This window comes from Sciurus carolinensis, chromosome 10, assembly GCF_902686445.1.
Source record: "Sciurus carolinensis chromosome 10, mSciCar1.2, whole genome shotgun sequence".
NCBI lineage: Eukaryota > Metazoa > Chordata > Mammalia > Rodentia > Sciuridae > Sciurus > Sciurus carolinensis.
The window spans coordinates 122,124,036-122,196,124 of NC_062222.1; the positions used below are offsets into that span (position 1 = coordinate 122,124,036).

Here is a 72,089-nt window from a genome sequence, read left to right on the forward strand (position 1 = left end):
CACAGATAGAGCAGCCAAGCAGAGGGATGTACAGAGACCTGTAGGCTCAGCCAGGCCCCTAGCCCTGCCAGTCGGTGCTTTCTCCACAAGGCCACGTGGTCTCTTGTCATTAGCTACTTGCATCTTCCTATTTACTGTCCTTCATTTGACAAATCATTAAAAATAGATAGCACAACACCAGCCTCAGGACTCATCTTTGGGCAGCCCCGTTATTTTTAGCTCCCCATGTGGAGAATTGGCTATTTATTCCTGCGCTTGGGTTCCTCTCGGTTAAGAAGGCTTTAATCACGACAGAACTTCACCTTTTACCCCATAGTTACTGACTAGCCCGCCTGGCTTTAATAGCCTCCTATGAGAGACCTTCTCAGCAGCCTTTAGAAAGTCTAAATAAATTATGCCCACGGATTCCTTTTTATCTGCTGTTTTTAGCACACAATTTTCCCAAACAAAAAACCAGGCCAGAGTGCACGTTTGTCTGGGTAGATGCTTTGAAAGGCCTTTCTGTGGAATTTCTTCTCTCCTTATCCTGGGGTCAAGGTGGATGCTTGTCTGGGACTGGGACTGAGGCTGGAGCTGAGGAGGGTGGCAGCAGGTCTGAAGTGAAGAAATCCGGCCATACAGCTGGCTTCTCCTCTCCAAGACCCCAGGTGGCTCGTCTCATTGCATATTCCTTAGGGCCAGCCCTTTAGCATTCGCTGTCTCTTCTTGCTCCAGTCCTTCTAAAGCCAGGCTCCTGAGAATCCCCTTCCATTCTTTCATTCCTTGTTCAGCCCTGAAAGCAAGTAGGACCTCTCCTTCCTTGAGGCTTCCTGGTTCCCTCTACAAAACTCTGTCACGAAGCTGTATCACTTTTGCTATTCTTTTATTTACCTGTGGGTTTCACCAGACTTGTCACACTTTTTCTGTTGTGTGCCAGTGTGCAGCAGAGTGACTGGGATATAGTGAGTGCTCAGTTAATATCCATCTGCTCAGTGAATGGACTCTGTGTCTCCAGGGCCTGGTACAGAGTTGCAGTATAGCAAGATTCAATATTGGTTAATCAATGTATGAATGAGTGTGGTAGTCAACTTTCTGAAGCTGTGACAAAATACCTGAGAGAAAATGCTTATAAGAAGGAAAAATTTATTTTGGCTCACTGTCTCAGAGGTTTCAAGTCATGGTAATCTGGTTTTGTTGCTTTGGGCCTGCAATGAATTGGAACATGATGGCAATTATTTAGAGGAAGAAAGCTATTTCCTCCTGATTGCTGGGAAGCAAAGAGAGTGGGAGAAAGAGGAGAGAGAGAGAAAGGAGCAGGGTCTCAGTATCTCCACCAAGGGCACATCCTATCCCCAACTTCTTTCCACTAGGCACCATTTCCTAAAGGTTCCATCATGGATTGGTAGCTGGGACTCCAACCTTCAAGAAAGGAACCTCTCTGGACCTTAAGCTCCAAACCATAATGATGAATTAGGGTTGAGTGACCATGATAAGGGCAGTGTGGTCCTCACCAGCTGAGGGCTGGTGGGAAAGCTGCCGATCCCACCTATTTCTTTTTTCTTCTCAGTGCCAGGGATTGAATCCAGGATCTTGCACATTCCCAGGCAAGCTCTGGATCACTGAGCTACATCACAAATCCCAATCAAAACTTCTTAAGCCTCACTTTTCTCATCTGTATAATGGGGAAAATATTACCCACCTCAGAGGGTGAAGGTGAGGATTCAGCCAGGATATTCTGAGAATGATTCTTAGTTACAGTTTGATGTTATTTTAAGTTTTGTTCCTGAATCAAAATGAAGTAAACTTCCCCTTCCCCCACCTGTGCACAGAAATGAACATGGCTTCTGCTACAGGACTGGGGATGGTTGGGATGTTCATAGCCGTAACTGTACTAAATCAGCCTAAGATGTGGTGGTTTCAAGAATGCCCTATCTATTGTCACAGTTTTTCAATGTGCTAGGCAAGTTGCGTACTTGGTATTTGATATTTAACTCTCAAAACAAGTCTTTATGGGTAGGCATTCTTATTTCCATTTTACAGACAATGAAATGGAAACTCAGAAGGTTCAATGACAAGGACTTGCATGGGTACATGATGGAACCAAGTGGGGATTTAGGGTCTTGTCCATGAGACCATCTAACCAGTTTGATTTGAAAGTTGCTCTTATAAAAACAGATGGAGGTTTTTAAAACAAGTATTCTTACATAAATCTTTGAGGAAAAGTTCATTTGCAACTAAGATCCCCCTTAATGACACAATCATGCCTCCTCATTTTTGCTTCAAAAGGGTGATAAAACTGCAAGTTACTGAAGAACATCTTCTTAAGTAGCCCTTGAAAGCAAAGCAGCTGACCTGTGTGCTAACTGAAGTCAGAGGTCTGGTTTGGATTCTTGACATGCACCCTGTACTGGCTCAGCAGCTACTGAAACGTGGTTGGTCATTTGGTCCATATATTATCTCTGCTGGTACAGCTGTCTCTGCTCATCTAAGATAGAACCCACTGTGGGAGACACATTTGGTGTTGACAAATGCAGCATCACTTTGGCCAGCCCCTTGTGTCAGGAGAAATTGTGATCATCCTGCTAGATCAAGACAGATGAGAACATTAATGATCCTGAAAATCATTCTGGACTCCAAGAAAAGGGACAAATTGAGCAGAACCCACAGCCCACAAGAATGAAAAGTGCTAGGTTCAGAAGCTGCACCCTTGGCTTGGCTTGGCTTGGCATTGGAGGCATGCTGGACAGCATGACCTGGGGTCTTCATGCCGGACAGAGTTCTTGGCAGGCACTGTCCTTTAAGAAGAGTAGGTCCAGACTGGAACCTTTAGATCATTCCATGCTGTCTAGTCTTGTCTGTTCTAAGAGAAGAGTCTCTTAGCTATGGCACTGTTGACATTTTAGACCAGGTAATTTCTTTAATAAAAAAATATTTTTTAGTTTTCAGGATATTTATTTATTTGTTTATATGTGGTGCTGTGGTTCAAACCCAGTACCTTACACATGCTAGGCAAGTGCTCTACCACCGACCCACAACCCCAGCCCTAGGTAATTCTTTGTTTGTGGAAGTTGTCTTATGCATTGCTTTGTGGGGTGTTTATCAGAATCCCTGGCATCTATCTATTAAATATCAATATCATCTCCCAGTTGGGACGACTAAAATATCTGCAGACATTGCTAATTGTCTCCTGGAAATAGAACAAAATTGACCCTGGTGGAGGAGCTCTGCTACTGGGTCATTGGCTTGTGAGGCCCAGCCTGGGCAGGTAGTCAGTGGAGACGTGGTTCATTGACAGATCTCATATTCCAGGTTTACTTTTGAGTCAGCAGCTAAAGCAGTCCATTACTCTTGGATGGAATTCTGGAAGATATTTTTTCTGTCTAATGCTTTGCAAAAAACACCTGAATTTCTAACTTTCACGTATCAGAGAGGGCCATTTGCTTTGAGCTGCTAAACCTCTGGGATTAAGTTTCAACATGACTCAGTAGGTGGCTCACAACCCCACCACCTCCTGAGCTCATGGTGGAAACTGAAGCCCAGCATAACATGCTTTCCTATGGACTTAGTGACCTCAACGTTCTTTGAACGTCGGCTATAAGAAACGATCATTGTTTAGAATTATTAACCTGTTTATCATCATCTCTGGGTTTGACCTCATGAAGCAATTCCAAGAGAACTGTCAAATGTTAAGATGGGAGTAGAAGAGCCTTCCTGAGGTGAGAGGGTCTAGAACTTTGACTTCCACTCTGTTTTCATTTCTTTCCCCCCTTTACAAGGGACATCAGTGTCCCTTGTTTATTCTCTGAAACGGAGCCAAGCTTTCATGGTAGAAACAGCAGTGCCATAAGTGCCGTTAATTATCCTTGAAGGATTTTTAGATGGTGGAAAGCAGATAGCTTTAGAGACTAGGGACATCTGTCTAAATTAGCAGAAGAGACGATTCCTGTCACTACTCTGGATTCCCCAGGCGAATCTCAAGTTTGGGTTAATAATAGCTCTCTACATACAATAATCCATTTTCTAAAGTTAAGCTTTTTGTCCAGGTGATGGATAGAACACATTTTTTTTTTCAAATTAAAACCAAATGATTAAATATAGGAAGCACTGTAACAGAAACTACTATTACCACCCAGAATAATTGTTAACATTTTGTCATATTTGAGTCAATATCTTTTTTAAATTTAAGAAATAGATTGTCTTAGTTAATTTGTGCTGCTATAACAAAATACCTGAGATTAGATAACTTTTAAATAATAGAAATCTTTTTTTTTTTTTTTTTTTTTTTCACAGTACTGGAGACTGGGAAGTCTAAGGTCAAGGCACCAGCATGTTAGGTGTCTGGTAAGGACCCATTCCTCATGGATGGCAGTAATAGGTATTCTCACTTGGCAGAATAACAGGACCAAAGGACTGAAGCTAGTTTCCTCCAGCCCTGTTTAAGGCACTAACCCATCCACAAGAGCAGAATCCTAGTGAGTTCATTGCTTCCCATCAGGCCCCACCTCTTAATTCCACCACATGGGGATTAAATTTCAACTTGAATTTTGAGCACAAATATTCAAACCATAGCAGAGATCTTCATTGGTAAAGGGAAATAATCCATTCCTAATATCAAAACCTTCCAGTTCTTCCAGATGCTTCCCATATTCTGAAGTTGTTATAGACCTTACTAGTGTATTTTTCACTCTTATTTACATACATATGGATTTCTGAAAAATGTATTAGATGCCCTTTAAATTTTTTAACATACATTTTGTTAGACTGTTTGGTTTTCTCTCAGATGCACTTCCTTCAAAATAATTTTGAAGCCTATCCACATGGATATGTATAAATCTAGTCAATTAGAAGTTGAACACTTTTTGTATTTCATTGTATGAATAAATTTTATTTTCCATTCTCCTATTGATGGACATTTATGTTTCCCATTTTTCACTTATACCAATAACCTTGCAGTGAATAACCTTGTAATTTCTTCTAGAGTTTCTTTAGTGTATGTCCCTTGCAGTGAAATTGGATTTGGCATATACATTTTAAACTCTGCCTGGTAAAATCAATGTTCTTTAAAACTGGTGGTTCCAGTTGACATTCCCACCATGAGTGTATGAGAATTGCCTCCAATACACTTTCTTGGGTGCGTTGCACTGAAGCTCCCTCTCTTGCTTGACTTTTGATCGACCAGCCAGTGGGGTTATGATATACTGGCTGGAGGTTTTGCAACTGAAAATCATTCTACCACAGACATTGGGTACACTTCCAATCTTGGTAGAAGGTGACTTGTCTCCAGTTCACTACTGTATGGAACCTTGCAATTGGCAAGTGATACGGCTGTGAGCAATGAGCTGTTAGGTGCATGCCGCCAGTTTTGGCTGGAACATGGCAAATACTTCCCTTCGCTGTTCTGTTGACTCGTGTTTACCTCTGATGTCTCTATCTGAGCTAGGCCTCCCTCTCACCCAGTAAGGCTTTCTCTCCCTTTCCTCCATTCCTTTATTCTCTGGTGTGAAAACTGATGCAAATACATTATTTAGTTTCCCTACAATCTCCTTATCCTTCTGAATATCTCCTTTGTGCATGGCTTGTCTAGCCGATTCACTGATCCCTTTGCAGCCGTCTTACTTCTGATGTACTTAAAGAATTTAATATTATTTGTTGTGTTATCATTGGCTGTTTGTTTTCAAACACCATTTTTAATCCTTTCTAATCTATACTTTACATCTCACCTGCTAAAGTTTATTCTTCTGTAAGCCTCACGCTGGAATGGATTTCAATTTTTTGAAAGATCCTTTTCCTTTGGTCTCAATAAGCTTCAGAATCTTGGTGTTTTTCTTTCTTTTTTGGGCCACTGTTTTTAATTTTTGTTCTGATTATGGATTTCAAATTCAGAATCTCTCTTTTTCAAAGGATTTTTTTTTCATGAGAGAATCGTAGGAAGGATGTTATACACTGTCGGATAAAGCAGTAAACAAACAAACTTCTAGGAAAGTAAATTTTCTTGTGTTTTAACAAATCATTGCATTTTATTCTTCTGGACAGATCCTAGTTAGAGCAGAGGCAGCTGTCTTGGCAGTGGGTCAGTGAATTGAAACCTTATTTTTGGTTAGTAGGTGAAACCCTTTTCCCCTTTTGGGGATGACTGGAGTCACAGAATTAACCAAAAGGAAAAACAAAACATGAAAGCTGATTTTTCTGACAAATAAGAAAATTAAAGAGCTATTTTTAATCTTCCTTTTTGATTCTTTCTTCTACAGAAGCCCCTGAATCTTGCAGAGCCTCAATCCTTAGATACTTCCTCTTCTTTGTGTAGCTAGGGGATCTCATCTAACATTTCTAATTTTATTTAGGGTGAGATCTTTTGATATTGTCTTATATGGCTCTGAGGCTCTGTTAAATTTTTTCCATTCTTTCTTCTTTGTTCTTCAGATTGTATAATATCTATTGATCAGTAATCAAGCTCACTGAATCATTCCTCTGTCGTTTCTGTTCTACTGTTAAGCCCATCTAGTTATTAAAAAAATGAGAGATATTCTGTTTTGATTTCTGAAAATTCTACTGAGTTCTTTTTGATAGTATTTATTTTTCATTGTAGGATATCCTATCTAGTCATTCATTACAAACATGTTTTCTTTTACTTCATTGAGCAAAGTTCTAATAGTTGCTTTAAAGTCAAAGTCTACTTTTCAGTATCTGGATCATCTTGTCTCCCAATCATTGTAAATTTTATGTTGTGGAGATTCAGATTTGTTATATTCCTCAAAGAGTATTGATATATTTTTTTTTAGTAGTCAATTAACTTGGTTGAACCCCATCAAAACAATTTCTTGGGCAATAGTTGAAATTGCAGTTCAGTTATTTTGTCCTTAGCTCATCTGCTTTCCTTTGGCTCCATGCAGCTGTGGTTCAGGGTCACCAGAGATTTGTTGTCTTCTGATTCTTCAGACCAGAAGAACAGATTCCCCTAAATCAGCTAAAAATTATAAAAATGGGAAATACCTGTGACAATATGTTTTCCCCAGTATCAATTTCTTTCTAGAATCTGTCTGTTTTTATTTGCTTTCTAGAGCCTTCACATAGGTGTTCTTGTTCTTTTGTCCTGAGTTTACGGTTTTTATCTGCAGGCTGTCAATCTGATGCAAGTACTTTCAGCGACATTGGAAGTAGATCTCCTCGACCTTATGTTTGTAATGTCCTTCCTGTGCCCATGCCTGCCACATTTGCAGCTGCAGTTCTGAGCACTCTCTTGAGCTCCTGGCATATGTAGCCTATAGGGTCACTTGTCCTCTCCATTTGGAAATGTAATAGACATCTCTAACACAATATGCCTAAAATGCATTTATCTTTGTTTTTCTTTCACCCTCATTCTCAATAACTAGAATACCAACCTCCTTGATGTCCAGCTAGCAGTCACTTTTGGCATGTTCTTTTTCACGAATCCTCAACCTGTCAGCGAATCCTATCAGCTCCATCTAACATAAACATTGAGTTCACCCACTTCTCTCCATCTCTAGGACTTCCACATTCCCTCTCTCCTTAACAGATGCTGGAATAACTTCTTGATAATGGACCTTCCTTTCATCTTTTCCACATTCTCTTCAGAGTTTTCATCATAAAACAGCCAGGTATTCTTCAAATATCAATCAGATTATGTGACTCTCTGGGTGGAAACCCTTGAGTGATTTAGATATCTTGCTCATGGCTTCTTGTCATAGTCCCCATGGTCATGTGTGATGTCATTCCTCTCTGCTTCTTGGATCTCATCTTGGCCTCTCTCTCCACCAGGCCCTAGACATTTTCTGTGTCTGGAATAAGTCTCAATCTTTCTCACTTCTGGGTTTTTGCACTTGGTATTCTTTTCATCTGGATGGCTCTCTCTACTCCTTTTGTATTACCGGAATCTCTTCCTCCTGCTTAAATTTAAGCATTACCTTCTTAAAGTGACTTTTTCTACTCAATCAGTAGAATTTCTTTCTATCTCCTCAGCTTGTTTACTTCCCTCATGGAGTATGTCATAGACACTTTGCTTGTTTGTTAATCCCGCTCCTCACTGTAGCATGACCTCCCTAGATCCAGAATCCTTTTCTGTCTTCATTGCTCTTCCTCAGTGCCAACATTGCATCTGGCATATGGAAGGTACCCAGTAATATTTGTTGAATGAATGAATGAATGAAGTCAGGAATATAGAGCTATTTCCTCTAATGCAATAATGTCAACTCATCTACACGTTTTCTCTTTTCTAATACCTTATGCTCAAAGGTTAAAAAAAATCACTGCCAGAACTGCGATTTTCCCTATCTGTATCCTCCCCTTGGAAATTTTACCCTCATCCCATTACTAATTAGCTGGATGAGCCTGAGTGAGTCTCCCATCTTCTTTGGGTCTGGTTTTTTCATCTGGATATGATGAAGTAAAGTGAAAATTAATAGCTGACAGTTTTTTAAGGAGTAGGAAATCTTCCCCTGTTTTATTTCAAATAAAGTCTTCTGTTAACCTTCAAAGAGCCCCATTCACAGTGAGGTGGGAGGCCCATTGCCCTTCCTCTCCCTCTCACACTTGACCCCTGAGACACCTCTGCAGAGGCAAGCTGTCAGAGTCCAGCTTAGGAGTCATGTCCTTTAATCCCAAGCAGCCCCTGATTCTATCACATGATCAGTATCTCTGAGATGAACTCTAGGTAAATAAATCTCATGCTTCCCACTGTGGAAAAAGAATAATTAATCCCTCTGTACTATATATATCAAAAAATATTTACTCTTATTTAAAAAACTGAGGCAAGAAAATATGACTCCTGACCCAGCAAACTAAATAAAAGTTAACCTGATTTGAATGTACTTTGGAGAAGACATGCTCTTCAAGTTTCTTAAATTTTTAAAAAAAATTTTTGATTTCCTGAGGCATAGCTGTGTTTCCTGATAGTTGAGCAAAGCAGGGCTTTTAGCATCAGAGTTATGGAGCAAGGATTTGTGTCCCTACCTGTCTTGAGTGTTCATTTAAAAAGGGAGGGCAAGTTAGTGGAGAAAGCAGGCTGAGATGGGAGGGTAGGCTCCTGAGTAGGCTGGGTCTGGGTTACTGTTAATTAATGGCTCAAACTCACTTCATCTTTGGAACCAACTCCTCTGCTGCTGCTAAGTCTTTTCTTCTTACATACCTGTGTTCCTCGGAGAATCTACCTTTTTAAGTGTATAGTAGTTCTTTAGTCTTTTAATTGCTACACAAAGACTCAGCTCTCCTGGTTCTTTTGAGCCATGTCCAGGATCAAAATGGAAAGGTTTTCAGCTTCTTCCTTGCCTCCTCTTATTGTGGGTACAGTAAGCTTCTTGAGGCCAAGGAGGGTATTAGAACTGCCTCAAATTTCCAGGAGGGCCTGGCATGATGCAGGGTATATACCTTATATCTTGACATTGTGCATTTCAAACAAATGTTGGGAAAAGCACTGGTTCCTCTTTGTGAAAGTAAAATGTATTTGTTGTAGAAATCTTAATCTCAACGGAAAGAAGGCGTATTCCTCCTGTCAGCCGGGGAAGCTGCCTCAGAGGTTTTGATAGAATGGGTGAAGTGTCAGGGTGAAATCTGGGGAATCTCATCTACTTTCTGTACCACCGTAAGGACAGGTGCTACAGGACTACTGTTGGTCACCAAAGGCATGTCCCACAGAAAGAGAGCCAGGCCAGTGGGCTGAAACTTACAGATGAGTTAGGTGTTTTTTAAAAGAGGAAATAAGTAGATTTTGGAAATCCTACGGACCAGTGAATATTTTACCAATCTTCAGAAAAATCTGGTAAAACTCTGAAAAAGTAAGTAGCTAGGCATTAAACATAGAGAGTAAAGAAGCAGCACTAAAATTAACAAAAAAAGGAAGCCTAACTAACTTCATTTCTTTTCTTGTGAACTATTAGATTGATACATCAGGCCATATTATACTTAGTGGGAGAGTGGTTCCATGGGTATGTTTGGTTATTATTGTTAATATGACTTTCTGGTTGGGGGATGGTGGTGAAGATGGACAACTGGAGGGTGACGCTCAGAAGGATATGGTGTCTATGGGGAAGCTCAGTGGGGTAGAGGGAGATGGAGAAGGAGAGCTGGAGGGAGGAGGGATGGGAAAGGGCAGGATATGGAATGGATTTCACAAGATCGTGTTATATACATGCTTAAATGTACCAAAGGTAATTTCACCTTTATGTATATTTAGGAAGTACCAATCCAAAGTAAATAAATAATGGAACAAAAGGAAGATCAGTAGAGTAGAGGAAGGAGAGCAGGTGGAGGAGGGGAAGGGGGAAATTGGCAACTGAAGTCAAATTCCTTACATGTATGATTTTGTAAAAATGAATTGATCTACTATGTGTAATTAGAATGTGCAAATAAAACCATTATTTCATGTAAAAAAGAAGAATATATTGTTGATCAAATAATTATGTACCAGATGTTTTGACACATCAAATTTATCATGGCTACCAGGTTATCACCCACAACCCATAAGCCTCCTCTGGATAATTCTGCCATTATCTTTCTAGATGGTAATGCTTAAAGCCACAGGTGCATCTTCAGAGTAAATTTCTTTCTTATTTTCTACACTAAAGTCTGTCAATTCCATTGCCACCATCTTGGTTTAGGTCCTTATTTCTTTCTACCTAAATTACCGATCTCCTTGTCTTTGAGTTTATCCCCTTCATGTAGTATACCTAAGCATATTCTTCCTTTAGTACTGACCCAATTCTATCATATCCGTCTTCAAAACATAGAGGGTCTAGATCAAGGGTTGACAAATGTTGACATGCAGGTCAAACCTGGCCCACCACCTGTTTTTTTTTTTTTTTTTTTTTTAATTTGGGTGCTGGGGATCGAACCCAGGATCTTGTGCTTACAAGGCAAGCACTCTACCGACTGGGCTATCTCCCCAGCCCCCACCACCTGTTTCTGTAAATAAAGTTTTACTACCACATTGCCATGTTCATTTGCTTATGCAGTTGTCCATGGCTACTTTTGAACTACAAGGACAAACTTGACTGGTTGCAAAAGTATAGACTGCAAAGCCTAACATATTTATGGTTAAGCCCTTGATCATCAAGTTTGCCATCCTTTGAATTAGACCATTGTTCAGAATTTGCAGATCAGGGAACTAGTATGCTGGTCGTTCACTGTGTTGCCCAAGGTCTTGCTGTGAATCTGTCGCCCAGTCAAGAACTTAAGGGCACACTGACTTTGTCTCATTCTTAGTCCTCTGTGTCTATCGATTGCATTCTCTTAACGTATGGACATTGACTACTCCTACATCCTCTGTTCCTGGTGTCATTCAGATTTCCTCCATGAGGGTACATTCCTGCTTTTGACATGCTCTTCTTCTATTGTGTAAATTCAGCCACATTCTGTGCACTTGTTGGATTGTGGGTCTACCTAGGATGTGACAACCCAGATGTCCCCATAATGGTAATGAGCACCATCTTTTAAGTAGCAGACATCATGCTAGGCATGTAGCATACATCACCTGTAATTCTCACTACCTCCTTGTAGTGAAGACATTATAACTCTTGTTTATAGATGAAATGGAGACAGAGTGGTTAATAAATGTGCCCAAAGTCACACAGATGGTAAATGCTAAAGACCAGATTAGAATCTGGATCTGTTTGACTCCCAAGGTCATGTTCTTTCCATCATGGCCTCCTGCTTCTCAGTGATAGTATGGTGTGTGTGTGTGTGTGTGTGTGTGTATACTCCATTTTAGAGTGAACTCAAGCTACTGCCTTGTAGATATAGACCATTTAATTGATTTTGATCCTCACAACAACTTATTAGAATGTAATCTTCAAAAAGGCAGGGACTTTGTCTGACCTCTCTCAGCCATAATCTTTGTACCTGGCATGGTTGAACAAAGGTTGATGCTTAAAACTATTTTCTTAAATGAGTGGGTCATCCTTTTGATCTTCTTTTAAAATCCAGTAGCCCATGATTTTTTCCTGGACCTTCTTTTATCACTAGAACTCTCTGTATAGCATGTATCCTTCCCTGTCATTAAGGGACCATTCTTCCCTACTGGCCAAGAACAGTTCCAGCTTGTTTCCATTGTTTTGGTATGGTTATTAATAAGACCTTCAGTCCCTCTCAAAAGCATCTTAATTTGATCATGTTGTCATCTGCATATAACATTGAAAACATTTCTGAGTGCAGAGGGTTGAATTTGGAAGTCTGGGGGAGAGATTGCTGTAAGTACAGACTCTGGAACCAGGCCACTTGGCTTTGAATCTTAGCTCAACTATATACATCCTGTGCAATATAGGCAAGTAACCTAACCTCTCTGTGCCTTCATTTCCTCTTGGAGACAAGACTGAGATCTACCTTGCAGAATTACTGTGAAGAATTAAATGGAATATCAGTGCAAAGTATTTGCAAGAATTCCTGGGTCATGGTAAGAACTCTAAGTGATAGTTATTGTGTGTACTCCAGCCTAAGCAATTGCAATATGTTTTTTTAACAAGTTATAATAAGTTTGGGAGCCTTTTATGATAAATATCTATCCTTCAGCACTCATAAAACATGAAACGAAGTATATAGGGCGCCTCCCAAAGCCTGCACTTCGCAACACTAACAGACAGTCAGGAATTATCGCTTAAAATACCCTGGTATCCAGTGAGCAGTTTTCTGGAGGCCCTCAATCATCCTGCACTTCTTGGCCTGTCCTCTGGGTGATGGAATCTTCCAGAACAGAAACTTGTCTTCAGGTTTTGCATTTCAAGGGAGTTGGGGTGGGGACTTGCCTCCAAAGTTCTGTCCCTAAAACAGATGACCATTTCCTATGTACATTTCTTATTGGGACTCACCCCAGGGCAGAAAGAATCTTGCTTGTCCATTTCCCCTTCCTTCTAGCATGTGTTTCCAAAGTGAGAGTGTTCGAGCAATACCACGTTCAGTTAAGCTGGACACAAAGAGTCTCTGGTTTAAAAGGCACCAGAAAGGAAAAACAACCAATTTCAGCTTTTTCCCTTCTTCTCTACAACACTGTTTATTAGACCAGATGATGTACTCGACTCCAAAACATTCATATGGAAAAAAAAAAAATGAAGAATTGTGATTAAAATTGATTTTTTCCCTTTGGGAAGTTGGAATCAAAAATGGTTACCTGCTCATTTATGAAACAGATTTATTCTGTTGACATGGAGGCTTGTTTGAAATGTAATTGAATTTCTGTTACCTAATGGAAAGTGACAGTTAACAGTATTTATTTTCCATTTGTGTCTCAGCAGATAACATAACACAATTTTGATTTGTAGTTAGCTTCGGAATCTGAGATTGTTCTATCTCTGTAATTGAAAAGATGAGAGTGTGATGGCCCCAATACAATCCTTTTTTGTTTTTATATAACCAGTAAAGGTAGCTTTAATACAGTAAACAGCCTCTCTCCCATGCTGCTAATGGTTCTATTCAGATCTACCGTGTGCATCCTGTCTTTCTTATTAGACTCTGATACATCTTTCTGTGTTGATAATCTCTCCATTTAGGCTCGCATTTTTTTTTTCCCTAAAACTAATTTCTGTAAATAACCTCATCTCTGTTTTCTGCCCCTCCCTTTGGCTCAGAAATAACTTCTATCTTGGAAATAAAGTGAATATTCTTTACAGGATTTGAACAGCTCCTGTTCGAAAGGCTGACATTTTTGGGAGCCTTGCATGGGGATGGAAGTTCTGGGGAGGGTGATTTTGGAAGGGGGCGGTAGTTCACGGCTGGCGTTTTCTGGTCAGGGGAAGGCATGTGTCCTTGGATTGGATGTTTGGCTTTTTCTTTATATGAGTCTTGATCCAAGAGGGCTTGCTTCCCTGTACAGAATAAGGACTCCTGAAGTGGACTGCGCATGGGAAGAATGGCCCATGAGAGCTTCCTTGTCCCTTACGGAAGTGGCAGCCAGCCCTGCAGCCTTCCCGGCCTCGTTCATTTGTCTTCCCTTAACTTTATTCCTTGGACCTTTTGCTTTCCCAGAAACCCCTTTGGATGGATAATTCCGTACTGCTATTTGAGAAGCACTCTGTGTGTGTGTGTGTGACAAATGGCAGAAATGGAGGTTTCACGGCCGTTGGACTTGATTATGGAATGCCCTGCCTGGCCCTTGACTTGCTAAGTGACCGTGGGACGTCTGCGTGGTCCACCTGCTGTAAATGAGGGCCTGGGAGGCCTTCAACAGTGGTGCGTGAAAGGTCTTCAGCGAAGCCTCAGCATTTAGATTCAATAAAAGCAGCCCTCTGCCTCAGGGCCACCTCCATCAAACACCCTGTCAAAGTGCCCTGGTATAAGACAAGTAGCCACAGTGGCCTGGAGGGCAGGGGCAGAGAGGAGATCGCCAGATGCGGTCCATTCATAACCACAGCCTGCGAGGCGTGAGCGGACATGTCTGTGCCTACTCATTTCAAAGTTGCCCATCAGTCTCTGTGACCAGGGCAGAAATCTTCTAGAAATCGATTCCAGCAAAACTCAGCACATTTAAGCTTTTATGTTATGGTAGGTGGTGTCTTATAAATACATATGCAGCCATGAAATCAAGCCTTTTATGCAACATCAGATATCATAACCATCAATTATTACTCTATCAAACCATTTCCTCATTCATATTGAAAAATGAATCAAGAAGGAAGACAGGTGTTTGGAGGTGGCTTGAGTCCAGAGTGGCAAGGGGCTCAGGAGAAGGCAGCATCTGCCTTGGAGGGAAGAGCAGACTAGGAAGTGGCTTCTCCAAGGCAGGATTAGCATTGCCTCACAGGGCGGGGCTAGTTTCAGGAGGAGCTTCCAGCTTCTAGACTGGGCAGGCCAGTCTAGACAATGGTCACTCCTTCAGGGAACATTTGTGGGCTACCTCTCACGTGCCAGTACTGTGCTATGTTAAGGGGGTGAATGATAAAAAGGCCACAGACAGGATCTTTGCATTTTTAGAAGTTACGGGTCCAAAGAACCAAGAAACCTAGGGCTTCTGTTTAAAAACACATGCTCACACAATTTTGTTTTTAGCAATAGAGGTGGGGTACATTTTAAGTGCTGATCCTGAAATAATCCTCTTTGGTGGCCTCTGCAGCTGGTTACGATCTTTCTTAACTGATCTTTATATTCACTAAATGGACCCTGGGCTCTTTACTGATTTGATGACTCAGTTTCTCCTGTCAATAAAATTATGTGAGTAATTTTACCCACCCCATAGAGGTAGTTACAATTTGCTACAAAGTTTAGAGACAAAAAGCTCTGAATCTCTGCTGGTGTAATTATTTACTTAACAGAGTTCAGGTCTCAGCAACATGAACTTCATTAACCCTGGACTTGGATGACTTTTCCAGATAAAATTCTTCCAATTTGTTGCATCTGATAGATTCTGTGTTTTTAAAGTTTAATTTTATTATTTATTTAAAATCTTTTTTTGTGTGCTGGGGATAGAAACCAGGGCCTTGTGCCTACTAATCAAGTGATCTATCGCCAGTCCTCTGTGCTTTTTTTTTTTTTTTAAAGATGAAGATTGAAAAAAAAATTCTTCTTGTATTAAGGTAAAATCTCAATTATATCCATTTATTCACTGTTAATGGGCTCTTACATGATTATTTTGACTTTTAATATGGGATCCTTTATACTTATCAGATTAGATAGCAAATCCATTTGGGCATAAACAAATTAGATTTTTTTTTGTCTTTATGAATGAAGACCAGGAATAGGGCCTTCCACTGGTAATAGTGGTATGGAAGTTCCAAAAGCTTACCCAGATCTTTTCTTTCTGCTCTGTAGCATCTGAGCTTTAAGATGAAAGAGTTGCTTAAATCTCTAGTCACTATTTTTATGTTTCAGATTGAAAAGAGGAAGGGAAAGGAAGGGGCCCAAAAGAGGTGATCTCCAGCTGTCTGTCATCTCTTAAGTAGTTTCTGGGCCATCCTAGTCAATGACCTCTGCTTTGCCATGGGGCAGAGTAGCCCCTGCATAGCTAACTGAAGGGAGCCCACTGTCGATGGTTCATTTCACAGCTTCCCTTGCAGCTAGATTTTATCATGAAGAAGAGGAGGGGGTGGAAGGAGTACATGCTAGGTAGGCAGCTTGCCTCGTAGTTATTAGGTACACATTCTCTGTCATGATTTCGCTGATGGATCCACTTAATTATAAATTCATTGCCGATGTCAGGTGCTGAAGGTAAATAAGTTTACCTATCTGGAAACCGATATTATCCATTTTTAGTTATGTATGTGGGTGTCTATACATACTTATTTTTATACAGTCATGTATTTTGATATACTTATGCAATGCTTCATCACACAGACACAAATATATGCCAATATGCCTACATCATGTAAGTTTTTAACTTATGCAACAAATGCTAGAGTTTGGAAAAATCCCATTGCTAAAATGAAGAAGAAAAAAAAGAAAACAAGAGCAGCTGCAAGGTGATTTTGCCTTATTTCTAGATAACGAGGTCCTATATATCAAAATGTGGCGAAGGGAACAATGGTATGAAAAACAAGGAAGACGCAAATAGCAAATGCAAACTGTTCCTGAAAAGGACGCTGGGAGGAGGTGGCCACCCAGGACTGCCAGGTCCTTAGGTCTGTCTCATACTGCTCCCACCTACTCAGGTCTGGCCTCTAGAAGGCGCCGATTCAAGGGACCAGATTGGAAATGAGGACTCAGATTGGGAAGGATGAACTAGGCAGAAGCTTAAGTTGTAGATATGGAAGTGTTTAATGTTCACATCACAAACAAAAATCCACACAATCTTCTGATGCAGACTGCCATTTCAATACGCATGCTCCCTATGAGGTTGACTAATATGAAATTAATAGACAATGATTTCGCATTTCTAGAAACAGTGCTTTCTAGCCAAGTGAGTCGCTTTCTAGTTAATTGTTTCTCTTATGATGGTCCCTAACAGGAGAGACAGTTCTGTGCTAGGGCCAGGTTCAGTCAGTGCTTAGCGTGCCACGTGGCATGCTATAGCGATTTGATGGGCAGCCATCCATGTCCATAGGATATTTACGGAAGAGCTGTATTTTGATTTATGTAGAGAAGGAGGACTAACCTATAACTCACAATGGTCACACTCCACACAGAGAGTCAACTCTTTAATCCCAGCAAGGCCTAGCAAGATGGTTAACCATTCAATCCCCAAAGCAGCAAATCACAGCTTCAGGCCACTCTGTACCCTCCTACAGCCCACCTACTTCCCTCTGTATCCTATGTCACCATGGCTTAAGCAATAATGTTTATGCACAAGACACGGACTTTTAACATTGGGATGTCGAGACATTTTATATTACACAGGAAACTATGACTTTAGTGAATAATTGTTATTAGCTGAGGTCTCATTCGTCAGTTGGGTACTGCGGTCAGCTGTGGCGACCCAGGCTGACAAATGAGGAGATCAGTGCCTGAATTTAAAATTAGGCCCTTCGAGGAGTTGTGTAATAAAGAGCATAAAACTTTCCCTGCAGCTGTTCTTTGTGTTCAATCTGTGTGTTTGGCTGTGACTTTCGGCCGTGTTTGTGCGTGGGTTTTGGTATAGGATGCTTTATCCCCTTCCTGGTAGTGAGACCTATGGATTCCGTGGACTCAATGCTATGCTTCTTTTCACTGCTTGGTCCACCAGTGGCCTATTAGCTGCTCTATTACTGTAGCAAGAGGAGTTGTTTAGGTCCTCATCATTAAACATTTAGTATGCACATTTATTAAACACATATGTGGTATAAATGCTGTTTCACAGAAGGGAGGAATAGTTGCTTCTAGATGTGTACATTCTGAGGAGTAAATTTGTATGACAGATACCAGTAAAACCCAAGAACTTTATGGGAACTATGCCTCTTGGACATCTGTTTCTTGGTTTTATTTTTGATGTCAAATTGAACATATTAAAAGCCATGTTTTACTGAGACACTCTGTATTTCCTATTACATTTTATGCTTGGACACGGCCTTTATCTATGAGTATTCCCTCTCTATCCTAGAATCTGGTACCTCTGGGTGCTTAGTATCTGTTGGTTGGAATGAACTAGACCATTATGGAGATAAAGTACTGTGATCAGAACAGGGTAACAGACCGTTGGCATATCACGGTGGGTAATGGTGATCAGGTATGATAAAATGACAGAAACTACGGCCAACACTTATGGAGTGGTGACAACATAGTGGGCCCTATTCCAAACAGTCTACACGGATTAAAACTTTTAAACCTCACCAGTAAATGAGATGTACACTATTGTCATTCCCATCTTGTAGACAGGGAAGTCAAGGCACAGAGTGACTGGGTAACTTATACAAGGTCGCACAGTAAATAAGGCTCAGAACCAGGGTTAGAACCTAGAAGTCTGGTTTCACAGTACTCAACTGGGACCACTACGCAATATTTTTATAACCATTTATGTTTTTGTCTCCCTAAGGATCCATTCTCCTTTTCTTTCTTTTTCTTTTGGTAAGAGCACCTGATTTTGCTTCTCTAACCAGCTCTGTGATTCAGATCAGGTCAATCTGAATTTCTCTCCCAGGAACTGGAACACTGACAGTAGTTGGAACTGAAGCAAGCTTCGGTGGAGGTGGCTGGTCAGAAGGTCTAATGGTTCCTGTCACCTCGATTTCCTGAGCAAATCCTATCCCCGTTCCCTTTAGAGCCGGATTCTTCCATCTTTTCTTTGGTTGTCTGCGTTTCCACAGGTAAACATTTATTCAGGCTCACGTTAGCCAAAGACGGCTTCTGTTGCTCACAACCAGAGAACCTGGTGGACCCTGAGCGCAGCTGACAGGGGCGTGGTTACGTCTTAGTAAATATTCTTGTCTCCAGTTCCCCGGATGTGGAACAGTAGACGCTTTGAAAGCAGCAAAAGAAAAGTTGTGGCTACTTCTTCCTGTGCACAAATGGAATTATCATTAAAGAGTTGCCTCAAAATATGAGGAATAGCACTTTCTCCTTCCCCAAAGCTCATATGGGCTCAAGGTGTTAGTTATTTTCTGATTCCTGGGATGGAAACAAGCAATCAAGGGTGGCTTTTCTCGACCTTATGGGAGGAATCGTTTTATTTATTTATTTATCTATTTATTTATTGACCCTTTGCTTCTGGATACAAAGAGTACATATGAATGAATGTGGTCTGTCCATTGGCCTTTTGGGTTGTTACCATCCCCACTATGGCTCATGAAGGTAAATTGTGGTTGGGTTTTGAGGTGAGCTGAAGTACGTGAGGAGCTTATGGGCATAAGGGAAATGCTTTTAAAAGTACATTTTTGCAAAAAACATGTATCCAAGCATCACAGCTTAGAGGTTCAGAGTTCATGGGGCGCGACTGCAGGGCTGTGGGCTCGCTTCTCCTGGCACTGCTTCTGGGCCTGTTCACTTCCTATCACCTCCTGGCCTGTACTCTGAGGTGTGGGGCCCACCCGTGCCTGGTGCACAGTAACATTTGCTAAATGGTGTTCGCTGTTTATAATAACGGTTTGATACCTAGATCTTCTAACGTGCCTGCTTGATGTGTCACTTAGATACTTCCTTACCATCTTTTATTTGTTATGCTTTGATGTCTTTTTATCTCAGCAATACTTAGGTCTATTATTTCTTATCTTCTTCCTCACCATTAGCTAACCAATCCCCAGTTTCTAACAGTCTTCCATGCAGTGGAAAAAGAGCAGCATGGACCAGGGAGACAGGAAGATGTGCCCTGGGCGCTAAGCCAGGCTTCTGCATCCTGGCACCTCCACTTACCAGCTGTGTGATGCTGGACAACTTTCTGCAGCTCACCAAGTGAGAAACCGTACCAGCCTCGCACAGATGGGATGAGTGAGTGACCTTGGTCAGAAAGGCCCAGCATGGGGCTGAATACAAAGGTCACAAGGCAGAGAGACTCAGCACATCCGGGCATAAGATGTTCTTGACGATGCCATAATTTTCTGTGTGGAATGGGAATGGGTTGCCGCTTCACCTTATCCCAGAGACACAACTCAGCAACGCTGGCCATGTAGGTGTGAAGGTCTGTCCTGAACCTGTGAATAATTCAAGCAAACCTTCTGCTGACCTAAGTGGTCTAGGCAAAGAGGCTGGCCTTTAAGGGACTTTGTCAACAGGACTTAACTCCTTGTCTCCTCAGGATTAAGCCAAATTCTTTAGGGATAGGGTTGCAAGATACAAAATAGGATGCCCAGTTAATTTGAATTTCAGATAAATAATGAATAATCTTTAGTACAAGCATGTCCCATAGACAAGATTTGAAACATGCTTATGCTATAAAATGATTTGAGTTTGGCATTCAAATTTAGCTGGGTAACCTAGGTGTGTGTGTGTGTGTGTGTGTGTGTGTGTTTCCCCTAAGCTTGATGACCTCATCTGTGGTCCGCATAGTGCCTACCCTGTTAATCTTGCTGATGAATTAAAAAAATCAGGCCTTTCAGGATAAAGTTTTTTTTTTTTTTTTTTTTTTTTTTGTCCCCAGTATCTGGTACCCAGGGTTCTAGTCCAAGGCTCTCTGATGCTTTTCCCACACACTCCAATAGCATTTTGTTTTACCTTAATTTTGCGTTCATCTATTTTAATCCCTTTCATCAGATGAACAGCATTAACTCATCCTATTTATATATAATCTATTTATAAGCACCGTGAAAGAGAGGGTATGTTTGGCAGGAGAAGCATCTCCTATTTAGCAACTGGCAAACATCAAGAGAGGTTTTGGCTTCAATAAACATCTCTCAAAGTTGTGATGGAGGGAGGGAGATTATTACCATCCTCTTCCTTTTGGGATAAACTCAAAAAAATGAAACAAAAATGAAAACAAACATACAAAAACATCTCCTGTGAGGGAATGGCGAGATTTTCTCTGATCCTTAGACGGTATTCTTTGCGGCTGCTTCTCTATCCCAACTCTGGAGGCACTAAGTAAACAGCTTTGCATGAATTGGAGAGGCAGCTGGGGTGAAGGCAGCGGCTGCTGCCTGTCTCTGATTGACCCCAGCATAGTCAGTCGCCCATGAAACTACCTCCTCAGAAGCCTTCCCAGGGGCCTGCTGGTGCCAGGAAGGGTTAGGCGGGCAGAGGGCTTCGGCTGTGCCACTCCACTGCGCTGGCTTCACGGCCAGAGCTGACACCCTCCAGACGCCTGGTGGGGTCTCCCCGGAGCCACAGACACTCTTGGTCTGGAAGAACTGGGGGTCCTTCCTATCTTATCACGTTTCTGTGGAACTGTGCATGTGTGTGTTGTCAGGGCGATAGGGAAGAAAATCTTTCTCCTGGGTTCTTATTTTTCAAAAGGAAGAGATGGAGACTAGCCTGCCTAGCGAGCCTGTATTTGTGGTGGACACCCAGTGGGCCCTGACTCTCGTGAGGAATCTCCAAGGCCAGGATTCTTTACCCACAGAACACTAGTCTTTGGGGGTAGGTGGTGGGGAAAGGGAGTGTAGACTTCACTAGGCTTCTTGGTAACTCAGCTGGCTTATGCTCATTCTGATTCCTTAAATTGTGAGTTAACTATATTTCTGAATTGCTTCCTACTTATTTTAGAAAAGGGAGAATTTGTAGCAATAGATATGCAATATTTATTCCCAGAGAGAGAGAGAGAAACTTCAGAAATGAAAGCTCATAGATTTAAACCTTGGCAGAGGAGCAATAGTACATTTTAGGGACCTTGTCCATGTGTCAAGGGGACGGGAGCATGGTCAAATCACGTTTCATACCAGGAAAGGCTCTGTAGCTATTAAAATAATAATTATGATAATAACCCACACTGCTATAGGTTTTCAATCTGCTGATTTTGATTCCCAAAGTCTTATGTAAATGAACTCATTGCACTTATATATTTATCCATCTTTCCATTCATACCATAAAAATAGCCTCAGCTTTGGCCCAGGTTTAAGAAAATGCAGTAGGAAAGAGATCAGAAAAATACAATTTCTATATTCTAAGTCCTCGATTTAAGTTTGAAACGAGAAGACGTTTGGGCCTGTAATGGGCAGAAGACAACTTAGGGAGACATGTAATACCAGAACTCAGAGCCAGAGGAAGGTACCTGAGAAAGGGATCATTCTAGAAAGTCCTGAGGAAAGTTGGCACCTCTGAGTGAGGCTGGAAGGAAGGCTGAGCTTTGAAGTATCTGCCAGGACAGAAGATTACATCGTGGGTGTGGGGAGGAGCAGCTTGGGAGGGAGCCAAGACAACCATGACAGGTGGCATCGCCAAAGCTTCTCTGGACAAATCAGGGCCAGGAGCATACTCAGGGCATGAGTGCTGCTTGTTTATAGTTCACATTTTCTATAGAACAGCAGACAGAGTCCTGACCTCACAGCCCCTCGTAAAGCAATGCAATCCGGTCATTTAAAGAGACAACATTTCCCTCCTTCCATGCAGGCAGTGTTTGTTGAGTGACTATTTTGTACCTGGAGATTTATGTTTGTTCTCCTGGGGATCCTCTGTACACAGGAGCAGGAATGGGGCCAACTCCTTATGGCAGCACCCACGAGGAGCTAAGTCCTCGGGAAGCCCAGGTGAGGAAGCTCCCAGTGCTGAGTCTTCCCCTTGGTCCACGTTCCTCCCTTCTCTTCTGGTCTCTGAGGAAGCAAGTCCTCTCTTGCTTTTTCTGCCACTTGCTGTGGTCTGACATCCAAGGTGATAACCCTCTTTTCCTTTGTGCTTACAGGAGCCTGGTTATTTTCTTCCAGCTGCTGTAGCCGTTTTCTTCCCAAATTCACGTATGTCTTCATTTCTCACATTCTCCAAAGAATTCTCTCCCTAACTCTTCCACTCTTCGCTGATTCCACACCAGATGTTTCTCTCTGACTTACTGGTTTTCCCTGCTCCTTTTCTCTTGTAATTAATTTACTTATCCTTCATGTCCTCTGGTGTCCCCCCCAGGCACCCTGGCTCCTAAGTTCAGCATGAGTGGGTCAAGATCACAGGCCGTGGGATCAGTTGGACCCGAGACAGAAGCCAGTTCTGTGTCACTAGTTGTGTGTTTGGGGACAAATGATTGAGTTGTCTGAGCCTCAGTGTTCTCATAATTAGGAATCAAACTCCCCTTCTCGGGTTGTGTGTGGCACTCAGCACCTTGGCTGGCAGAGAGCTCTGGTCCAATGCATGGCAGCTGTGGGCTGTTATTCATTGTTCAATGCCATACCAGCTCAAGATCAAATTCAAGGCGTACTTTTCAACATTTACGTCTTATGTGCATTTACGTATAATGGCTGCACATAAGCTCTTTTCCACTACAAAACCAAGATGGGCAAATGGTGGAAGAACTTAATTTATTATGTCATTAAGACATAATGATATAATAAATTATATATATCTAACTATATATGTGTATATTATATATATATATATAGAGAGAGAGAGAGGGAGAGAGTGAGAGAGAATTTCCTTTTTGTTGTTGTTGTATACTTTTTAAATTATTATTGTAAACAAATGGGATACATGTTGTTTCTCTATTTGTACATGGAGTCAAGGCATACCATTTGTGTAATCATAAATTTACATAGGGCAATGTTGTTTGATTCATTCTGTTATTTTTTTTCCCTTCCCTCCCACCCCGCCCACCCTTTTCCCTCTATACAGTCCTTCCTTCCTCCATTCTTACCACCCTCCTTATCCCTAACCCTAAACCTAACCCTAACCCTAACGCTAACCCCTCCCACCTGAGAGAATTTCTAATAGGCAGTTTTGTTAGGCTCAGGACTTTGGATTTATTATAGAAAGCAGTGCAGCTTCTTTGACGAAGGACTGATGCTGGGCACTGGTTTTAGGGTCCGTTTGGCAGTGGGGTGCAACAGTTAAGGAGGCTGGAGGTAGGAAGCACACATGGGGGCCGCAGTGATGATTCAAGAGGCAGCAAGTGGGAGAAAGGCCTGGATTAAAGGGTCAGTAGTGCCAACGGGAGATGAGAGACAAATGGGGTGCACAATACAGAAGGGTCATGATGGAGAGGAGGAGAGTGTGGGCGAACCCAGATTTTGCCTGTAAAATATCATGGAAATGTCTCAAATTAACAAAATGAGGACTTTGCAGAAAGAAATCAGTAGGAAAAGAGACATCAAGTTAAATTTTGGGCAGACTGACTAATGTCACCTCAAATGGATTTCAAAATTAAAATCTAATGGAGTCAGCGATAAGGGGCTGCCTTGGGAGTCTCCAGCATTAAGTCATTCATTGAAACCTTTTTCACTTCATTAGCGTGACACAGGGTTATTAAGTGCCTACTGTGTGCCAGGCATGATTCTGTGACCTAGAGATATGTGAGTGCGGTACAGTCCCTGTCCTCCTGAGCCGAGCCCCAGTGGGCACTCAAGATCATGACCATGACTCATATTGATTTGGGGACAGCATGCGATCAGCCCTTTACCGGCATTATGTCATTGATCCTTATGACCCCTCAGTGAGGAAGGCACAGTCTCCATTGTACAGATGAGGAAACAGAGACTTGGGCTCTTGCAACGGGGAGGCAGAAGGCTCAAGACGGAGCTTGGCGGGACAGTCACCAATGAAGCTGGGAGGGAGAGTTGGGAAGTGGGAAGGAGATGAAGGAGAGGGAGAGACATGGGAGAGAAACCGGAAGCAGAGAGTAGACCAGAGCAACATCCAGGCACCTGGGAAGTTCAGCGGAATAAGAAGTGAGATTCCTGGCTCTGGCGGAAAAGCAAACCCTGATGGTCCTGTGGCTAGTCTCCCCAGGGAATACAGGTCCATGCTGGGTTCAGATCTCTTTCCAGGTGGAGGAAGAGCTAGTGGGGAAACAGACAGGACTGCTCATCCCAGGAGGTAGGGAGAGAACGAAGGGAAATGAAATAACTGTTAATAGACATGACCACGTGGTGCTGTTTTCTAAGTGGAGAAGCATGAGAGAGGAGATGGCGGCAAGGATTTGCTGTGCCATGGGCAGGAGGGACTCTGATTTGGACAACTGACTTTTCTGTGGAGCAAGGAGAGACTGCATGTCATCAGGTCCCTTGCTCAGCAGAAAGGATCCGTGGGAGGAAGATGTGCAGTAGCATCTCGGGAATCCATCAAATGGAACTTCACTATTCACTCAGTTGTGTCGCTGACGTCTGCTGCTGTTTATTTATTTATTTAGGGTTTTTAAATAGCCATTGCTCTTATCCTGTTGGTGCATGTCTTGTTCTTGAAGGAAAACGCTGGTGATATGAAGAGGAAATTTGTATTTGCACTTCGTCAGTGGTTCACATCCTCTTCCTGTCAACTTTATGAGTGTGAAATGCCATTAATCATTACGGTGTCGTAAAACACACTTTACAATAATGCTGTTTCCCCCCCAAGGTTTATTTCTACCATTCTAAGAGATATTTGTGTGGAAATAGCTTTCATTTGGAGCCTTTCATCTTGAACTCCATAGTTATTCCTGGAACTGCCGCCCCTAAGATGATAATTGGCTTCGGATGCCTGTTACAGGCTTTGCAATCTCCTGAGGGAGCTCTGCGAAGGAATGGGTTAGGGTACTAAGGAGACCCTTAGTTTCTGAACTAAAATCAACATATGACCTTTCCCTGGTACCATGTGTCCAAAGTCTATGGGGTCCAGAAATCCAGCGGGGTCTTGTCAGGTAGAAGGCGCTCTGAATCCCCGGAGGAGGTCAGGAGTAGCCAGTGGCTGCAGGATCTTCACCCTGGAATCCAGGCTTGATGGCAAATTGAGTTCTGGTCCTGGGAATGACTGTGAGGCCAGCCGCAGAACTGCAAGGTGCTGAAAACTGGAGGGAAGGCTGTGAACCTCGAGGAGGACTCCAAGGGGCCCTGGGTCCCTAGGGGCTAGGAGGGACCTCATAAAAGGTGGGGGCAGGGAGGGAGCAGGCTCGATGGAGTCAGTACTGCCCATGGGCTGTGGGTCAGCACTCAAGGCTTCCGGATGGTAGGTTACTCTTCTCCATTTCCACGCTATGCCCAGTCAGGAGCCGTCTTTTTCTGAATATGGGAACATATAGCTTGTCCTTGTTGTTTGGAAGTGGTAGTATTTTTAAAAACTTGCTCTCCTTTGTATCTTTTGACTTTTGTGTCCATCCAGTGAAAAACGTATGTGTGTGTGTGTGGTGTGTGTGTGTGTGTGTGTGTGTGTGAGTGTGTGTGTAAGGGTGGTTACTGAGCATTTTATTGGTCTGAAGTGGGAGATACTGGTTCTGTACCAGGGCACTAGTGGTAAGTTGCTTCCCTGCTAAACAAGGTACTTAACTTGATTTTATTTTGTTTATTTGTTGAGCTAGTTTTTTACTTAACACTTGGTTTTGTGTCAGTTAGGGCGATCTTGGCTTCAGATAACCAGAGTCAATAGTAAGAGACTTAAACCCTGAAGGAGTTGGTTATCTCATACCAACTCATCTCAGCCCCTGAGATGGCTTCTCTGACCCTTGCTTCTTGATGCCCTTCACTTTGAGTAGGGGCTGGATTTGGGACCTCATTATAAACCAGTGGCTTTCTGCTAGGGATGATTTGTCCCCTAGGACATTTGGCAATTTCTGGGGACACTGTTATTTTTCGTCACACCTGGTATGGTGGTGGTGGCGTTGGCACGCAGTGGGTGGAGGCCAGCAATGGGTGGAGGCCAGGCATGCTGCTAAACATTCCCGCAACATGCAGGACGCCCTTACAGCGGGGAAGGACCCCACAGCAGTGCCAAGATGGAGAAGCCCTGTGTTTCAAGAACAGAATATGGTAGGTAATAATGGATGTTGTAGCTGTGATTAGGTTGTAGAGACTGTGTTGTCCACCCTGGGTGGGCTCCATCACCCCCCTGGGACCCTGGCTCTGGGGAGAGCCCTTGCCACGGGAGGGGCCTGTGTGAGTGAGTTTGGACGTGGATCCTCTGAGGCTGGCCAACAGCCCCATGAGTGGTCTGGGTGTGACTGCATCTTGGTTGTGGCCTGGGGGGGACCCTGAGCCAGAATCCCTCATCCAGGTCCCCCTCAGATTCCTGATCCATCAAAGCTGTGTGAATACGCATGTTGTTCTAAATCGCCATGTTTTGGGGTGACATGAGGTATGGCAGCAGATAAGGAATCCACAAGAAATCCAGAGGCGAGGCGGGTCCAGAACTGGATGAGACTAGCGATGTGTCCAGGCCCGGGGTCCTGGTGCCTTCGCCCCGCCTCTTCTGTGTGGTCCTTCAGCTTTCTGGTGAAGTTCATACGAGGGCATTTAGCTACTTAGCGGCCACAGGCACTCAGAGCCACAGGCAGGAAAGAAACCCTCTTCTTGGGCATTTCTTTTATTTCTTTGATTAGGAATAAATGTTCTCTCTGGAGCCACCTGTGGGACTTTTCCCCCAGATCCTTTTGGTCATGATAAAGACATACACTGACGTCTTCGTTGTGAGACAGTCTGGGAAAGTAAATATTAGACATCTTTAGTCTTTTTCGTGAGAAGTGGTTTCTATTAGCAAGGAAGAAGAGCAAGCTGAGGGAGAGAGGATGCAATGTTTCCCCCTCATGAGAGGGAGCTGTAGCAGGGGACCACTCTCCCTTGGTGGCAGCAGCCACATCTTGACTCTGTGAGGCTATTTAATAGATCTCTGGGCTCCTACTCCTTGGACTATTATATGTATCACTCGCCACTTCCTCTTTTTAAAATTTTTTTTTCTTTTGTAAATGAACCTTTATTTTATTTATGTATTTATATGGGGTGCTGAGAATTGAACCCCGTGCCTCATGCATGCTAGGCAAGCGCTCTACCACTGAGCCACGACCCCAGCCCCGCCACTTCCTCTTTATAGCAGGGTTTTCCCACCGAGATGCCTTGGGTACAGGGGAAGAAGGCCCGGGTGGCCCCAGGTGTGTGCTCCTGGCCGCTGGCTGGCTCCGGGCCTGCTGTGGCAACAGCAGCGGGCTCTCTCTGAAAGTTTGGGCCGAGCAGCTGAGGAGGGATGAACTGGGTTTCAGAATTCTCCTTTCCCTGGAGCCTTGATGGAACGCTGCTGCTTCTGGCTCATCGTGCCACGGCCTCCTAGAGGAGAAATCATGGAGAGAAACGGAATCACGCATTTTATCCTCAGGACTGCCCTGGAAGTGGTAGGAAGATGAAGAATACACGTGAGGGAGAAGTTGTGCACCCAGTGACCTGCAGAGGCAGGGTGAACACGAGGTCCAGCTTATAGACAGTGACTCAAGAGGCATCTGAGCTACCAGAGTAGGTTCAACCCAGGGGCAGAAGGTACAAGGAGAAGATCATGAAATTAGGGGCTATTCAAACCTCATTTGCTGTGTGATCCTGGGCAAGTCATTCAACCTCTCTGAGGCTCAATTTCATAATCTGTAGCACATGAAAACACTTGGCTGAGTAAGCAAAGAAGTGACTTGACCTTGCACAGCAGAGAGAATCTTCAAGTTTGGCATTTGCTTCTCATCTTCTAACTCTTTTTAGGAACCCCCGGCACCCACTCACTCCTCGTTCTTCTCTGAGGATGTCCACGTGTTTGGGTGTCTGATCATATGGAAAGGACTCAAAGGAACACGAGGGGCAAGCATTTTTAATTTCTGAACTATCTCAGGCATATTTGCATTTTGAGAGCGGAGGGTTGGATGGAGTGAGGCTAAATTCAAAGATATAAATCATGACTAGGAAGACGTCAGTAGGAAAAGTTTGAGGTGAGGGATACTGTGTCCTTTGGTGGTATCTTAAATCACTCTAGCACACTGACTCCTTCTCTGCCCGAGACTGATTTTACAAAGGCAGACTCGCTGTTAGAACAAAAGCACTGGATTAACCCCGGCTCCCCTGGTCTCGGTGAATGAGTTGGCCGCTTCTTCTTTCCTTTCTAAGAGGTGGAAGGTGTTCCGCCACATCCCTGCGTCAGGGCAGGGCAGATGGGAGGTGTCATTTATTCTTTGGAAAGGGTCCGAGGAGAGAGACCAGAGCCGTCCCTAAGTTGGTAGCACCTGGGATACCTCTTCCTGAAGGGCACTCGGCAGACATGGGAGGGAGCAGGGTCTCTTCATCTCTGTCGTGGCTCCGGGTTGCCCTGTGTGGCCCTTTCCCCTTCAAAATGTCCATTTTAAATGGATTTCCAAGGCTGACTGAAGAACCCACAGCTGAAAACTGACCCCTGGAAGACAGCAATGAAGCGGTTAAGGACTTGGGCTCTGGAGTTCCCAGCCGGGTTCAAATTCCATGCTTGGTAGTCATGACCTTGGCGACATCGCTTAATTAACCTCCCAAAGCCGAGGCTTCTTCCTCTGTAACCTGGACTAATGGCAGTGGTAAGAGGCAGCGCCGAGCCGTGTACTGCAGTGTGCTCAGACCTGGCCCCACACATGGACGACTCCTGTCATCCTGACGGCCACTGAGATCCGAGTGTCCTTGTCGCTCTGGAGCCAAGGCAGGGTAAGGTCGGGTGACTGGGTGAGGTCACGCAGCTCGTCCCTGGATGAGCCAGGTCGTCAACCTCAGGAGGAGGGCCCCATCCCCGCTCCTACCCGCCCGCTGCCCTGAGTCATGGGATTCCGTGGAGGACTCACTGAGACCACACAGGCAAAGTCACAGGGACCCCTTGGCCTTACTGTCGCCATTCTTATTTCCTATTTGTGGAGCTACTTTCTGGAGAAAATCTGAAGTGTGTTCCTGAGTATCAGTTAGGTTAACGGGTCATCTATTACTGACCCTTGGAAATTTCCAGAAAAATAATTTATAGGCAGCCTTTTTCTTCTTCTGCTCCGTCTTTGAAGTTCAAGTGCAACCACTTGAAAGGAGACGTCCGTGTGTTAAGTATCTGAAGGTGGGTAGGGCAGGTGTGTGACCTTCGTCCTTAAAGATGAGAACAGGGAAGAAGCAGTGGCGAGCCCAGGGCTAGTCAGCCACGTGGTCAGCAGGCTGACTTGGTCATGGTGGAGAGGACACCGACAGTGGACCTCCGCGGGTGAGCACAGCCACGTCTGCTCTTAGAGCCTGATCTTTTTGGATCAATCGTCATCGCCACATCTTTCTCAGGACATAATGAGCGTCGCGGGAGGGCGGCTGGTGGTCGGTCGTGCGTCTGGGTCTAAGAGTTGTTGCAAAGGAGAAGCGAAGGCCAGCGACTGGGTTGGTTTGGAGGGGCCGTGGGACGTCACAGCCGTATTATTGAAGTTGACCTTCTGCTTAAACCTGTAGCCGTCTCATCAATCAGCTGCCTGGGGTCTCCTGAAGGTCAGTCAAATGATTCCGTTAATCGCTGGCTCATTCTCGGGTTCTCGCTTCAGGAGTAATAAATTTTTAAAACTTTTTAAAAAATGAAAAGTTGGGTGACAGGTGTGTATGGAAGAAAAATAATCAGATGGAGGAACAGTCATTTAGGAGCGAGCGGTCGGAGCAAGGCCTGGAAAAAGGTAAAAGTTTCTCCTGGCTGTGGAAGACCTCGCTAGCTCCCAGAGCTCTGCCTGGATGAAGAGGGGAAATAAGGCTCTGGACCTAGCCACTGTGTGTCATCAGCACCACTTGGTTCTCCAACACTTGGTGCTGAGTGTTCAGTACTCAGGAAGACCAGGCAGAGTGCCGGGCACAGTGGCGCATGCCTGAATTCCCAGCAACATCGGAGGCTGAGGCAGGAGGATCACAAGTTTGAGGCCAGCCTTGGCCACTTAGCAAGGCCCCATGCAACTCACCGAGACCTATCTCTAAATAAAATTAACAAAAGGGGTGAGGATGTGACTCAGTGGTTGAGCATCCCTGGGTTTACTCCCCGGTACCAGAAAATTAAAGTCTGTGTGGACTTGCAATGGGGATGTTCATTACAGAATGAACCACAGAGAGAAGATCCACTCCATGACAGCCTCTGAAAGGCACCCGTGAAAGCAGGCAGGTGCCTGACTCATTTCTCACTCATCATCTCAAACATTAGCCTTTCTTTTGCTTTATAGCTTCAGGGAAAAACCAAAACCCAGGCATGATGACTCCTGGAGAGCTGTATCTGCATTACTGTAAGCTTTGCAGAGATTCTGGTATTGATAAGATGGAGAAGCCGAGAGCCCTGGGTGGTGCTTGATCATCTGGTTGACAACACTGGCTTGTCTCAGGATCATGGGCCTCCAGGTCAGAATGCCCTGAGCCCATTTAGCTGTGTGACTTTGGGCAAGTTATTTAACCTTTCTGAGTTTCAGTTTCCTCATAGATGGGGATAGTCGCATTTACCCCACAGAGTTGTCGTCGTCATTCTGACATAAGATCCCTCATTCATTTAAGAAAGTGTTTATTGAGGCAATGAACATCTTAAAATAGCACTGAGGTTAAAAGTATGAATCGTGGAACCGGAATATCTCTGTTGAATTCTGGTCTCACCACTTCCTCAGACAAGCTGAGCGTCCATTTTTTGCATCTTTAAAAAATGAGACTAACACCCGTGTCTACTTGATGGGATGATTGTGGGGCTCTGACGAGTTTCTGTCTGTAGAGCCCTTGGACTGTGCCTGGCACCCAGTCAGTGCTGTGTGAGCCACTGTTTTACGACAAGGACAAAAACACACCAAATAAAAACAAAAGGAAAACCCAACAGAGGCAAGATGGCTGCCTTCTGCTAACTCCTGGTTTGCAGGGGAGACTGGGCACACAGAGTGCTATGGCGCGGGGCCCTGGGTACAGTGGGTGTTCAGAATGTGGCAGCTGTAAGTGTCGTTGTTGCTGAATTTACTAGGCTTGAGACACGAGAGCCAGAATCTGAAATGCAGGGGTGAGCTGTACATCATGTGTGGCCCTCCTGTCCTGCCCGGACCTCCTTCTCGTTCCTCATCTCGCATGGGGATGAATGTGTCCTTTGAGATAGGCAGGAAAGCAGAGGTGACTGCTTGACAGCCTGCTCATAAAGTGTATTTTTACCCACAATGAGAAATGTTGGGCTCCTCCAGCTTTGGTTGGCTGGTTCGGTTTGTGTGACCTGTACCCAAGAGAACATGACTGCGGCACGCCAAGCTATCTTGAGTGATGAGCCCCATAAGTCTCTGCAGGAAGTAGCTGTTGAGAAACCAGTCCTAGAGTGCCAAAGGGCCAGGAGCAGCACCGAGGCCCACCAGTGCATAGAGGACACGGGTTAGGGAGGTGGGGGGCCCGTGAGGTGAGACCACCTGCTCACTCATTTTCATCGCACGATTAAGCGATGGAGGGATTAAGCCCGTTGGAAAGACACTCAGCCCTTCATCTGGAATTCCCTTAGAAATGTGTGCTATAAGAAATATCATGGCTGGGGTCGCACACCTGAAATCTCAGCGCTCAGGAGGCTGAGGTAGGAGGATCGCAAGTTCAAGGTCAGTCTCAGCAACTTGGCGAGGCCCTAAGCAACTTAGTGAGACCCTGTCTCAAAATAAATTAATAAATAACTAAAAAAAGGTCTAACTGGGGATGTGGCTTAGTGATTAAGTGCCCCTGGGTTCAATTCCTGGTACCAATGAATGAATGAATGAATGGAATGAATGAATGAAATGAAATAAAGAAAAAGAAATATTATGGCTGTGCAATGTCTTCCCTACCAACATTTTCTACTCATCAACTAGGAGGCAAAAAGAATATTTCAGCTGCTCTATCCTCCCTTAATCTCTCTCTCCCTCTTCCCCCCCCCAGTCCCACCCCCTCTCTCTCCCTCCTGCTGCTTCCCATCCTCTCCTGGTCCCTGTTCCTGTCCCTCTCTCTCTTTCTGAGGTTAAAGGGCATCCCAGACACAGTAGAACAGACACACACGGAAGTCAGGAGGCAGCTCTGAAGCAGGTCACAGCATATTTCTGAGAACAAAAACTGTGATCCTTTGCCCTTTCCGCTTCCTGGGAAGTTGGTTGCTTTATTTGGCATTTGTTTAGCATTTATTTACAAAGTTTAGGCAGCAGCTGTGACTTCGGCAGGTACACAGGGAGGAGAGCTAGCAAGCTGCCAGATTCCACGAGTACAAATCAAACGTAATGTCGTAATGTCGTGTTGCGTGAGTTCCCAGCATTGTGTGGAATTAAATTTTGGACCGTTGAGTTGCCGTGTGAGAGAGGTGCATCCACGGGTCTCTGCTCAGCATTAAAGATGAGATGTCTGTCTGGCTGGGAGGCCTCAGGGTAGTCCTATTTGGAAGGGGTGGGACGCGTGGGGCCCTGTTGTGGGAAGGGCGGATGGCGAGATACTGGCTTTCTGGTTGAACTGGGCTGGACCTCTCTAATAATAGCTCTCAGAGGGAAAGGCCAATTTGCTCTCCTGCTGTTTTCTAGAATGCTTAAATTCCTTTTTCTCGGTGGCCCAGTTATGTACCTTAAGCATATGGGAACGCCAGCCACTATCTGCCCCAAATTGTACATCCCAAACACATTTCTAACAATGTGTCCTTTTGATGGGGGCAGAAAGATGGAAGAGGGGCGTCAGAGATGGCCCCATCCTGGCGGTGAACATAGCAGTCGCTCACCCTTGCAGGGGGCTGCAGGGAGCCGCGGTGCCTGAGGGTGCTGCGTGTGTCACTGGAGCTTTGTCACCATCTGTGGCAGAAGTGGGGAGTGAAGAGACCATGTGTGAGCCAACGCGGGAGAGTCTGCCTGGTTCTGGCGGGTGAATTCTTTGTTTGTTTGATTTTACTTTTTTGGTTAGAGAGCTAGACACAACGATAACAAATGCTTGGCCTAACTCTGCAGCATTCAAGATGGAAAGATTTTTTTCCCTCTCCCCCTTGTTACTTCTTTCATGATCGTCTTGAGCATGCCCATGTTCTTTTTCTTCAGCTCCAAACTTCCCTCCACATGAGCCAAGAATAGGGTTTTATGTGGACTACTCAAGAGATTCATGTCGCCCCCACTTCCCCAGGATGCCTAAAGATCACTAAACTTTGCTTTGCTTTTTGTCCAGCATTTGGCTATTCAAGGCTTCTTGTATGTCTATTCCACATATTTAAGGTAAAAATACAGACCAGAAGAGAGTGGGCCAGATCAGATTAGATCAGATCAGACTAGACTATTCCAGACCAGACTAGACTATTCCAGACCACATTAGAGCAGAGCAGAACAGAACAGACCAAACAGGTCAGACCAGAGCAGTCCAGACCACTTCAGACCAGACCAGATGAGACCAGACCAGACCAAACCAAACCAGGCCAGATCAACCAGATCAGACCAGACCAGACCAGACCAAACCAAACCAAACCAAACCAGGCCAGATTAGACCAGAACAGATCAGACAGACAAGACCAGTCCAGAGAAGACCAAAGAGACGATTGGCTCACTCAAGCCAAAGACCATCTTATGATTCAAGCTTGTTGAAGAGAGCAGAATGTGGACAGGTCATAGAAATAGGGAGTTGGAAGAAGGAAAAGGTTAGGTGAGAAAAAACATGGCAGACTCTGTTGGCCAGTGGGAGAATGCTAGCGCCAACATTTTTCTCAGCCCAGTGAGCTTTTCTTCTGGTTCTGGGAACAGTTTCTGTCATTTTTACTAAGGAAAGATGTACGTGGGACTCAGCTGTTTGGGCTGGGGCACTGGTTTTCTGGTGACTGATTATCTGGTGTGGGGCAAGGTGAAGTTGAGCCTGTCTGCTGAGGAAGCAGAGTTGCCACAGTGAGCTCTAACCACTGTGCTTCAGTGCTCCAAAAAACAGTGAGGCTTTGACTCTTCTTGTACAAATCTCATAGTGTGGGGATGTCTTATTTTGTTGAGTCAAAATAGCAGAACAGTGTGGAGATTCAGAGGAGGACCCTAGCTCAGGAGTTGTGGGAACAAAGGGAAAGTTCTGGGTTAGAGGCTTCTAGAGAAGGGACATGCTTCTTCGAGAATTATGAAAGGCATGGGGTCCTTGGACTGCATGCAATATTTGAATTTTTGTAAAACTATATTTTCCCACTCTTTGTTTTTTCTCATGTGTAGCCATAAGGGTTGGAACTATAATGTTTACAATGAGAGATGGGGCTGGGACAAGTTCCCAGGGCCCCGGACAGAACCTGACACACAGCTGGTGCTCAACACGTCAGTCGAATGAATGAATACCTGTTATTAGCCATCCCTTGGACTTGGAGAAAGTGTGAATCTTTTTGTTGCTAATCATTTTCTTTTTGTATTAAAAAAATTCGAAAGTCGAGATGTGCTTCTTGCAACAGATACCATCTGGAGCTCCTGAACACATCCTTGGTACATTACAGTATCTAATTTAACCTCACAGCAGTGTGCAAAGGAGTTTACTATCCTTTCTGTTTTTTAGCAATGACAAAACCAAAGCTCTGAGAAAGTAAGTTGCTTTCTGATGGCATAGCTAGTGAGCAGTAGGGTCGCGTTTACTCTCCTGTCTGTCTGACCCTCAAGCTGGTACTCTGTCCCCATCTATCTGCTGTCTCACATTAATGTTCACAGTTGATTGGAAAGTCAGTCTTTTAAACAAGGGAATAAATGAAATGAGAGAGTTTTATTTCCCATCAGATTTCATCTCCCTTAGAGAGATTTATGTTCCTGGATTGTATTTCATGGAACCTTTTTTACGAGTAGCTAGATTTATAGGTAATAATCAATAGAGTGCTGAGCTGGAATTCTGTTACATATGCATACCTTTCACAAAGAACAGGTGAAATGGTCCAGGGAAGAGATGGGCTTTGTTGTTCCCAAGCCTGTTACTGTGCTGATACTGTTGGAGAGGTCGGAGGAAACAGGCAGAAGCTGTGCTGGGAAGGATACTTGGGAAATAGGGGTTCAGCTCTATATTTGGAAAAGGCAACCCACCAGAGGAAGCCCATCTGTCAGGGGAGGCCATGAGTCCCTCCCCAAAGGCTTCTTGTGTGTGTTTTTGAAAATAGAAACCTGTGCAGGATCCCTTGTCTGGAGCTGTGTGCCTCCCGGAACACCTTAGGGACCTGGGTGGGAATTCCTTTTGATGTGAGTCTGTACTCAGTATCTTTCTTTGATGGGCGGGCATGCATGACGCCTGCATCTTGGTCAGAACAAGTGATCCCAGAACCCAAGTGTGCTTCTGTGTGCGGGAACAAGTCTACTCCTGTGTCTTCAATACCTTCCCTTTCTTGCGCCTTTCTTGCCCACTTTATATTTTTTGGAGTTGGCCTGTTTAATTTCTTCAGGGTCTCAGTATGATGTATGAAGAGGACTTAAGCTATTTCTTTTCCCATGTATATCTGAGTCTAATTTCAGTACCCACAGAGACCAGCAAACCTTTAAGAGACAAAGCAATGAGTTGCTAATTATGGGATTCCAGGCTTTTGAAAGAGCAGTGTTATAATAATTTCAAGGGCAAAGGGCTCCTCCCAGATGGCTTTCAAATATGGTCATGGTGGCCACTGGTTCCTCAACTTGGAAGTACATCAGAACAAGATGGGAGTTTATTAAAAATACAGGAGTTTGAGAGTAGGCCTCCCAATCCAGACATGCAACTTTGGAATAGAACGCAAGGACCTCAACACCTGAGACCCCAGCACAAAGGCAGCTGCCTCTTCTGCCTTTTGGGGATGAGCGGGGTCTCAGTGTAAATGCAGCTGTCCAGCCCTGGGGCTCTGAGTCTGTGGCTCTATCCTGGCAGAGTGACTATGGGTGGCTCCCTAAGCTATCCACAGGGATGCTTTCTCTAGAGCCGGTGGGGGTAGTCACTTTCCTGTGTACCAGAAGGGCCCGCATGCCTGCTCTTTCTTTAAGCTTGGGCAACTCTAGAGCACATGTCTTGTTGAATCCACCAAACTTTTATCAGAGGCCCCCACTGCCTCCTGAAGTGTCCAGGGATGGGATGCAATGATCATTTTAGAGTGTCTTTAAGTTTATGCTTTGCTTCTTCAAATGTCTTAAGCTCTGTCTTCCCTCTGTTCCCTCCATCTTTCCTCCCTTCTCTCCTTCGACCTTAAGGTAAAGAAAACAGTATGATGCTTGGTGTCCCAGGAACAGCTCCAGGGCTCTTTCTGGTAGCCTCCATGTATTATATATACATGCCTCACTTGCACATTTGGATCGGCAGTGCGTCCTTGTAAACGCTGTCATAAAGCTCGGCTCTTCCATCCAGAATGGGAATGGAGTTGTTAAAGACAGTTGATGAGGTGGCATCTGTTGGCCAACAGTTTTATGCTGCAGTAGCTCTGAGCAGATAACATTAATAGGAATCACATTTTAAAGTTGTAAATTTGATGTAAAATACTAAATTTGACAATAATTGCATTATAAAGCAAAAATTCTATTTATTAAAGGGCTCCTGCCTCTCCTTCATGTGAGGGGCTCTGAAATTCTTGCTCATACCTGCCCCTAGCAATTATCATGCCTTCTCTAAAATTCTGTTTTATTTTTCCATTTTCATAACAACTACATTATGATGTGACATATTTTTTTCCAGATATTTTGCTTGAATAAATAAATAGGATATTAAATTCAACTGGGGTATTAGATTATAAATTAGTTCTGTAATAGGCGTCATAATGTTATTTAGATTTTCAGTTTACACAGACCTTGTAGCAACTCCCCAGAGCTATGCTACAGAATTAGAAGTAGATAGAAGTTGATGTAAGAAAATTGGTTTTTGTAATATGCTGATGCCAGTCGAGTTGTACTGTAAAGGTATTTAAATAAAGCGTTCCTACTTATTTCATTGTACAGACAAAAGATTGATAATGATTCCAAATGATTGATTTGCTGATGTAGATACTGGCCATTTGTGCAGCTAAAATATTTCGTTCCCAAATTAAAGAAGTACTTACATATGAATTAAAAACATCCCAGTCTTAGGAAGCATATCAACTGTCCCATTAATGGGGTTTTCTCTTTCATCTGATTGTTGTAACAGTGACATAATCCCACAACTGTTCTTGGTAGCCAGTTTAGCCCTTTAAGTTGTACTTCACATGGAGGAAGATACTTGAACCAGGGACCCTGCATCATTGTTGAAGTCATTAACAAGAAGGACATAACCTTATTGAACCATTACTTACCCAACACATGGAAAACATGCACATTTAATAAAAAACTCGCATTTTCCAGATGCACACTAAAAGCAATTTATAACAAGAGCATCTGGGTAGCAAAAGGAATTTTTCTTTACATTGGGCTCCCCATTACTCCCATTCGAGGATTGGTAAGCCATGGTGGGCGAGGCAGATCTGACCCACTCGTTTTGCATAGCTTACCAACCAAGGGTGATTTTTGCATTTAAATGACTGAGTAAAAATTAAAAGAATAATGTTGCTTCATGACACATGACAGTGATAGGAAATTAAGTTCCAGGGTGGATAAATAAAGTTTTATTGAAACACAGTCATACTCTCTGGCCCTTTATAGAAAACATTGACTGACCTCTGCCTTAAACGAGAACTGGGAGGGCTGAGGATGTAGCTCAGTTGGTAGAGTGCTTGTCTGGCATGCATGAGTCCCTGGGTTCAATCCCCAGCACCCCAAACAAACAAAAACAAAGCTGTGTGAACTGCTGTGTCCAGCCACATTGGAAAGCCCCCAGCTGGTCCTGGTAGGAAAAAGATATATCCTGTGCTTGGGACTTTTGCTGACTAGTGAATAGTGGTGCTTTGCCTAAAAGGCAAAATATGAATTAACAAATGAAAAGGATAGTACCCTTGGGTCTTGGTTCAAAAAGATGCCCAATGGGAAATCAATACAACTAACTTCTGTAGCATGACGGGAAATATCCTACTGGGATAAGCTCACTTCCAAGTTTTATGGAACTTTTATCTCAACAACAGCAGGTTGGTACCCTGTGGGATTCAGAAAAGTGCTTCGGCTGGGCTGACTGTGGTTCAGAGTCCCGTCAGACACACAGTACCAGTGGGAGGGCATCTTGCGCTGGGCAGGTGAGTCCTGGTCCTGCTAATTTTGCCTCTGACACTTTGGACAAATTTCATTTTCTTGCAGGTGCCAGTCTTTTTCATCTGAAAACTGAAGTGGCTGGTCTCAGTGACCTCAGAGATGACACAGTACCTCTGCTTAGGGCACCTATCACTAGCTTAAGAAGGTCCCAGTCCCATGAAAGACTGTCTTTTCTTTCTGGCATCTTTGTGGCTTCCTCTTGCCTCTAAAAAGCTGCATTTCATTAAGGGTTCACAAGTCTTGACATGTTTGTAAAGAAAGACACGGCAGGAATTCATATGCCTCGCCTTATAACAAACATGTTGTGAATAACCTATATTTGGAATACAATTTGTCATAGGGATGCGGGCAGGGTTTTAAATTTGAACAGCTTCTGAGATGCGATGCTTTATTCTGCACCAGCGGCTCCCAGGGCCCTTCCACTTTGCACTTTGAAGGGAGTCTTTATTGGAGAAACCGCTCTCTATTCCTGAAGAATGGGAACATTTGCATTAAACGATGCAAGAGATGCCATTGTAATTTCATGAGAATTACCCTTTCCAATGAATGTTAGATTAAGAACCAAGTAAAATCCCTTGAAAGTGGCTGGAAGATAAATCAGAGCGGAGCTGCAGTTAGGTAGAACTAAATTTTATCCCTTCCCTTTAAAATGGTTTTTAATTGATTTGGCATACTTTTTAAGTTAATAATGAATACTCTACCTGGGTCTGCATGATCACTCCTGTGAATTAGATCTATTGCGCTTGAAACAGCTTTCCTTACAGAGGACAGTGATTTTAATGAAGAGTCTTTGCTTATTGCACCGATGGAAATGTGGTTCATGGTGGTTCCAGACAGTTCTCTAATTAGCAGTCCAGTCTGTACCCTTGAATATTTTACCTGAAACGGAATGGAAATGTAGACAGGACAGGTGCTTTATCATGATGTTGGGAGTCCTGCCTACTTTGCATGAAGATCTTGGAGCTGGGAGAGTCATATAAAGATGTTGTGAGATCCAGAGATCTTTCAAAAGGGATGGAAGAGGCAACTGAATGAACAGAATGGTTCTTAGGTTAGGATAGCAAATTTCACAAGGGATGTGTGTGTGTGTGTGTGTGTGTGTGTGTGTGTGTGTGTTTAATAGAGAGAGAGAGAGAGAGAGAGAGAGAGAGAGAGGTGGGGAAGGGCATTAAATCCTGTGGATGGAGATAGGAATTTCATGACTCTTGACTCACCTGCTGGGCAACGGAGTCTCCTCAGGGTTTCTCCAGGTGTGATCAATGGGGCACAGGGTGTGTCCTGGTGACCTGCTCAAAAGCCATGATGGGAACTAGTATGGTAGGGCCAAGAAGAGATGAGCCAAAGCCAGGCATTCCCAAGAGCAGATAATGTAGAGTAGCGCACAGTGTGTGGCCAGTGACTCACACTCCTGAGTGAGAAAGAAATGGAGATGATTAGAAGGAGAGAAGAAAGGGAAAGATTAAATTATTTTGAAGACTATATAGTGACCTGAGAGATAGAAGCTAGTATTCAGCATATTTGTACATTAAATAGGGCATTAGATCACAATTACTGAGACTGGAATCTGGAAAGTTTGGGAAAAGAATGTGAGTATTAAAAAAAATGATAATAACAACCATTGGCTTGTACTGAAGACCTGGCACGTTGATGGTGCCCCGATCCTCACGCACAACAGGGTGCACCCTAGTTGTGATGCAACCCCCTAAGGTGGGCATTGCTATATTATCCATTTTAAAGAACAGAAAACTGAGGCACAGAGAAATGACCACGAGCCAAGTTCTTCTGGCTAGGAATGAAGAGAAAGAGGATTTAAATCCTGGAAGAATGACTTCAACTCTCATGCTGGACTGACTGTGCAGAGGAAACCAGGTTCACTACATAAAGGCGGAGGAAGAGTTGCCCATTTCTTCAGCTCACAAAACAGCAGTCGGAGCTGCGGGCTGAAGAGCTGCCAGTTCCCATCATGCACTTGGAGCAGTAGAACGCTGCATGCTCTCTTGCTACCAAACTGTAATTAAAATTATCATACAGTATAATGATTTCTAATACATTTCAGAACAAATCACCATCTTATATCTGACATGTTGTTAATGTTTACTACCATAATTACCAATTTGAAATATAAGGCAGCAATTTTTATTAGTGTTTGGTTATGTATAATTATGTCAAATATGAGACTACAATTTAGATTGAACTGTATCAGCAGTGATCATACAAAATGATTATACTGTATATTTGACATCCTGGATATTTTATATATGTATGGATTTCCCCCCTCTAAACCATAAAGAATTACTTAAAAATAATTCAAAGGTTATTTATAATACACTTCATGAGTTCCAGAGGATCAGAATATGCATACTAAAAATGGAACATACCGAATCATGGTTTGGACTGTTTGCACATTAAATTTCTAATAGTCTCCATAATACATATACTGCTTTCTCCATTTTCCTGACTAGATGACTGAGGCCCAGATATCTAAGAGATTTTTTTCCATCTTGTACATTGTGAAGCTGAAATTCAAGTTCAAGATCTTTCTTCCACGTGGTTAATAAAGAGATCATTTGTAGTAGACTACCTCCAGAGTGTACATTCCTATTGTGTTACCCAACTTCCATTATTGTAACAAAATACTTGAGGTAATAAGCTTAAAAAGAAGAAAGTTAATTTTGGTTCACAATTTTGTAGGTGTCATGCCATGGTTGGTTGTCCTGTTGCTTTTGGACCTATGATGAGGTAGTATATCATGACAGTGGTGAGTGACAGAGGAAGCTTCTTACCTCATGGCAACAGGGAAGAACAAAAAGAGAGAAAGAAGAGTGGCCAGGTTCCAATATCCCCTTCAAAGGCAGACCCTCAATGATGTAACTCTTCCCACGAGGTCCCACCTCCTGAAGGTCCCACTACTTTGCAAGAGTACCATAGGTTGGGGGTCAAGCATTTCACACATGGCCTATGGTGGACACTTATTCAAACCACATCACCTATAAAATTAGTGGTGACCTATATTAAATGAGATACTGGATATGCTGGCCCTGCCTTATTTATTGGAGTAGTTAGGCTCCTCCAGAGAAAACATGCACCCCCCCCCCCACCCCACACACACATTGGTTTATGTGGCTTACATGAGTGTGGAGTCTCAGAAGCCATCCAGATCTGCAGTCTGAAGGTCCAAGTCCCAAGAGAGTCAGAGATACAAGTTCCAAAGATACAATGGCAGGAGAACCAGGAGGGCTGATAGTGTAAATTCCAGTCTGAGTCTAAGGGTAGAACACTGATGTCCCAGTTTAAATCCTATCAGAGAACAGATTCTCTCTCACTCAGTCTTTTATTCTATTCAGGCCTACAGGGGTTTGGATGAGACTTCTCTGCATTGGGAAGGGCAATTCGCTTCACTCAGTCTACTGATCCAAATGTTAACCTCATCCAGAAACACCCTCACGAATGCACGCAGAATATCACTTAACCATATATCTGGGTATCCTGTGGCCCAGTCCAGTGGACACATAAAATCAGCCCTCACATACATTATCTCATAAATAAGTTTCATTAGGTCCATTTTAGAGCTTGGAAAGTGCAAACTCAGAAGTTTAAGAGTCTTAGATCTAAGTTTACATAAATTAATAAGTGAACTCAAATTGAAGATTTGTGAACTAAATTCTAGTGTTTTTTTTTTCAGGACTGATTGTTATCACTGGAAACTCTACAGTTGCCCTTTATTACAACAAAGTTTGAGTTCTTTTAAGCTATCTACATTTATTATACTCGTATATTCCTTGTGATATGTCCCTTTCTGTATAAGGAACTAAAATGTGGGAAGTTTCTCACAGTGGCAAAACTAAGACTTGAATATAGGACTTGTCTGATTTCAGAGTTCATTCACTTACTCATTCCCTCTTGACATAACAATTAAGTCACTTCTTCAAATAAATGTTCCCAATTCCTTATCCTTCCCCAAGAAGAAACATTTTTACTCTCAAATGCACGTATGCACCTGTCTGTCTATTGCATTTCCCTGAATGCTCTTTTATAAATGTTTCAAATGTTTGACCATCAGAATTTATTCAGATGTAAACATGTCAATGACAGAAACTGAAACATAAAAATAAACAAGCAAATATCAAACACAAAAACCAAAATCCAGAAAGTTTATTTCTTGGTCCTGGTGAATAATCAAATTATTTAAAAGAGAAATATTTTAGATTTTAAATACAAGAAAACTAACTATATTAGAGAAAGAAGAAAATGGAGTAGTTATATACTTTAATTCAATCACTACTATGACTAGGTGAATCTGCACCCAATGACTCATCTACATCTACTTTTGTAGGAAAGTTCCCTGAGGGCAGGGACCCTGTGCTTTGCTCATGGCTACCCCTGCTGCTTCCAATAGTGCTTTGATATAGTGGCAGTAATTCCATGAATATGTATAGATTAAAGAATTGATCAACGAAGTACAAATATGTTTAACTTTTTAATTTTGTAGTATGTCATATGCATTTTTAATCATAAGCCTCTTAAATATGGCTTAAAATTAAATTTACAAAGCAATCGATTGTTGGTGGAGAAACTGCATCCCAACCAAGCATGAGATTTATGTCTTTGATTGATATTTTCAAACTGCATCTTACTTTTTTTGGATTGAAGTAATATACCTTTGTATAATTGAAGACTGTTCTCTCTGAGGTCCTATTTGGTAGCCATGGAAACACTTGCAAGAAATTGCGCCCTGTACTCACCCGGTGCCAGTTAGCTCTGAAGTCTATGCCTAGCAGAAGGACATCTCGTGTGAGTTTCTGGTTCCCACAGTGGGAAGGGGCTTGTTCACTTGAGTATCCATCATTGGACAAGTGGCTTGGATCTGCAAAGCCAACCCTAGGTACTAGACAAGGCAGGGTTCGACTGTGTTACAACTGAGTTTTTTGGGTGCTTGCTGGTTGAACTCAAAGCAGTGACCTTGGTTGCTGCTGGGTCTGTCTGAGTTATAGGGTGCTCAATCAATCTCACTGAAAATCAGCCCACCCTTGCAGCCCAGATGGATAAAATAACATACTTCATTTTGGGTTGTTTTATTGGGCTTTATAGTAGACAGTCATCATGCTTGATTAAAAAATATACATGACAACATCCAAAAGGTACATGTCAAAATATCACATTCTAACAAAGCAGTTACACGTGTATTTTTTGTTTCTTTCAAGTGATTCCAACATCACTGGGATGTATGAATAAGTCCTTTTAAGGTTCATCATGAAAAAGAGACTTATAAGTCCTTTAGCCTAATTCTACAATTGATCCTCTAAGAAAAGTTAAATATCACCGTTGTTTATAGATTGCTAGATCACCACAAAGATAATTCTTTTATAAATACAGATGGTGCCCTTATGGAAATTACATGACAGTAAATAGATGCCAATAGAAAAAAAAATGACATGCTGATTAGCTAATAAAATGGCGTTCTGTGGAATTATGCTTCTTTACCTAATTTATGGCTTATTTGAACTCATGATGCCCTGTTTTTCATTGAGTGTTCCTTTTCAAATATAAAAAATGTAAAATAATATGAATTTGATTGTCTTAAACATAAAATGCTAGTCACCGACTAGCAGTGAATCAGGCCTGTAGAACTTGACTTCCTCACCTCCTCCCATATGAACTGATGAGGTTCTTTTTTTCTTTTTTTTTTGGTATTGGGGAGTGAATCCAGGGGTGCTTAACTACTGAGCCACATCCCCAGCCCTTTTTTTGTATTTTATTTAGAGACAGGGTGTCACTGAGTTACTTAGGGCCTCGCTAAGTCGCTGAGGCTTTGAACTCCTGATCCTCCTGCCTCAGCCTCCTGAGCCGCTGGGATTACAGTCATGCACCACCATACCCGGCTGAACTGAGGAGGTTTAAACACTGCCAGAAGCTGACGATCCAACCCTTGACTGAACAATACCAAAACATGAGTTAGTGCATATGCTATTGGAAAATTATAATACAGAAGTTAGTCCTCTGGGCTTTGGCAGGCAAGAGGAGAGGGCCTGGAGCAAGAACCTGTATTTCCTGAGAGCTTGGAAATAAACAGCCCGCCCTTCTCTCTCTCTCTCTCAACATCAGTAAAAAGAATAAATAGAAAGAGTGGAGAGTAGTGTCCCTGAGGCGGGGTCATTTGCATGGGAGTGCTGCGTCCCCAGGGTCATTGCTGTGTTTGGTGGGTGGAGGTTGCCTGACCTCCCCTAAACAGCACGTGAGAAATCCCATAATCAGTGTAATGTATTCTGTTATGGGAGTAATCAAGTCATTCAGCGTTGAAGGAAGATCCAATTTTTAGAAAGTGGTTGATGAATGTAGTTTCAGGTATTCAGAGGAGGCTGATGTACCTGGGCTATTTGGGTCTTCTGCTAGAACAGGGGGGAAAAAAAAAGAAAGAAAAAAGAAAGAAAAAAAAAAAAAAAAAACGACACTTGAAGAAACTGAAGTGGACCATTCTAAAAATATCTACGTTTCAGGATATATTTTCCTAGCGGCATAGTATGCAATTTAAGATTTTAAAATTAAACATGTCTGTGCTTTTGAATTTCGTATTGCCGAAAGCTTAGTTAGTTGGAAGTGAGACTTGGGGCGCTGATCTGAGGATGGGTCCTTCCTCCTCCTAGGCTGTTTCCCCAGATCTGTGCAGGGTGGGGATCCTCCTTGTTATTGAAGTATTAATTGAAAAAATTCCTGCTTCAGAAACTCCTTCCCTGAGCAAATTTTCCCTGTCCCTTCCCTAAGCCATGGAGGTCTTTGAGCTACACTTTCCCTTTACCCCTTCCCTTCCCTTCCCTTCCCTTCTCTTCCTTCCTTTATTTTTTTTTTAATTATCATTTTCTTCCAGCTCCTTATCACCAACAGAAATTCTTATTTCCTTGCTCATGTTTCCTCCTCCGGGTGCTCAAATCTCTCGGAAAGAGGACCTTGGTGTTGTTCATCATGGTATCCACAAGCCTCCCAACGATTCCAGACTCCTTGGAGACCCAGTGAAACACTGCTTGATTGAAGGAATGCTTGATTCTAAACCAGGGACTCAGGGGTGCACCCCCAGCCTGTTGGGTGCATCGTGGAGCGGTTCCCCGGAGCAGGGACATTCTCCCTACTGCACCAGCACAGACTCTTCCCTGGTGGCACATCTGAGGGGCAAGGCTCACCCAGTCCACCTGGTTCCCAGTTTGGAGACTGGAGCTAATTAGGCACTCTGGTTCCCAGCCAGGTCCCAAGCTGGCAGTCATACAAAACACTGCAGAGTGTCCCCGCTAGTTAAGCTTCATATTACTTAAGACATTCATTTCAAAAATAACTCCGGCATCTATGGGTATGTTCTGTACTCGATTCACAGGGCTTTAGCAGTCCAAATCCCATTAATGCCAGAGCCCTTGCACAAAGCCTTTGTATTGACTTGGGTCAACTTAATCTGTGAGCTTGTGGTCTCCCTCCCTGCACCTTAGACTTTTCAACGACTCTCTTGCTTACTTCTCTCATTTGTTCTCTCTTTTTACTTATTCCTCTTTCTTTCATCTCACATACTCTCTTCATTCCTTTTCTCTCCCTTCCTTTCTTTCTGCTTCCCTCTTCTGTGCGTGTGTGCACGTGTATGTGTATGTGTGTGTGTGTATGTGTGTGGTGTCTGCCTCTCTCTTCTCTTGACTCAGAGACAGTGGGTGGTCATGGATTCTTTCTTCCTGCCCCTGAATTCTCAGCAGCTTTGACCCCATTTCCTCTCCCACCTCTGATTTATCTAGCCACCTAGTTCTAAGTCATGAAAAGTCACATATATGTAACTCTTCACATACAAGCCAGTAATTTGGGGACCAGTCATTGGTGTATCAACACATCCCTATAGAATTTCTTTTCTTTTTTCTTTCCTGGCATTGATTTTCTGTTATGAAGGTAATGCATGCTCACCGTGAAACTTTCGGATAATAAAGAAAACCTAGGTTAACTTTAAGCAGAAGGATTCCCCCGTGCAGCCAGAAGAGGATTTGGCTTTCAAGAGAATAATTAACGAAACTCGTTTTAAGGGCCTATTTATTGCAGAAAAGAGGGGAATTACCTGTCTGAGGGAATGAGAAGTGTTTAGAGGCTGCAGACACTTCCCTGGAATGCTCTGTGGTCCCAGAATAATGACTTCTTTTATTGGGAGCAGAGGAGAAGTTGCCGTGGTCCAGTGGATAGGAAACACTGCTGCTAGGCTTTCTTGGTTTGCAGAAAATTTGCCCAAGTCTGCCTTTTCCAAGAAAGCCATCTGAGCACATCAAAACCAAATAGCCATATTTTTATTCCTTTTGTTTTGGTTTTGCAAACCCACATTTCTCAAAGTATGTGATTTTTCCATGCCAAAGGGTTCCATGCTCAAATAAGTTGGGCAAACCTTCACACCACTATTGACCTTTCTTGGGGGTATGCGATGCACAAAGAGGTCTCTGCTCCTTCATTTCCTTGTTTCTGAAAATTTTTGATGGTGGAGATTTCTTTCTTTGTACTTTTCGACCATATTGCTAATGTTCTCAACATCTATTTTGCCATAAAAACAAACAAGGAAAACAAATAAGCAAACGCAGTTCTTGTTTTCCTGCTCTGGGGTTGTAGTCGTCTTGGCTTGGGCTTTTGTATTTCTGTCGTCCTTTTTGTTCTTAGACCAGAAGATGAGGGAGATGATCAATCCACGGAATTCTTACTACCAGACACCAATTTGGTCCTTTCTTTGCATTACTGCATTTCAATCACAGCAACTTGGGGTCCTCCAACCTGTTGGAGTTGAGTGCAGGGCGTTGGTTCCAGGACTCCCTGCAGATACCTAAATCCATGGATGTAGTGTTTGCATCTCACCTAACCAAAGTCTCCTCCTGTATACTTTAAATCATCTTTAGATTACATGCAATACCCAAGGCATTGTAAATGCTATGTGAATAATTGTACCTTGTCACTTAGGGAATAATGACAAGAAGCAAAAGTCTGTATACGTTTAGTACAGATGCAATTTCATTTTTTTTTTTTTTGGTCTGTGATTGGCTGAGTCTGCAGATGCGGGACCCAGAGATGTGGAGAACTGTGTGTGTGTGTGTGTGTGGTGTGTGTGTGTGAGCGTATGCATGCATGTGCCAATTTCCCCAGAATCCAGAATCCATTCCAGGGCCTGAAACATAATAGATGCTTGGTGAAAAATATGTACTGGCATGAAATGGGAGCATTTGTCACTACTGCATACATATTTACTTGTTTATTTGTTTACAGGGCACCTCTCCATGTCTGTATGTAAACTTCTCATGGGGGCCATTTGTTCACACCTGTGATCCCATAGTACATGCTCAGAAAATGGTGAAAGAATAAATGGTCCAACGACAAGTTTTACTATTACTTCTACTTTCTGAAAACTCTTCGAATTGCTTTCTTTATTCATCTACTTTTCTCTTAGAAGTAGTTAAAATCTACTAAGGACTGTAAATAAGAGAAAGCTACATCAGTAGCTATTCCAATGTAGCGAGTACTAGAGGGCTCGGGGTTAATATGTGTGGGGCTGCCTGCTTGTCAGATGCAGCTCTAGTCTGGTGCATGGACAGGATTCTAGACACAGGGACAGTGTGCAGGGTCACACTCTGCTTCCTACCTCTGCTCACCACTTGCATGGCATGACTGTCTTCTGCAGAAATCCAAAGTTGAAAAAAAAATTTCCAGATAGCAGCTACCCTTCCTGTCCACCAAAACCACAGAGTCCTGGACTTCTTCATCGGGGATGGGGAGGTGGGGGGAAGGTATTTTATTGTAATTTATCTCCTTGGCAATCCTTTATAGACCATTTTTGGAAAGGTTCATGCATTTCATCAGATTGCCAAAGGGACTTGGAAAGGTTATGAACCCCTGAAAAAGCCCTGGCTAGTAAATAGAGCGGGTGGGATATTTTGGGTGGTGTCAAGGTAAGGGCAAAGGGTTGAAAAATGGATTTTCTTTAATCTTTCAAGTTAAAAAAAATCTATGTGTGTGTTCAATATTTGCCCCTGCCCTGGACCCTCCACAGCGCTCACTTAGAGCTTTCTCTCTCCCTCCCTCCCTACACACACACACAATGACATACAATCACACACACACATGCCCCGGGTGCCTTTAGAGCAGCAGGGCTCTGGCTCTCCTGTGGCTCAGGAAGGCAGGTGAAGCCTGGCTCCTGGGCAGGGCCACCTTCACTTCTGTTGAGCCATCAGAAATGAGCACAGCCTCTGTGTGGAACGCAGAGTGTAGTGGCAGGGCATTCTGCCAAAATGCCTTCCAGCCGGCTGGTGGAGTCTGAAGCACGCCCAGCCCTGATTGGATTACCAAAGCCCCAGAAGCACTTTAATCTCAACTGCAGTTATGTGGGGAGGGGAGCCTGGGAGGGGTGGTGAGGAGATTCCTGGAGGCTGAGTCTCCCAGCTTTGGGGTCATGCTGGGAATATTAAATGGCTTGCCCCAGAGGTAAAGTAAGGGGTCTCTAAGAATGGGTCTGTTGACAGTGACCCTGTAACTTGGGTTCTGTGATATTAAATCCTCATCAAAATAGGCTTTCAACACACACAGTTTGGTAGTGGCAGGTTGGGGATCAGGAGCTGCTTATATTCGGAGGACAAAGCTTTGAAAACAGACACACTTTCATTCTGGATGTGTGTTGAGGGTGGGGAGGAGGAGGAAAAAATAGAGAAGCTGGATCATGAAGAAAGAAGGAATTCGGCAATAGCCAGAAATGGCAAAAGAGAAGGAGAAAGACATGAGAAACAGAGAGTAGCCAGAAACACGTTCTAACCCAAATAAGGGCATTTTCCCAATTACACATGTGCGTCTATGTGAAAGTGGTTGAAAAAATTAAAAACCCTTCCTTGAAACACGTTTATTTTTGTAGACCCCTACAGAATAACATAAATCACAATAGGTTTCCACTAAATACGTCCAAAGCCAGATGTGGAAATGGACCAGGTTCTTTACCCACTTGGGACCAAAATGGTGACCTGAGCCAGAGGGGAGCATCCTGGTGGTGAGGGGACTGGATGAGGCAGGAGAGGGCTGGGAGGGGCCCAGGACGCAGAGGGGTGTGTGACCTGCAGAGGGCAGAGGCTCTGAAGGTCGGGACATTTTGCACTTTAGGCTGAAGGGAGAGAAAAGCCAGGGCTGAGATTCAAGAATGTGGTCCAGTGGGAGGCAAAGATAGACTGCCCGGCGATGGCACATTTGATGGATGGTGGTGATGAGCGATGAAGGCTGGAAAGGAGAAGCAGGAAGAGTAACAATGGAGGCATTCGCTACTACCCAGAGGCTCTCCCACTAGGGTGGCAGGGATGTGCTGATTTCTGGAGTGTTTTTTATGAAAACCAGTCAGGAAAGTTGACAAGCGGGCAAGCCCCGTGCTCGCTGCGGTAGGAACGTCCCTGTCCCTCTGTGTCTGAGGATGTAGGAACCTGTGAGCACCAGGCAGTGGCAAAGCTGTTGGGGCAGGGGATGGGGGGCGAGCATCAAGGTGGAAATTCATAGCTATTATTTTTGTGGCCTCTAGCTATAAAAGCTAACAGGTGAAGATAGTGTAGAGTCCCAAAGTAGGGAAAAAATGACATTTTAACATTTTTGTCAGGTAAGCAATTTAAAAATAAACTTGAATTCAATACATACCATTAATGCTAGAGGTTGTGTTATAACGATGCAAAAACGCCTATTTTTCGAAAGCAGTTGGAAAAAAAAAATGTCTTAGAGGGCGAGGAACCATATATAGAAGAGGCATATGCGATTGTGACAGCAACCTCACAAAGCACTGAAAACAGACCCCGACTCTGCCCTGCAGAATTAACACCACAACCTATGTCAGGGCTCACTATTATCGTAATATCTGCTCTTGGATTCTGTCCAGTTCCATTAGCGATTCCCATGTTGATTGCTCTGTTACTCGTGAATGTTAATTGCTTCTAAATCTCGTTGGATGTTCAGATGCTCGGCGGAAAAAAAAATTCTGACTGGCGAAGGTGTGAGTTTTATTAATGTGCCAGTAAACAAGAAATCTGTTTAGAGACCCAAGTGAAGTGTCTGTGGCTCGAGACACCGTCACAGCTGATGTGGCATCTTTCTTTGCCTGTCTCTCGTATGTTGGGTGTGACAGTTGGGGCTGGAGGGACGGCTTTCCAGTGATGCCTGTGGTGTTGGTCCAAAGCTGGTATGTTTGTAGAATACCCAGGTCATCAAATCCTCCCCTCCGGGATCCCCAGTTTGCTTACCATGCAATGGTGACGAGGCCACCTCGGAGCCGTTTTTATGCTTAGTAAGTACTATTAAGTCAGAAGATGTAAAAATATGGACATGTTTGGCCTGGCATCTGTTTATGGACTAGAAGGAACCCTGGAAATAAGTGTCTTGCACTGTTACTTCCCTTTTGGGTAATAAAGGCTCAGGGAGAGGAAAAGGGTAAACCACCCGGGACTCCAAGCAGAGCCCATCAGACAGTAAAGGCCACCTGACTCTTGCTCCAGCAACCAAGAGAAGAAAAAACAAAAAGACAAAAAACAACAACAACAACAAAACAACAAAATGCTGTTTATTTACACTTTCCATAACCATTTAACTGGGTGATTGTGGAGTTTTTATTTCTTCTGTTGGGTTGAAAAATCTATTATTATCCAGTATGGAAATTGGTTTGTTAGTAATTATAACAGCATCCCACAGAGAGTAAAAGCAGGTAGGAAAGAAAGGGACAGACCCCAGTGCTGTGCTGTGATCCACTTATTTATATCCAAAATATTTATATTTTGTCTTGATTCTAGAATTTAGCAGCAAGCAACATAAGTCCCCTGCTCGTTGGAGCTCCTGTTCTAGTGGGGACACGTAGGACAATGGATCAAAGGCTGTGTGATATTAGGTCATGGTGAGTCTTGCCAAGAAAGGGAAAGAGCCGTGAGGGGCAGGTCTGAGCGCTGCCGCTGCTTTACCCAGAGGAGGCCTGGGGAGCCTGAATTTGGACAGAGAACTGGTCAAAGGGGTGGAGCTAGTCGTGGTGGTCCTGCCAAGGTGGTCTCATGCCAGGGGAACAGCTGGACAGACAAAGGTCTGGAGGTGGGAATGTGCGTGGGCACCTGAGGGGAAAGGGGCGAGTAAGGAGAACTGTGGGAAATCGTGACCCTCAAGTGACAGGCACTTTTCCAGGAGACCCATGGGTTAGCTTTTCTGCCATCCCACATAGGATGGCTCAGAAACAGAGCACAAACCATCTTTCTTGAGACTATTCCCTGAAAGTGCCATCCTCCTGGAATAGGTGTCTATGACTCACCAGGGATGTCCGGAAACCAGTGGATCTTTGTGGAGGGTTTTTGATCAGAGTGGTCTTGGGGCACTAAAACCAAACTGTTGAATGGTGGATTTCTTGATGACAGGACCTACGTTGTACATGTTTCTTTTTGTGTCTTCCAAGAAACCAGATGCAATGATAAACTTAAACCTCGTAAGAACTCAACGAATATTGGTTATTTTTTCAATGCATGAATAAATGGCCCAAGAGTGGTAAGAAGGATGGGATGTCCTAGAAAGGATTTTTAAAAATACACCCTTCTAAAAATGTTGCTGGCGAGATTACTTCTGAAGCATCCTGACTTCTTTGGAATATTTTTTTGAAGACAAGTCCATATGCTGACATGTGAACATAAGTATATAACAAACTGAACAGTAGTAACATTATTTTCTGGCCAAATTTTAGTTGGATGGTTGCATTTTGTCAATCTAATTTTTCCTCCATGTTTTAAGTGGAACGTAGGAAGTTTTCCCACCCCTTTCTTCGGTATGAAGGGAATCCTGGTGTCTGGGTTCATATGAACACGGGGTTACATGCAACACTGTTTTTCTGTGGGCAAAACGTGTCCAATAAGTTCAGATTGTGGTGAAAGTTATGTGGGAAATAGCAGTCTCCAGGGGGATGGTGGGATGGTCAAGATGCTTTGTGATGGGGAAGAACCAAGTCCTAATCCTTACCCTCCTACCACCGAATTCTCCCCCTAATGAACCAATAGTCGATTCCCCTGTTGACTTCAATCCCCATCTGCAAAGTGGGGGTAACACAAACTTACCCTCTGCCTTTCAGGTTTTTTGCGAAAATCAGTGAACTAATATTGGTAAAATCGGAGCCCCATGGATGAAGGGTACTTTGTAAGTATGACACATTATTGTCATGTTATTTTCTATTACTCCAAAGTGCAAATACCAGATGTCTGTTCTTGCCATATCAGGGATCCAGTAACACCATGTTTCACACCCAGATATTGATAATCTGACTTCCTTTGAGGAATTTAATATTTCTGAACTCTCTAATGTTTTTGTCAACATGTTGGATGTAGAAAAGTTATCTTTTTCAGCAAAAAAAAAAAAAAAGAAAAAAATTCAAGCAGTGTTTTCTAGATAATTTGGAAGAATGTATGTTTGCACATTATGTAAAAATGTTGATATAATCTGTAGATTTAAATGCATGGTGTTTTTATTCCCTCCCCCCACCCCCTGTTCTTTTTGGATCGTATTTGACTTCGTTTTGAGCAGTTTGTTTCTGAGAGAAGGGGCTGGTTTCGGGCAGAGGCTGAATGTTCCAATGAGGGCGAGTGAGGTTTTGTTAATGGTGACAGTTGGCTAAGTACTGTGTTGCCAGACCTGGGGAGGGGAGCAGGCCAGCCAGGACGGTGAGCTCAGTGTGGATCGACCCTCTTAAACTAGGTTTCAGTCCAGGTGACTCGGGAGTTGCTTCCTGTCCAAAAAGCCACAAGCCAAAGAGTAGGCAGAGACAGTGCAATCCCAAAGTGACTGTTTCACTTGATTTTCTCCATTGAATGGCATGTCATTTTATTTTGCTAGGTCAAGCAATGTCCTGGAATTCTATGTATGGCCGCGGAGTGGCTGGCTATCTGCCCGGTGCCTTAAAGCCATGGCATTTTCTCTTTTTTAAAAGGGTGGCTGACACTTTTTAAAAACTCCTAACATAGAGATATTTAAAAACTTTTGAAGCACATTTTAGCCAGTGACCCTGGGACTCATGGGATGGAGGACCTATGTCTGTGGGCCAGTTCCATCTGCCTGGTGCTTGAGAGTCCCTAGAGGCAGAGCATCTGCCCATTGCGACTTCGTTTCTTCTAATCGTCTCCACCTGTGGATCCTGATTTTAGCACCTATACCTATAAAGCACAAGTTTTCCTCTTGCCAAGTAACACCTTTTTAAATACTAGGTGGCACCCCTTGGGTCCCCTCTTGGGTCAGTTTCAGTTTCCTCCACAAGGAGAGGTCGTTATCATGATTTCCACAAACTTTACCTCTTTGGAAAGGTTCTCACTTGTCTATATCTTTCTTAACAAGCAGCATTAAGAATCTACCTTCACCAGGTCCCATCCTGCATCTCAGAGTCAAGAGACCTAATCAAAGACATGGAAGAGAATGACCTCAGAAGAAATTGTCCAGAATCACGTGCGCCCATGGATTGGTTTGAGTAACAAGACAGCAAAGCCCACATCCCTCTGTGAGGTGCAGATGATTGACAGGGAGAAAGTTGTTTTGGTTGATAATACAATCTGCTTGCCTCCTGTAGACACAGCAGTAGCCTACTAATTCGTTAGAAGTGAATTAAGGTTGTTTACCGATGTTTAAAAGTAACTGTCACAGTGGAAAAAAAAGTTCATGCTAAATGAGACCACTCACCTACTTTGGAGTTGCTGTTTATTTTAAGCTGAGTGCATAAATAATATATTGAGATACGAAGGGTGATTTCGAGCATTAGAACACGAAGCCTCCTGTTTACTAACTGTCATTGGGCTGAAGAGAATTTAAACGGCTCTGAACCTTTTTGTCTGTGGATGTGAGGCATGAAATTAACTTTCATTTCATAGTTAGCAGAAATCATGATTACGGCAGTCTTGTTGTCGTGTCTCCTGCCGATCTGGATCTTTTTTGCTATGCAAGACAAGTCTTGGCAGCAGGATGCTTTCCATGTCTCGCTGGAAATAAGACCTCCTTCCTCCCCCACGACCTAGGCAGGGACTGTCTGGATCACAGAGTCCAGGATCAAAGGAGGAATGGTGGAAGTCTAGTTCCCAGGGCATCAGGTTCTGACTGCCAGCAGCGGGATCTGAAGCTCACTCTCATCTGTAGAATGGGAATAACAGCATTGTCTACTAGCTTACAGAAAGGCACTGGGACCCCAGTGAGGTAACTGTTGTCAAATGACTTCGAAAGGCCTGAGGTGTCAGCTGAGCAGGACGAGATCATAACTTTTAATGCTATTAAGGCTGAATGTGAAGTGATCCACACATATTCACTCATTTCACCCCAGCCGTCCTGTGGGATAGGAACTCTCATGATCCCAATTGTACCAGTACAAGACCTGAAGCACAGGGAAGCTCAGGGACTGCTCCATTCTCTCAGAGCTAAGAGGTTGCAAAGCTGAGGTTCCAACACCAGGCGAAGGGGTCCAGGCTTTACGATTCCTTATCTGGGAGGAGGGACCAGGTTTTCCTGCATACGACTTTGCCTCTTTATCATGCACAAGTAAATGCAACATCATTTCTAAAAGCCTGGACCACATTCAGGTGGAGAAAATGCAAATATTAAAATTCTTCCTTAGCAAAGAGTGCTCTCATTGGGTAGAGATGTAACAGACTGTATGGGTTAATTATGTTTTATGTATAAAGAGCTGGGTGATTCTTTGACAAAAAGCCCTGAGTAAAAAGACCTATTACTCATGATGCTTTCAGAAACAAGAAATTCGATTCACATTTTGTTCCCTTAAACTTGAAAGTATGATAGCCTATTTTGGAGTGTAGGGAGAATATTAGAGAATGAATAGAAAATGTATGGAATGTTTAATTTTGCATGATTACATTTCATATTTGCTGAAGTAACTGAGGCAAATAGAAATGAATAATAGCATCACAGAATACCTATTTTAGATGTTTTGATGGAATACTCTGGGTTTTACAGTCTAATATATGAACCCTTTGGGATAAACCCTTATTAAGCAAATGAACAAGAATGTATTCGTGTTCGCATCATTGAAAATATGTAATTTGTACAACTACTTTTAAAATTTATATTTACACTATATTTATTTGAATTTCAAAAGAGAAAAGAGCTTACCATGATTAATGCAAACAAAAATTATGTGAATTTGCAGACTTTACCCCCCTGAAAAATGCTCAGTCTGTACTGGGGTCAAACTTAAAATTTGGAGTGTGAAGAGTGGGAGTCTTAACTGGCTTTCAATTTCTGAATGAAGCAGTTCAAAAAACGGGATCATTTCCATAATCCAAGAAAAATGGATGGATTCCTGAGAAGTAATCAGCCGGGGGAAAGAACAGATTCTGTGCTTCCAAATTGCAAAAATCTCAGCAATTGCTTCTGTGCCCTCATACTTGTTAATACAATAAGATAATTGCATAATTAAATACACTATGGAATTTCAATAATTGGAAACTTTGTTTTCTCATCACAATATGCAACTTGCTGATGCTGAAAAGCTTCCGCAGTGTTTTCAGAGGCCAGCATCATTCTTTCACATCATGTCCTCTGCAGCCTTCTGCAGCTCCTCTCCTAATTCTGAGACACTTCCCTTACAGGTTATTTTTAGTTGGTTGTATTTAGACAAGGTGAAATTAAGCAGGAAGTCCCCAAATCTGACTTGCCGGCCCAGGCCATGAGAGTTGAAGATGGTTTTGCTGAAGGTGTTCCTGATTCTATTTGGTCTTTGTACGTAGTAGTTGATGCAAAGCAGCCTGAGGGCATGTGCTGTTTGGAACCAGGGAGCACCTCCCTGGGTAATGGTTGTGAGACAGCTTAGTGGAGTCTCATGGGTTCATATCTGGGGTGGCCTTTCTTCTGTGGCAGTGGAAAAGGTACTCAATCTTTCATTTTTGTGTACTAGTAGGAGATGAATAGTAGCACTTACATGTTTGGTGCAAAGCTTAATGGAGTTGGCATATGGAAAGAGGTTAGAAAAGACTGGGCAGATTCTAACATCCAATAGATGTTAGCTACTGTTCTTAGGCCACGCAGGGAGAAGTTTCATATTCATCAGAACTGTGGCATATCTTTGAGTAAAAACAAATAGAGTTTTATTCATTAAATGAACATATTTTTAAAGCACTTTATGTACCACCATCTTGGATGCCAAAGGAAAAAAAGATGAATTATACCAATTACCTGGAAATGTGCAACCAAATTGGGAAAATAGACATGCAGGTAGAGGCTACTGCTGCTGCTGCTACTGGTAATAATGATGGCAATAAAAATCATATATTAGAACAGTATCAGATGCATAGACATTTTAGCAGGAACTGGCTTTTGACGGCTTCCCCTGCACTGAACACATCTCGAATTTGGCTTAAGATTATTTGCTTGAAAGTCAAAACAGTTGACTGGAATGGAGGAGGTGCCTAGCACAGAGTAGTCACTTAGCGTGTAGTGCATTTAATACCCACCTAGAGAATAAGTGAGTAAATGGATGCATGGATAAAGTTGGCTTTAAGTTTTTTATTTTTTATTTTTTTATTTTTTTGGGTGCTAGGGATCGAACCCAGGGCCTTGTGCTTGTAAGGCAAGCACTCTACCGACTGAGCTATCTCCCCAGCCTTAAGCTTTTTATTAGAAGTCAAAAGTGTTTGTTACAGTTTGTTTCAGTCAGTTTGAGAATGCCCAGGACTGGCTCTGGGCAAGGGAAGCACAAGAGATACCAACCTTGTAGAGGGCATCCCTCTTGGGGTCCTATGAGTGTTTTCTTAAATTTTGTGTCTTAGATGACTTGCACTTCTCCCCACGATCTAGGTCCTGTTCTGTCTCTCATGCATACACCTAGCACACTGCCTTGTTTGAACAAGTGTTTGAACTTTCTTCTCCTAAATCTTATTTTGAAGAATTTCAAACCTACAGAAAGATTGAAAGAATGGCCCACAAAACTCTGTAAACCTTACCCCCACATGCAGCAATGGCTACTATTTTGTCACATTTACTGTATCTTTCTTTGATAAATATAACTTTGAACCTTGCATAATTCCTGATTGAAATCTTATTGCATCCCCCATTCAAAATTCCCAGTGTCTGCCTCTTCATGCACATAATATTAAATTTGCTTCCTAAATTGGAATCTCAAACTTATAAATTTTGGAAGAAAAAGCCAAAGAGATCATTAAAAGAATTCTGTTTACATTTTTTCAAGTTTAAAAACTGGTGCTCGAAAACTTCTTTTTAGATTCTAACTTACTAATGTATTTAGAATATGTCCAATATAAGATACCTGCAGTTTTAAAGATTAGAATGTTTTTCTGGATGCTCTGACATTCTCTTCCATGGAGGAGAGATTTTTTTTTTTTGAAAAGGCAAATTCCCTTGACCATTATTTTTCTGAGCACCTTTCAAAAGTAAATGGTAGTCCAATTATTCTTGCAATGAAATTCTTACTTTCCATGTTGAGAAGAATTCACTTTAAGGAATGACTTTGCAAATACAGCATGGAGGCTTGATCATAATTTTGGTAACATATTCTGAAATAGAATGGAATACAGACTTTATTTTGGGCCACACTGACAAATTTCCACAAGAAAAACCTCTTTTTTTTTTTTTTGATAATCTTGGATGTTTATTAAAAATAAGTTGTCTGTCACAAAAAAAAGTATGACAAGACTTACCAGAGTTTGCATTATTTCAGTGGTTTTGGAATTGCTGTCTGTGGAAGCTTAGGGAATGTGGGGAAGGGCCTCTGGGCCCCTGTCAGTGGTAGTGAGGGGCCACAGGGAGGGAGTAGACCAACATTAGAAATCTAGGTCCCCTCTCAGGTTCCATCAAACGACTCTGACATTACGTGCTTTATATTGGGCATCTACTTAAGAATCGGTTCACAGGAAAATGTTCTAAAGCTAAGAAAGAAATATTTCAGAAATCATAGCTTTAGTGGGTAGAAGAGGAATAGGAGAGGATCATTCCACAGATACCAGCTGACAGGGAGAAGTGTAGCTGTCAAGTTGGAGGGTGGGATTGGTCGGAAAAACTATGAAAAGTAGACCCAGGAGTTAAAGCCTAGCTGGACCCAGGAGTCCTAAGCAGGGTCAGATGCCCACTAGGCCCTAAGGTTGTGGTCTTAATTTTGAATGATTCCTGCTCTATACCCTGGAGATTCTGAGTCAACAGGTCTGGGGAGGGGTTTGGGGGTCTAGTCTTTTAACCGTTACCCTGTATCCCTTAGAGCAAAGTTGCCTGACGTCATGTTCACATCAGAGAACGTTACAGGATTTGGTGTTGATAAAGATGACTAGAGTCTTAAAGAAAATGTTAAGTTCCATTCAGGATACTGAAACCCTTTTTTAAATTCAGGGACTTTCTAGAATGAGTTCCTTCTAAATGGTTAAAATATAAAGTTATCCTGATTAATGGAAGGAAAGACAAGTCAGTAAATAATTATATCACAGTGTGAAGTTTACCTAGTCCAGTGGGAGAGGTCCCCACAATGGGAAGGGAAAGAACCCATGTCCTGAAGGGTACCCTGAGGGACTCTGGGCAGAGGGAATTTCGTGGAGATGCTTCTTGGCTCAGAGGGATGTTCATAGGTTCTGGGTTAGACTCACCTGGGTTTGAATCTTGACTCTTTGGGTTACAAGTTGTGGAAGTTTGGGACAACGGTCCAAATCTCTTTAAGCCTGGCTCTCCCTCAGAGGGTCAGAATGGAGATTAAGTTAGATGATGTGTAGAAAGTCCAAAGCACAGGGCCTCCACACAAGTCCCGAGCACGGATGCTTGATAAGTGGCTGAAATTACTATTATGTTAGGTTAAGATGGACCTTAAAATGCACAGGTTTTAGAGGCAGGGGAGTGTGTTATTTATTGGTTTTGCCCTTGGTTTTGACAGGGGCAGGAACAGGGTGTCAACAGATAATCTAAGAAGAATAACAGCAAAAGCAAACTGATTTAATGCCTTGTTTAGTGTTTCTGAGTGTTGTTCATATAGAAAGTTCTAGATGGTGTGAAAGTTTTATGAGTCATAATTAATCATGATTATGAAATAGGTATTTTCTATTTAACAGACCATGAAACTGAGGCACAGAAAAGTAAGTTTTCCAAGATGACACAGCTAGGAGTGGCAGAGCCAGGATTTGAACACATTCCCATCTGTACTCCTAATGTCTGTGCTATGCTATTGTAATAATGATTTATGTTCATTAGGAAAAGAACTAGTTTTAATAATCATGGTGTTTATACATATAGGTGCCTAGAACAATAGAAACATTTTACAAAATAACTTGATTTAAACAAATCATTTAGGATGAGTAACGGTGGGTATAGCATCAAATACGATGAAAATTCTGTCTGTGGCCATCCGGATGACTTTGGGAAATTCTGAGGCAGTAAAAACAGCAAGGATAGATTGGGGATACTGGGGAAGACTGTTGCCTCCAAATCATTGCATATGAAACAGCAAAAGCCTTTAAATTCTAAGGAAGAAGCAAGTCTGTCCACCCCAGGGAGCCTGCTCAGGGAAGGGAGGCCTAAGTAGCTGGACACGTTCTCTCCCATTTCCTGCCTTCCATCCCCCCTTGGCCTGAGTCTGTTGAGTGGCCAGATGGGATGAGGGCAATTTTAGAGATTCTAGTGTCTTCTCCTTTTCTGCCCCTCAGGCCCATCCCCTCTCCTCCCTCTTCCCTCTTTTCTTCCCTCCTCTCCTTTTTATTGTGCATGAGAACAGAGGCCCCAGCATGCGAATGCTTCATGCAATTCAATAGGAGAAAGAGTTTATTGCTTTCAATGGCATTGTAATTTACCTCCAGCACTCCAGGATGGCACCTGGGGCTGCCCTGCATCTCTCCTTTGGATGTGGGCAGGAAAATCTGAAAGCCCAGATAATCCTAAACCAATCCACACATAGGCTCTTCTATTTGCAGCAGATTTACTTTTCTAACAACCTGTTTGAGGCTAATATTAAAATGAGCATGCAGTCCCTGAGCAAATGAGCACAGGTGTCAGTTCCACACTGCAGCAGTGTCTAGCCCACCACTCTGGGCGGGAAGTGCAGGGGTAATTTGACGGTCCCCCAGACCTGGGTGTGGGGTGCCTGCCGCCCTTGACTCTGGGCCCGCAGTGTTCTGCCCTCGTGATGCTGTGTTCTCATGTCTAGGCGTGATCTGTCTCCTCATCCAGTTTTTCCCATTTCCTCTGTCTTATCCTGAGGAAGGGCATCATAATCTCTTTTCTCCGTTCCCACCATTTAGTGCTCTCCTTGGCCTATGGTATGCATTCAACAAATGAACTATTTTGCCATTGATCGATGAGCAATATCGATAATTCAGTGTTTCTCAATTCAGTTTTTTTTTTCTGATATTGGGGATTGAATACAGGGGTCCTCTGCCACTGAACAACATCCCCCACCCTTTATTTAAATTTTATTTTGAGACAGAGTCTTGCTAAGTTGCCCATACTAGCCTCAAACTTAACAGTCTTCTTGTTTCAGCCTCTTGAGTCACTGGGATTACAGGCATGTAACCCTGTGCTCAGCTCAATAAATGAACTATTGCCCATTGGTTAACAAGTATTATCAATAATTCAGTGTTGCTTGATTCAGATTATAGCTCAACACATTTATTCAGTACTTGCTATGTGATAGGCATTGTATTTGGTGATTTCGGACTATTTGAATCTTGCCATAGACGTCTGTAGGCGTTGGGCCAATAGCCTCAGCGTGGTGACATGATTTACCTTAAGTCACACACTCTTGGCTCTGCATGATCCAGGTCCAGATGTCAAGGGTCAGGCTGAGTTCTGTTCCTTTATACTACTTCTCCTGGTTTTGGGAACAGTGAGATCTTCCTCCCACTGGGATTTCCTTACAACTGACTCCCCAGGATCTCACTGGTCAACTTCGAGTAGAAGGAATGTTCCTCCTGTGTGTAAATAGAGAATTCTGTCCTCATGGCATGAGACCCCAAGTGTCCTCAAATGCCACTGTCCCCAATGAGGCCAGGAATGGAAGCTTCTTTCAAGTGTGCAGCAGGGGCCTCCTGGGCGCCTAGCAGATTAGAATAGTTGTCACAGTGACTAGAAAATTGAATCGGTTAAACCTTCTGGTTTTAGATTGTTTTTGGAGAGTGAGGAACTCTATGATTTTTACTTGTCACAGGCTAAAAGGAAAAAAAAAATGTAAGAGTGAAACTTCATAGCTATTTTTCTTTCCTGTATGTTCATAGTGGTTATTTATATCTGGGAAGTTTCCATTGGGATTTAGTTCAGGATATAGACTTGGCAGGGTGGCTTCTGCACTCTGTGGTGACATTTGACAGACTGCAGGCAAAGCAGGATGGATCTCTAATATCTAGATGGATGGATTTGGGGGCGAAGTGTTGGGATTGGACTGTATTATGAAATGGATTTATTGATCTGAATCTAAAAGCAGTGCATCACTTGTCAATGTGAGATCTGCATCAATAACATTTGATAAATTAGGACTCCCGACCCTTGCTTTGTTTGCTTTATCAACTCCACTTGGCAATAACAATGAAAGACTCCAGGTGGTGTATTGTGAGTGGCTTATTGCGCTCCTCGTGTGCGTGACTGACCTTAGGGCTCAGCTCCGTGATCCTGTACATGTTCTTACCACCCAGAAGTGCACTGCTGTGCCGACTTCCTCTCCAGAATTAGACATTCCCCCGCTAAGTTGCATTTCAATATCTGCCTCCTGCATTAACCTTGAAATGCTGTGCCCACGATGAAGACAGCCTCTTCATTTCCCAGCTGAAGAAATTAAGATGCTGCGAGGTTAAATGAGCTGCCCAAGGCCACACGGTAAATCTCGAATACAGCTGGGTTGTGAACAGAGGTGTCATGATTCCCGGGCCAGGGTACTGCACTTCTCTGTGGTTATAGAATTAAAGCAGGTGAATTTGCAAAAAGCTTGCTGACAATCCACTTTCTCCCCAGGTGTGCTGAGGCGGCCATCTTGCCTCAGAGTCTTCTGGGGAAGAAACCCATGGCCCTGTGTACGAATTAGAGGTTCCTTTGAGTTTTGGCAGGGAAGGTGCTTTATCTGATGTTTGCAGCCACAGAGCAAGGCCGAGGACTTTCTCATCCCACTGGGTGCTAACCTTCTCAGGATGCTCCTCATCATGCCACCTGTATCTTTTGGGGGCAACTCTACGCCCAGCCAGATAGATGTTGGATGGCAGGGGTGTGGTTGGTACAAAGAGAAGAACTGGTACACCCCCTGCTCTACCCGAAGAGCTTACATTTTAATTGGTGGCATGTTATCCACAAATACCTTCATCTGTGGGCTGTGGAGACCCATGTGCAAGGCGAAATGAGTCCCTTCACAGGACCACAGTCACAAACACAGTAACACTGCACAATTGCAGTGTGCTAATTCAATGTTCTGTACGCATTTACTCAGCTGATCCTGAAATAAAGTTAACAGGTATTTGGTACTTGGGGCAAGTGATGTGTGCCAGGTGGGGTTCAGGTATAATTTTGAGCATATAGCTGATCTCTTTGATGTAAGCTGTGTTACTATTTTCCTTTTAAGCGTCTTTTGGAATTTTGAATTAAAGTCACTTTACTCTGTCACAATAGTGATGATAAACTGGAATAGAAAACTAAAGGGACAATTATCTGGTGAATTAGAGCAAAATCTTTTATAAACCAGAATGCTTGGAAAGTAAGTAGAGTTTTATCAGATTAGCTAGGGAAAACTGTCATTTTTTACAGTTTTAGTTGAAAATTCCTTCTAAAGTATTTTCATGTCCATAGCTGTGTTTTTCTTTCTTCCTGAGTATACATGACATTATGATTGTAACTCAGTTTTTCTTTTTGTAGAGACTGAGTGGGTTATCATTCTGAGCAATGGAGTTTTATTTTTTTTAGTCAACTGATTAGCTAGAAATTTTTGATATTGGCCTTTTTCAAATAAGTTTAAGAGCACTTTCTCTACAATCACACTTCCCTGCCCCTCATTTCAGGGAAGGTGACCTTGCTTTCTACTCCTGAAAGTGTTTTGAATGTGTCTTCCAAGTTTCTTGTGCTAGAAACTTAATCCCCAGAGTCACTTGCTAACAGTATTTGAGAGGTGAGAACTTTGAGGAGGTGACTGGGTCGTGAAGGCTCTGCCCTCACGAGTGGGTTAATCCACTCATGGGGTAATGGGTTCATGGCTCATGGAGGGAGGATCTTCCTTATGAATGGAGCTCTCGCCAGCATGCTTGCTCTGTGCTACCTGGCACTCTGCAGAGAGTCCCCTCCAGCAAGAAGGCTCTCATTAGATGCAGCCCTTCAACCTTGGACTTTCAGGCCTCCAGAACTCAAAGAAGTACATTTCTTTTCTTTTCATAAATTATCCAGTCCATGGCATTCACTTATAGTGACAGAAAGCAAAGGAAGACACTTCCTTATCCATATTCTCCAGAACTCAAAGAAGAAAGCCGATTTCACCTGAAAACATTGGTAGAAGGACAGATTGCCCCCGAGCTTCACATCTAATTGGTTTGCAGTGGTTGACTGTGAATCGTTTTTGCAAAGTTCCCTGTAGTTCTCTAGCAAGTCCTCTAATAAGTGTATTACTATCCTTGTTTCTAATAAGTAGGTGCCCTGTGGCCCACACTTGAGAAACAGCGTCGGAGGCAGAATTGGCTCCTAAGCAATTTCCCCATGAAGCAGGACAGTAGGTGAGTGTTTGGAGGAAACCATCCCTAGAAGATGGTTCCACAGGTGTCTTGGTGGTGGCTTCTAGTCAATGACCAGCTACTTACATAGTCTCATAGGAAACGTAGACCATGTGTCTTGTCTCAGTTCAAGTTTACATTCATTAAATACAGGCCCTTAGATCCTAAGGGTCTGAACAAGAAATAGTATAAATGGGTCTCAGAGAAACATATTATAGGAGTCGATTTTTTTTTTTTTACGATAGAATTTTTTCATGCAAAAGAATATATTATTTGATGATATCAGATTGTAGATGATCAGTGGGGGAAAAACAATATTACCAGCAAATTATCCCATTAAAGTTATTTGTCCAGTCATTTGTACACCATAGGAACAAGCACACTTTGAAATCTTTAGTTGTCTGTCATATAGAGAAATTATTCACAGAGAGTATTTTCATTACTTTCAAAACAACAACTCTGCTATGACTGAGCTTGTGTGTTTGTGTGTGTGTATACACACATGGTTTGTAAGTGCACACCAGCAAACTATGAACTAATAATAAAACAACAAATTAGCAACAATTTAATTAAGCACAATTGACGTCAAAGTATCTGAATAGGGATATGATTACATAATTATATGTAAAAATTTGAGGCCAAGAGAAGATACTTTTCTTTTTTTATGTTCAGTTCCACATCCGCCAGTGTCCAGCAGCTGTTCTTGGAGCTGCCAAGCCGGGTCACGACTTGAGCGAAATCTTTTCTGAGGGAATGGTCTATGCAAGCTGGCAAGCTGTCAAGCTGTGTGTGGTCCTCGTACCAGCAAATGAGTAAATCAGAGTTATAAGTTGCAAATGTGCCCCAAATTAACTTCTGCATAGTAGAGAACAAGCTTGGCATAATTTAGAGTCCGGCTCAGTGACAGCCTTCTCTCGTGGCAGCTGAATCAAGGAGATGAGGGATATGAGAGCCCAGTGGGTCTCGGTGCTTCCACAGGGTGTGAACTCAGTGTACTGTGTTTGAAATGTCACATTCCAAGAGCTCCTGGAATTACCAGGCTCAGTGTCATATCGCACTATGGGTTTTGCTCACATGATGCAATTCCTTGCTTATCTGACCAGGCCTAAAATAAGACACTCGGATGCTTTATTTATGAGCTCTGAGCCACCTAGGCCCAAGATGTAAGTAACCTTGGGGTACACAGCATTGGATCACTTCAATTCCCATTAACTACCTGTTTCTAAATGGGGAAGAGCGTCTAACCGGCACATTGTGTTATTCATGAAGACACAAGCAGCCTGTCGTCCTGTCACTCTGGCTGACTTCCGTGTGTGTGATCCAGCTGTTGAAGGCTGCAGAGTGGAAGTTTCTAAGTTGGATTTCTCCATTCTCTTTTTATTTTCACTATCCTTTCCTTTCCCTCCTCCTTAATTTTTTTTTTTAAATCAATGAAATTAAAACAAGAGAAACAATTCAAAAAAACTGGCAAAATAAAAAGTTGGTTCATTGAAAAAGTAAACAAAATTGATAAACCCTTAGCTACACTTACGAAGAGGAGAGAGAAAACACAAATTACTAGAATTAGTGGTAAAAAAGGAAAGATCACAGCAGACACCACTGAAATAATAACATAATTAGAAGCTACTTTGAAAATCTATACTCCAACAAAATAGAGAATATCGAAGACATTGACAAATTTTTAGAGACATATGATCCTCCCTCCTACTTTTAAAACACACATTCTTTAAAAGAACCTTGGCCAATCCCAGCTGTTCTTAAGCATGCACCTATGTCTACAGTGGCTATGAGTGGATCCCCTCTTCCACAGAGAAGGTCACAGAGTTGGTGGTGGGGACCCATTTTGCATAATGATGTCAGGATTGTGTCGGTGTTTCAACTTTGCTGCTATTAATATTTTGGATTGGGCAGACCTTCCTATAGGCTCGCCTGTGAATTGCAGGATGTTTGGAACATCCTTGGTCTCCAGTCACTAGCTACCAGTATTCCTTCCTATTTGTGACAACTAAAATGTCTCCAGACAGTCCCAAGTGTCCTCTTGGGAAGAAGCCTAACCTGGTTGATTGAGTGTGACAACTTACCAGGTCTTTGTTAATGAGAATCTCAGTAAGCCCGTGGTCATCCCATCTGGGTTTGGGGCAGAAAATTTGGGTTTGAATCTTAGCTTTAATGCTTTTTGGCTGTGTGACTTCAGGCAAATATTTAACTTATCTAAGCCATTGCTTCTTGACCTCTAGAATAGGGATAATAGCATATAACTGCTCAGTTAATTCAAAATCAATGTACTAATACGTATAAAGAAAGTGGTGCACAGCACACACTCAAAAATTGATGATTTGATTCTGACCTGATATATGAAATATTACTAATAATGGTTGACTTGGGCCCGCAGAGACGTGAGAGGCAGCACCCTGAGCCCCTGCCATGACGTGTTGCTGAGCTCTGGTTTTCTCCTCTGCCCATCTGCTCCCAACCCTGGCCATTCTTATACTCCAGGAATAGGTTAATGATGGCCAGGGACAAGAGACTGGGAGAATGGAAAGAGAAATGGTGAGGTGCCGGGAAGAAGCAGTTTCTTGGAGGACCATTTCGATGAGAGAGCCCTGTGAAGAGTCTTGGCAGTTCATTTGATGTCTTGAATTTGGAAACATGGAAAGATCATAAAAACAAAGATTGTCTCAGCACATCACTTTTCTGAACCCTGTTCTGCACTCAACAAGTGCCAAATCCACCTCGTATCTTCTGCTTCAGAAGAGAGTGAAATCTCTTTCCTTATTCAGGACCGAGGGTGACAAATGTTAAATCTGTTTTCTTAGGAAGCAGCTGAGAAAACAGTCGAGATGATTCCATGTGACTAGCCCAATTTTCTGCCTGGTTCTTCAAAGTCTGAGTCCCTTTTGAGCTGTATCTGAATCTAAAAATAAGGATCAGGCTAAGGAAGGAGTAGACATCAGACAGCTGGTTACAACTGTAAACTCTGACATCTCTGTCACTCATTACTCCGACACTTTACAGAGCCTCTCACGTCTGCTACCTGCCAACAATGAAGAAAACTTGCACAAAGCCTCTTCTTCCTGTTTGACCTGAAAATCTCCTTTTCTGAGAGTGTTGAATTTTCACTAATTTCTGTAGCTTGTTCTGCCTTATGTCCACCCTTTCTTTAGTTTTTTTCTAGAGGCGCCACAGAACACAAAGGTAGGAAGGAAAAGGAGAGATCATCAGGTTCCTTAGTTGAACTGCTTCCAGACTATTCTCAACATGTTCCATTTGCCTCCTCTTTGCATAATTCCTGAGATAGGGAGCTCAATATTACCATAAGTCCATGCTGAACCATGGACTCTAATTGTTCGAGGTGCAGAAATTTTCTCTAATTTCTGCATTTGCACCTGATATTCCTCTAACAAGTGCATAGTGACAACCCACTGTGTGCCAGGACCCAAGGGGATGCTGTGCTCATGGGGATGTGTTGCATGCACATAAATCATCTATTTGTTCTTTCAACAAACATTTGTGAGCCATGCTGATGAGCCAGGCATCTTGATAGGGGTGAGGATACATCAGAACAAGAGTGGCATCCCTGTTTTCATGGAGGTTGCAGTCTAATGGAAGAGAAAGATGATCAGAAGTCTACTTTATGAATACAAAATAGGATAGTAGTGGGGGAAAGGTGTGTAGTTTTGAGTGTGCATAACCATGGAATCTGATTCAAATTGGGTGGAAAGGGGGTTTGGGAAAGTTTCCCCACCATATAGGATGGTGGGTTCTGGTTTTCTCCTTTGCCCATCTGCTCCCAGGAGGAGTGGGCATTAGTGAGGTTCTGAGGTTGAAGGAGAGGGGAGGACCTAGAATGCTCAGTGGGTGGCAGGTACCATGACAGCAGCAAGCATGGGGACACAAAGTGGTGGAGGCCGCAGGACGGGAGTCTGCAGAGCAGAGGGGGTGAGCTCAGCAGGGTTTCAGAGGCTGTATACTTGGGTCTTCATGGTAACATGAAGGCTATGCAAGGGATTTTAAGAGCTGTTTAGGGGCTGGAATTGGCAGACTTTGTCACTGTTAGCCATGAACCAGATCAGATCAATGGATAGAAAAGACATACTGAGATAAATGCTACAAGAGCACTAAGGACCGAGTGGCAGCCTCTGGTGGTGAGGTCAGATGGTGACAAGGGAATCCTTGGGAAGTACAAGTGGATGTCCTCCAAGCCAGCAAGGGGGTAGGGAAAGCGGCAACTGCAGCAACAGCAGGCCTGGGGACTCACAGGAATGCTGCAGAACACAGGTATCCTTCACAGGCTGCAGCACAGGGCCAGGGTCAATGTCGGGCATGAGGACATGAGTCTGCAACACCAACTGCCCTGCAGACTGTGCAAGGGCGCTGGGCTCCATCCTGAGAACGAGGCTTTGCAGAGCTCTGAATGGAAGAGCAAGGGCCACAGTTGGAGTTTTAGTACAGCCACGTGGCTCCTGTGTTGAGGTGGAGACTGGAGCCCAGGGTATCTGGTGCCAGGACTGTACTGCAGTCATGGTGGGGAAGAAAGAGACCTTCCTGCAGGGCAGCATGGTGGGCGGGGTCACGAAGGAGAAGGGAGTCCACAGAAGCTGGGGCTCTCACATGCCACTGCCACACTGGCTATTGCTTCCCTAAGAGCTGGGCAAGTGCTGGCTCCTGTGAGCTGTAATCTATGCAAAATGTGACTTGGAAAGAAATGACAGCAGAGCAAACTGATAAAACATTCGATGCCTTACAGAAGCAGTAAGGAGCTTTTCCCTTTTGTCTGCTCTATAGAATTGTTTGTGCACCTGTTCATTTTCATTGTCCAAAGTGGAGTATTATTTATAAAATGCTGTCTCCCCCTTGATCAAACATCTGGATATTGGGAATTGCACTGATTAGACATCTGGATTTAGGCCTGAAGTTTTGTCTCTTCTCCCAGCTGTTTGGTGTCCCACTGACAAAGCCCAGGAGTCCCTGTGAACAGCCATCTCATAAAACTAGAAGCTCAACAAGGCTTGAGCTGCGGATCCACTCCCAGGGCCGTAAAAGTGGAGAAACCCACACAAAGGTGCTAGGAAGTCATCAGACTAATTATGGTCCAAAGGGATGGAGAATTTTTCTGATTCACCAAAAGGATCGTACAGTCATGTACTTGATCGTTTTGGGAATATTCTCAGATGGATGTTTGCTCTGGACCACTGGCAGGGGGGAAGGCCAGGGAGAATACAATGTTACCCCTACAGAAGGGGCTGCCAATTGAATTAAAGTTCATCCTTCTGCCAGGCTGGCAGGCAAAGAGCCAAAGACCTTGAAGCTTGAGTCCATTCTTTTCTAAATAGCATTTGTTGTTGTTGTTATAAAATATCTTCCAAGTTTTTTGATTAACATGTTGTGATCTTTCATGAAAGAATGATCTGCAAGGGGTTTGGGCAATCATTTAAATATTGGAATTATATACATATACTTTAGGAAAGTACATCTACCTTATAAAATCTAGGGCAGGGAAACATGCATGAAAGAATTTGAGTTAATAAATTGACAGGAAACTGTCCTGGTCACTCCTGGAACTGGAGTAGGTGAGCTCATGTCTCTACCTCCTGCACCTTCAGAATCAGTTTCTCTTCCATCCCCAAGTATCTTTATCTTTGGATGCAAGGGGGATGTGACTATCACAGGTCCCAACGGTCCCAGAGTCTGCTGAGGCTGTTCCTGTGCACCGGAGGTGCTGGCTTTCCCACTCACCTGCTGAGGATGCCACTCAACTGAAAAGCCCCTTCCTCCTTCCACACAGGAGAGCTGCCTTGGGGCCCAGGGCGTATCTGGCCAGCAACAACCCTCTGCTAGAATTGCCTCCGTTGGAACTACTGTCAAGGCAAAATTGCTTTATTTCCTAATTCTGATGATATTAGCAAATACATGTAATGGGAAATAAAATTAATCAGTTTGTGCTTGTGAAATTGCCTCCTGTTTACCTCAGCCTTGTAGCGATTTTTTCCCCCTCCTACAGGGGTTATTTTAATTAACAGCATGAATTTTTGGTAGTTTAATTTATTTTATGATTGTGTAAAAATACTCCTTTGTAAGGGTTTATATATAACTAGCCAGCTAATTAGCAGTAATATTTTAACAACAGCTGTAGAAGCGGGGAGTCCCATGAAACATGGCTTCTCCCTTCAGACCGCCGAGATATTTATTGGTGCCTTTTCTTATCAGCTCAGGCTGGAGGCAGCCAAGGAGGGCAGTGTGCACATCGGATAATTAAAAGAGAAGTGAGTCGAGTCCTCCTCTCACCTGGCACACCGAGCCTCCCTCCTAAGGACTTCTGAGTCTCCGAGCCTCTGATTTAGGACTCCAGTCCTGCCTTCGACTTCTTCCTAAGCCTACTATATATTCACCGTGGGTCTTCATGCAAGATATACCTCTCCGGAAAATTATGAGTAGTCTTTTAAGGGCATTAACTTGTACTAAGAGCAGTCACCAACATTTGTACTACACTTCCCATTTAGACAAAGCAGTTTAACACAGAGTGAGGCTCACCTAACTTTCAGTTAACATACTTGAATTTGAGTTTGAAAATGGGGAAGGAGCTTGGGAGGAGGAGAGGAAGTGGGAGGGAAGAGATGCTGGGAAGCAGGGATGTGGAAGGTTTGAGAAGGAAAGAGAGAGCAAGGAGACCAAGATGGAGCCGTCTAGCTGGCACACACCCACCACCCACTCCCTTCCAATCCTCCGTCTTCTGTCCTCACCCCAGACCTATTCAGTCACTTCAGATTTGGGTCCAGAAGTGCACTCCTTGGCCACTCTTGGTGGCTTGCTTTTCATACCACATTTTCACCCCAGGAGGGTCCTTCGGAGCTCAACAGGAAGGTTGCCTACTCCTGATTTCCCCTTACAGGTGTCAATTTAGGTCCTAACTTCTGCAAATGTTTGTGATGCTCATAATCCTGGGAGCTGGGTATCCTTAGCCCTATTTTGTATTCTTAACCTTATTTTATGGATAGGGACAGTAAGTGACTTGTGTTGGTTCACACAGGCAGTGTGTGTGTGTATGTGTGTGTGTGTGTGTGTATGGCAGGGGTGGCATGGAGTGGAATTGTACCCAGCCCTTAAATATCTGTGGCTTCTTTTCTTGGAGCTTCTGTAAACCCCTCCTTATTTTCCCACAGGGAACAGACCTTTTACCCTGTGTTCACAGTGCTTGGTTGTTACAGGGTCCCCATTTTCTTGTTGTGGTTCATTTGCATGCATTTTTCCCTCATAGGCTGTGAGCCCCAAGAGAGCAGGATCTCTGTCTTTGTGCCTACCTTGGTCCATAGTAGATGCTCAATAAGGGATTTTTTTTAAAAAATTATTTTTATTGTAAACAAATGGGATACATGTTGTTTCTGTTTGTACATGGAGTAAAGGCATACCATTTGTGTAATCATACATTTACATAGGGTAATGTTGTTTGATTCATTCTGTTATTTTTTCCTTCCCCCCCACCCCTCCCACCCCTCTTTTCCCTCTATACAGTCCTTCCTTCCTCCATTCTTGCCCCCTCCCAACCCCAATAAGGGATTTTTAGAAAAAAAATTATAATAAGTTGAACCAAAGTTTCCAGTGCAAACTTTGTTCAAATAAGGAGCATAAATTTTTGATGAATTGTTTGATAGTCAACTTATTATACTAATGGTTATGTCTGAAAATACCACCTGTGTTGTGGTAGCTAGTGTGATGTCTCCAATGTTAACCACCATTATGCCCCCAACTTTAATAAAGCGTCTACATAAAATACA

General features: G+C 43.1%; 1 long non-coding RNA gene across 1 annotated transcript; it reads right to left on the reverse strand.

Annotated features, from left to right (window-relative positions):
• Positions 1-38,980: 38,980 nt before the first annotated feature.
• On the reverse strand, positions 38,981-40,039 carry LOC124994409 (uncharacterized). Its single transcript, XR_007110486.1, has 3 exons — positions 39,865-40,039; positions 39,352-39,529; positions 38,981-39,119 (listed from the first exon to the last, which is right to left on the reverse strand). It is a non-coding gene; the product is annotated as an uncharacterized LOC124994409 (long non-coding RNA).
• Between the last annotated feature and the right edge of the window lie 32,050 nt (positions 40,040-72,089).